The following is a 60,948-nucleotide window of genomic DNA, read 5'->3' as shown; positions in this document are numbered from 1 at the left end:
AATCCAAAAAATTAACTTAATACACTCTGACAGTGTAATTTTTTTTAGACATAATGTAATTTAACTACTTGTATGTATCATTATTCATAAAGACTATAACTAATTAAATTAAAATAACATAATTGTTATAAAGAAAAACATAAATAAAAATGAAACCCTATAAATGAAAAGCCACGTAGAGATCTGGTTTTTGCTAAGCGTGTGAAACGACGTCGTAGTAGAGTAGAGTAGAGTAGAGTAGTTTTGAACAGAAAGATCCAGAAAGGAGGAGAGAGAGGCGAGAGAGTAAACAGAGAGATTGAGAAAGCGATGAGCGGAATAGCATCGGCATCGTTCTTAACTCGAAGAGCGGCGCAGAGGGAGAGGGTTCGAATCCTCTACAGGCGTGCTCTCAGAGACACTCTAAATTGGGCGGTCCATCGTCATCTCTTCTATCCTGATGTAAAAACAAATTTCTCACCATTTCTAGGGTTTCTTCGTTTTTCTCCATTTCCTTCATACGATCTCTATATATTCTTGTTATTGTTTATATAAAACCGGTGATTCGTTTTATTTATTTAATTGTTTGTTTGTTTTCAGGCGGATGCCCTAAGGGAGAGATTTGAGGTCAACAGAAAAGTGGTTTGTTTTCATTTTCCTTCTTCTTATCCTTTTTATATGATTTTTATGCTTGACAGTACCCTAGTTATGGAGAAAAGTCATTTTTCTGGTATGTTTTTAGCTCGATGTTGGGACTGAAGTTTATGTGTTTAGTGTTATACAGAGTGACTTGTTCCACGTGTAATGTTTTGATGATGTCTGTATCAAAAAGAGAATTCACCTTTAATGAACTATCAAATAAAATGATGCACAAGTATTGAATACAAGTGATAGAAGTATTAGTGAAGCTCAATAAATTTATTATAGACTTGACAGAGTCCTCAACTCTTCATCGCATTTTTCTTTTCCTGGTTTTGGTTGTGATTTTTGTGTACTAGCACATTTTGGAATATACAAATTGTCATTTTCTGGCATGATCATATGTTTTTATTTTGATATTTGGTTGAAGTTTATATGACTACTGTTAATCTGAGTGAGTTTTGATCATATCCGTATAAACAAATGACCTTTGTCATGCACAATTCGTTTTTGATGTACAAGTGATACAGGAAATGATGTGAGAATGTTGTTGATTCCTTTTTGAAGTTTTATCTCGGTTAAAAACTTGTTACTCTCTGTAAAATAGGATTCTACACTAAGGTTCTTTGTGGATAATGAGAAATGACTTTGCCTCTCATAGTGATGGCTAATTTCATGGCCATTTGATGAGGAGCTGCATTCCTTTTTTCAACCAGTGGAATTGTATTTCTGTTATAGTGAAATATTTCCTGCATTATGTTCGATTTTTTGCAGTTTTATCTTCAAGTTCATTTTATTCTGTTTTGGTTTGTTAACATCCAGGAAGATGTCGAAACTATTGATAGACTTATAGCTGATGGTGAAGCATCCTATAATAAGTGGCGGCACCCTGATCCTTACATTGGTATGTCTTTTATAAGTTTCATAACAAATAGCTATGCCTCAACCCCAAGCAAGTTGAAGTCTGCTATATTAATCCTCACTATCTATGTATTCTTTATGAGTTTCATGCTTTAAGTAAACTGGAGTTCAACCCTATGAACCAAACATGTCAGGGATGTTATGTTGGAGACTGTATTGTATGAGAAACAGGTGTTGAATTGACTTAGACCCCCAGGGTTTCATACTTTCAGTCCAGTGGTAACGACGACGCTTGTAATGTGTAGTTAAGCGCACGTCGCAGGTTCTAGAACCGCACCACAGACAAAATCTTGGTATTTTGAGTGGAGAAGGGTAGAGGGAGGAGTCCATAATCCACCGGAACCGTGCAGCACTGGTCATCGGGATTTCGCAGTTATCAAAGAGATGTGTTGAATAGGAACTTCTCTTAAAAATTGTAGCCAGCACAAGTTCTGTTGTAACCTATCACATCCTTCCAACAGGTGGGGGTGCTAAGTTCTTGGATTCAGGGAGTTTTTTTTTCATGTGGAAAAACTGCCTCTATTCATAAAATGTCTAGTGGATCAAAAGGGAAAAAAGGAAAAAGAAATTTTTTCTAGAGGATACTTCCCATCTGAATTTTTATTTACTTTGAAGATGCTAATGGATAAATGATTTCCTTAATTCATGTCCTTTTTACCTCTGCATGTTCCTTGTTGGACTATGTGATTATCTATTTTGGTCATGCAATGTTTGTTAAATATTGAACAACACTAAACATCTGACACTATAAATCTTTTTATGTGAATGGATACAAAAGGGGGACATGCATAAAGCCAACTTATTACTAGATATTGAAAGAAAAAAGTCTCTTTAATTTGATATGTGATAAGTTCTGGAAACAAGAAAAGTTGGACGAACGTTTTTATGTTTTAGACTTCTCGTAATAGTTTCTCTCTTTCTATGATGAGCAGTTCCATGGGCACCTGGTGGTTCCAAGTTCAACAGAAATCCAGTGCCTCCAGAAGGGGTAACTTGCTTAAACATTTACTTACATCATGTTCGATGTGTTATTTTATGCTAGTTGTTTACACCGTTCACAGTCGGTGTGCCAGTTTACACTAATTGCTTAATTCATTCACTTTCCTGTTTCATCAGTTTCTCCAAATACCATCTGGAGTGATCTTCAACTGTTGAATTTTTCAATGGTGTTACAACTGTGCTAGTTCACATTGTGAATTGCTGTCCGAAATTTAATCGTTATTTTTCTAGATTGATATGACTACAACAGTGGTTTAGGCCAATCATATTCACAATCCATGCGGACTTTTTACTTCATTTTAAAATAATTTGTGCATGTTAAAATAGTTAAAAAATATTGAACTATCAAAAGAGGGAAGTATCAAAAAGATGTTACATGCTTCATTTTAAACAATTTGTTTATATTAAAATAGTTAAATATTGAACTGTCAAAGAGAACTTATCAAAAAGTTGTCGCATCAACCTCATATGTCTAGTTTTCTTTCTTTGCCAAGGCCCAAGGGTCTATTGGAAACACCCTCTCTACCTTCACAAGGTAGGGGTAAGATTGCGTACACACCACCCTCCCCAGACCTCACTTATGGGATTACACTGGGTATATTGTTGTTGTATCAACATCATAGAACTACTGTGTCATACTTAGTTGTATTAGTGTAAATCATTTAGATGGAAATCTAGGACCGTAGTAAGAAATGCAGGCCAGCTTGATTATTAAGGTATGAGTTGTAATTTTAGTTCTCTTAGTGAATAATTTCATTAGAGAAGTATTTAGTGGATGCTGCATTGGCCCACATTCTTTTCTGCTCATAGATATGTACATCAACCCACCTACAAAATCTCAAAGCACCGGGTTATCCTTCTATATTAACCAATCCCAATCTGTCTGATAATCGACATGGCCCTCCAGTCTTTGCAGTTCATGTTTTTGCCTATCCTATGCTCTTCCTCCTTCAATCCATTCCTATTAACATCCATTTCTTGCAATGGGATTCGACACCCTACGCTAAGTTGTATTCTAATTTCTACATCACTTTTTCAGATAGTCGTGTTCATCCGCAAGCATAAAACTTTCTGTTTTCATCTTTTCTTCTGCTATGGGCATGTCCAGTTGTACATCAGAATCCAATCCTCCCCATCGCTAGAACAGTCTTCCTGTCTGTGTGCAACGTTTTCCCTATATTTTGGTGTTCGACAAGCAGCAAGATGAAACTTCTCATTGCAATTGATATCACTCCTATGCTCTTTCAAATTAAAAAAATTGACATCACCCCTATGTGGTTCCCTATCTTGTCAGGTCTTCAGGATGGGTTGCTGCCATTTTTCTGGTTGTCTCTATTTTGCATCTCCTTCTCTAGGGACCTACTTGATCCAATCAACCACATATTCATGTATTTCCCTTCATCTTGCCGTTGTTTCAATTGGGACTAGTATTGGTCCAAAAGAGGATCGATGTTGGTCCAAATGTTGCTCCTACTTCTATGGGCCTCTCTCCCCCTACCCACATAACCTTACTCACTGTGTAAATAAGTGGTCTGAATTCAGATCTCATCCATTTTAGGACAATGTTTGAACCTTATAAGGAATCCTCTATGAAGGAGCAGGAACAACAGAATTTAATAATAACCAGCAAGTCAGGAAAAGAAAAGAAGAGGAGGAGAAGCTAGAAATTCGTTGATGACCGCAGGAGAGAATTGGGCTTGAGAGTGATAATCAATTGTACTCATTAGGCCATTTTTTTGGTTGGAGTAATAATGAGGCTATTTATAGGAATGATGGTGGCATCTAAGCTTGAAAAATGTAGGTGGTGCATGTAACCATTTAGCACTTGTTCAAAATCATTAGCCGTTTATCCATAAAAAGTGTGCGTGGATACTACCTATTCATGCTCAAGCCACTTAGAATCTTTTGAAAATATTATCATTTTGCACATACTCCGTCTCATATTTGAAAAGATTCTTAAGTGTAAAGGGTAAAACTTCTTGTATTTGTATGGTCCAAATGCAATCACTTTGGTGTCTTTTGGACTATGAAGTTAAAATACAATTGTTTTCTTTTTTTGTGTGTGCGCGCAATGGAGTGTAAATGATCAATGAATGGCTATTTACCTTTTCAGAAAAATAATAATTTGGTGTCACATGCTACCCAAATTCCTCTATCTTTTTAAATCAAGCAGACTTCATGGATCCTTTTTCTAATGTTTAATAACTCGTCGGCTGTTGATGCAGATTGAGATAGTGTATGACTATGGCAAGGAAGAGGCTGAACTAGTATGATATTCTCCCATGAATATGAATAAAAGGTGGAATCATGTTAACTCATACATCGTTACGCATTTGCTTTGGCCAATAGTTTGATTATGTTTTATCTCCTCTGTTGCCCCCACCCTCCTACCCCACACACAAAAAAGAAAAAGAAAACTGAGTTCTGCATGTTTTAAAGGCTTTTGTGGTGATCATTCAAAATTTCGAACTCCAAATTTTGAGCTAGTAAAGTCTTTTCAGTAAACTGGCACTCTTTATGAGGGAATAGGGGACGACACCTGTTGTAAATTGCAAGTAATCTGAACTCGCTGATATTTGTCTGGTGCTTAAGCATGCAATTTTATTTTTTTTGATAAAGTAAACATGTCAGCTATTTGAACTGAATAATGTCTTTGACATTGGTAAAGACTTGCTGTAGCTCAATATAACTGTTTTTTAATCTATATTTGTAAATTTTGCCATTTGGTTGAATATTTTCATATTTTGGGTGGCAGATTTGGAAAGTTCAGGCGTGCAAGGACAGTCAGATCCAGTCTTGTCTTCTTTTCTTAGTAATTAAAGGAACGTTACATATGTTTTCAGGTTTGATGCTTAACGAAATGAGATTTTGCATGGCACGATGCTCATGTAAATTTGACTGTTTAGTAGTTGTAAGCTGCAAAACAAGAATTGTGAAAATAAAAGCATCTGACTGTTTAGTAGTTGTAAGCTGCAAAACAAGAATTGTGAAAATAAATGTCAACTTTGTGTTGAAATTGACATGTGAGGATTTATTTGGATTGCAATTCTATCTGTTTTTGATAATCATGATTCATGTTTTATTATTATCACCATTTTTGTGACTAGCTATGGAATCACATTTGTTCACCGGCTTTGATGAGTGTGGCAGATGGTCGTGGATCTGCTGGTCTTCAGTTGAAATTTTTGTTTGGATTAGAAAGGAAATACAATAACTAATAAATGAAAGATACATAGCAGCGGAAACAAAAGTCCTGCAGTCAGAAAGAACTTAGTTTCTAACAACATTTGATTGATGAATTGTCTTATTCTTGCTTATCAATTTATCTATTCATAAAATCAACTAATGACGCCTTTAACATTAAAAAGAATAGAAAGCCACATAAACAAACTTTTGCTATTAACAACCTGAGAAAGTTGAGATCGAGTAATAATTAACAACTAGCTTTGCAATTCAAGCTTACTGTTTTGTCTTGTTTTTGGTTACATATATATTCAATAATTTCATTACAAAAATCAATTTAACCAGTAGGGCAGCTCATAACCTCCCCCTCCCCAACCACCAGAGCTTGATGATTATCGCTTAACAGCATACACTCTACAAGCTCTTTCTTCCAGCTAAACAGTGTTCACTGTATTGGCTCAACGACACACACTCTGTCGTTAAAAATGGAAAAGTTTTTTAAGGCTAATGAGTGTTTCGTTAGACAATGCCTTGACTTAATCTAAACTAAAGCATAACAAAAAAAGTTCTAACAAAGAAACCAAGTCTTTCAGCAAAGAAAGAGCCAATCTTTATAACCAATCCTTTTTAAAGTGGAGTATTGACACCTCCAAAATTGGCACATAATTAAACACAGAGAAAATTCATGAGATTTCATACATAAAAGTAATTAAGCTAAATAAGGTGGAGGTTTTGTTTTTAAGAATGGAATAAATAAAGCTCTACCAAAAAAAATATATACAAAAAGCAAAAATAAGGTAGAAGGTATATTTTTAAAACAAACAGCTTATTTTTAGGAAGTATGCAATGGATATTATTTTTAGTACAACAAATCAAACAATCAATAAGAAATAATACCAGGATAACTAATCCTAACATAATTTATCCCAGCATAACTTGTTTGTTATGCTATTCAAACCAAACGACCCTTTAAAGATCAACCAACTCGTCCCACCCGTCCCCAAACTGCAGTCTTCCCCTGAACATCGAGACATTCAAATTTGTCACGCTCAAATCAAGTTTAACACTACACAAGAGAAGGTTGATTCGACTAATATGCCATACCACGTTAGCACATGACTTATCTTCGGACAACAAATGAATGCAAGAAAAAGTTGAACGAACAATCATCCTTTCTTATGCACTTTCATGATAGCCTATGAGAGCAGCTTATTCTCTTCAGATAACGAAAGATGCACGATTCACCCTCTTCAGAAGATATGCTAGTATCTTGTGTTGCATGTTCCATAAGAACAATGCAAACTCATTTCTCTGCACAATATGTGTATCACAATGTCTACATAACAAGATTAGTTTCAATAGAAATGGCATAATCATTGAACATCACAATTGATTATTCCCCATTCAGTTCTCTATCATATATCAAATCAAATATCTATTAACAGAGAGTAGAGAGTAGTTCATCCTAGCCGTCATGCACAATCACACCCTTTTGCCTTTACTTCAAAAATTTATGAATGCACACCACTATGTATATGCTCCAGCATGAGTGCTAAGTCAATTAACTGTCACTTACGAAAGGTTTCTATTTTTTGGGTGGTCAAAAGTATCAAGAGCAGATCTCGCAAATCAGATTGACAAAGCAGAAGAGGGACAAACTCAGATACATATGTCAAGTAACAACTCATAAAACAATACTTTCTTCGGTCTCTCTCACACATTGATCTAATGATGTAAAACTGCCAGTAGGAGAGTTCTCTTGCTCAGATTCAATTTTAAAGAAGTTTGGAGGCAGGATTTAGCACACCAAAGATTTCATCCAGCCGATGCACTCCATCCTCCCCCAAAATGCCTATACATGAGAACAGCTCTGTGGTTCTATCACAAATATTCTTTCATTTATTACAAGGACTCAGTTCAACAACTATAGATGCACCCTTCGAGCCAGCAACTACTATTAGTAATATGAAGAAAAGCAAATCCACATCCTTGTTTTTTCCATTGGTCTATATTTCAATTGGACTCTTAACACTATCTAACATGGACACAAGAACAACACGAGACTAGATCAACTCATAAAGTCATATCAACCAAGGAAAGCAGGTATATAATTCACTACAGTATCTCCTGGAGGATGACGAGAGCAAAAAAGCATCCATTACATGCATATGTCCCAAATCATGGGCATCAGAGAGGCTGATGTATATTAAGTTTCGATCTTTATTGATGAGCAGGCAAAATTAGCTGTAGCTGAAGTAATCTCATTTTCGATCTTCAGCTTTCTACACAAAATTACATTATGTGCAAAGCATCACAACCCCAAAACCGGATGAACGAGGAGGGTTTGCGTTAGGTCAACAGATAGCACCTATTTAATCAGTGTCCATAATGGAACAGCAATGTAATTAATCATCTATTCTCAACTCCTACAACTCTTAATTTTGGATTTTGCCATATGAGATAATAAAATTTGTATGCAAATTGCAAAGGTAAACAAAACAATTGAAACACAATACTGAACGGTCTACGTGTCTTGAGAAGTGAATACATTCAGATTCATCATAAGAAAAACAAGACTAGAGGCTTAGAAATCAAATGAGTTTGAAAGGAAGAGGCCAAGGTGTAGACCTGGGGACCTCAACTTTATCCTTGATGCGTTCAATTTTCTTCTCCTTTTTGGGTCTTGAATTTCCATATGAATCTTTGAATCTCTTCCCTTTCTTCGTCCTCTTGTCCCCTCGACCGCAAAGGATCGGACTTCCCATCGCAGCTGAAGATAAATATGCCATTCGTTGCTCCATAGCGCCCATCATCATTCTCCTAACTGCTATGCTGCACCACTGTGTCATCGCCATCTCCGATTTCTTGCACCTTAAACCCTAGCCCTGGACTGGAAATTCCTTCAGCAAAATAATAAAATGTTAAAAAGGGAGAAATGGGTGATTAAGGTTTTTCGTTTTGATTTTCTTCTTTCAAAACGTACGAATTTGAGAGTTTTCGATTCTTGTTATGATTTTGTTACAAGTTAAAAATTATGGGATGATTTTTATTACTATTAGAGGTTTAATCATATAAATTCAGCAATATATTTAGAAAATTAAAATAAGAGCCTTTTGAATTGGCCTAAAAAAAAAAGACTTTTAAGAAAAAAAAAGACTTTTAAGTCAAAAAGAAAAAAAGCAGAGAAACCTACTTTTAATTTTTGACTTTTTTTTTGTTTGTAAATTTTAACTTATTTTAAATAATTTTTTAATTTTTCAAACTCTTTCAAAAGTTAAAAAATAACTTTAAAAATGATTTGATCAATTTTTAAATTAATTCAAACAAGCTCTAAGTCGATTTTCTGATGTTGGATTACCGAATAATATTTTTTAAAAATTGGTACTTAAATTATTGTCAATCTTTAGTACTTAAAATTCTCTTATAAGAGATTATTTAATTTGCTAACAATGCTATGCATATTATATACACTCACTAATCAACTATCAAAGTAGTTTAAAAAAATATTCGTTTTTGAAACATATAATTTTTTTTCGGGAGAAATAGTGTTGCTAGTTAAATCTAATTAATATTCTCTTTGTATCAATTTATTTATCTTATTTTTTTTTATAATATATTTAAACGAAATTTCACTTTCTATATTTAGTAAATCTTTATATCCAGCTACATACCTAACATATTTAAGACTACATAATTCAGAGGACATTTGATACGTACTACATCTTTATTTTCTTAAATTTTGTATCGACTCACAAACAAATTGGGCCTTAGGGAGTACTTACAAGAGAGTGTACTCTGTACGCGGTACGCCAGCCAACCATTTTTAAGATCACTCTCCTGAATTCATCAGGATTCAGGAGTACATCATTCCATCATTTGCATGAGTCGATGGAACCCAAATTGTATAAATTATACAATAATTTTAACATAATTCAGATATTTGACCGACAAAAGAAATGGTTAATATAAAATTAACCCCTCAAGGAGTACTTTTTCCCAGAGAAAGCCTGAAATTTGGGTTCTTCTTTCTTCTGAGGTTCCTCCTCTTTCATGGGTTCCTGCATATGGACAGGAGCATTAACAGGCTGAGATTAGCAAGCTACTTATAATTTATATGTAGAAATCTTTTTAAAGGATTCTTATAAGAAAGGAAGATAATGTATATGAACATTAGCATATATAGAGAGACAACAAACCTTCTGTTTTTCAGGAGCGCGGTTTGCATTTGAACCAAATACAAGCTTTCCTTGTGACTGACGACTAGAGTTTTGGGAGCTTGAAGCAGCAGCAGACTTCTTACCACCATTAGAAACATTGACTTGCTTATCTGAGGACCCAGAAGAGGAAGAAGGTGGAGGTTGCTGTTTTAAGGGTTTCCCATCCAAACGTCTTGCTCCACCAGTAAAAGGGTTGAATTTTGGCTCAACTTCTGTTGCAGCCTCTTGAACTGCATGAGTGAATAATTATTAAGCTACAGAGAGAAGTTCAGAAGTGATGCATTAACCAGTAATCTACAGGAAGAAACAATTATGGATGAAAAGTGAAGTCCTAGAACTGCACCATACCGGCGAAATAACAATTGGCCAAAACAATGTCACCAAACATCTCAACCTGGAAGTATCATAGTATTTTGCATTTCCAAGAGGTCCAAGAATAAAAAGAAGGATGACGCGCTCTTGATCAAAGGTTTTCCAGTTCAGGATATCCAAGTACAATATATACCGTGAACAACATAAATTTACAGCATGGAAGCTTAGTGCACTGGGGCCTGGGCTGCCCTTTTTAAACACATAAATGTACAGATTATAAATGAACTTAAAGGTGTCGAAAGTTGGGCAATAGCAATACCCATGCCAGCTCTAGAGTAATTAAGAATTTGTAGAACTGATCTCCACAACCATACAAGATACTGCCTTCATCTCAATTAGATGCTGCCATTTGAATGGTATAAGATAAAAGAGTCTGAATAGGTTTTAGGAGTTGATCATCAGTATTTCCCAAAGGAAAATAAAATATGTTCGAAATGTGGTGATAGGAAATCACAAGCATGATCAACTAATGTAAGCAATATGTGTCAGTGTTGTCAAAGGAACGCTTAAGCCATGAAACGAGGCTCAAAACATGTTGAGCACTTTGCCGCTTAACGTGCAATTCAATGCCGTCATTAAGGCTAAAAGACAAAATAAATCCTTGTGAATGAGTGTTTCCTGAAGAGGCGATACTAAACAATTGGTATTTCACTTTATAGTAAAAAAAAATTAATTTCTTAGACCATATATCTGTTATTCATGCTTATATTTATTAGTCTTGGACTAAACATATATATAGGTACTTTTTTCCTATTTGCACCTTTTTTCATAAAATCCACCCTTTATTTGCACTATGCGGTTAAAGCTCCAATAGACCTTAGAGCTTTTTCGCGCTTTTCACTTTTTGATAACACTGATATGTGCTACTACTAGAATTTGTGAAGACAGAGGAATTATTTTCAGAAAATTTGAAGAATATGCACCTTCTGCTGGACCGTTGCTTGGACGAGAAGGAGACGTTCTTTCAGGTTCTTTGTAATCAAGTGGAGGAGCAAAGTCTACTTCACAGTCTGTCTCAATAATACTTATTCCATTAGAAGGTTTGGTCTCCACAATGTCTATATAATACTTTTTGTTGTTGTAAGCCACCATAATACTATCTCCTGTGGTTAAGCAGGAAAAGTTTCTGAGTGTCGTCTCCAAGCTGCATCAGTAAAGGAAAGAAGTCAAACTTCAAAACCTCCATCAGTATGCGGGTATTTTGCAAATGAGACTAAATTAATAAGCAACCGAACAAACATATATTGGTTAGACCAGTTAGCAGATGTAATTCTCCAAATTCAAATAAAAATAAATTGTACTTGTCAATCATCTCACTGAGCAATGCTTAGTGTTCAAGCAGGAGTTCACATACAAAAAGAAATTATAGAATAGGTGTAACACTATGGATTAAATCATCAAGAAGTCAATCCTGTGCATATTCATAAATGGAACAAAGACGGAATTAATTATATATTCATGTTTATCCCTCAATACGATATCATTTCAATTTCACCTGTACTCATAGAAGCAGATATTTCGATCACTACATTGGACCATCATTTTTTCTCAATTTAAAAGAATAACGAGAAAAACTAATTCGGGAAGTATTTGAACCTAAGAGCACTCCTTGCATGGATCTCTATCTCCTCCCCTAGGCCCTTTTCCCATGCTTAAATACATGTCAGACAAAAGAACTTCAATCCTGGATAACATAATGTTTCTCTTTTTCAAAAGGCACTCCGATTGGTAATTCTAGTTCTACAAGGAAACTTTACCTCATAAACCATCTCACAAAAAGTAAATCCAGTAACAAAGAGGTGATATTGCTCTATGAAGTTCTTACACACCCCAATTATAAAAAAAAAAAAGTTCTTACACACCTATTTGCTGAAGCAATCTCACTTTAAAATTAAGTCAGATTTTAACTCATTAAGAACAATAACTAGTGAATTTTGGCATTAGACTTGTCAAACTCAATGTTTAGTAATTATCTATCTATACCAACAATAAAGTGTCAATCCTAGTGATTTTGTCCAGTGATCCCATCTAAATGTTAAAACACAAAATTGTCTTCATGTTCCTCTTTAACTCAAGAACATCGACTGACTTCATCTTCTTATTTTTTACCACACCCCACTCTCCTGTTTTGATGATCATTATCTCTTATACTTGTTTCCAATTTATTCTCCTACTTCATATGTTCTTTTCCAAACCTGTCAGGTAAACTTATTACCTACAAAATGATACTTCTTCAATATTCTGTTAATAGTAGAATATGCAATGGATCCTACTTTTATACTTTAAAGAAGTAACTAATTTCAAAAAGTTACTTCATCTTGTAGCCTTTGGACCCACTTTCATTTTTACACAAGTTTCAATTCTTAATAGTCCATGCCCCCCAAAAAGAGTGTGAATTGGGACAGAGAGAGCACTTCTTTTGTCTTGCTGAATTTTCCTTTTGAGTGTGCCATGAATTCAAGAATTTATGCAGAAGCAATTGGGCTCCACAAACACTAGCATAAAACGGAACCAAGCCACAAAAAAAATTCTTTAAAAAAAGGCTTCAGCAAACTCACATGGCCTTTGGGTTAGAAATATCCAGAAAATCCTTCGTGTGGGGTTGTAGCTTGACATATTTACCCTTAGGAAGAGTTACATTTTTCACTGTCACAATATCGCCTTCTTGTAGGAATAAATTTTCCATCATCTACAAGGTCCACATTAAAATGAGTTTATGCACAGCACTTGAACTGAACCCAAGAAAATAGATTTACACAGAAATGGCATGTACCCAATATGGCATATATATCATGCCCTCTTCTGCAATGAACTCCAAAACCCCACAGTGAGAAACCCGTTCCGTGGAAGTATTTTGAAGCTCAAACATCATTGGGTAATCAATGTGAAGTGATGCTGCAAAATTTTACATTCAATATTGAATATGGTTAAGAAAAGAACCAGCTGACCAGCTGCAACTGATAATGACGCAAAATCTAAATAACTAAAAATGCCAAGATACAGAGAACAAGGATACTGACCTAGACGATCAAGAGCAGAGGGAGGCATTATAACTGGAAAAAAAATACAGGAAAAACAACATAAGACTTAAAGCTCAAATAATCTACCGCAGATCTAAAAAAAGAACTATTGGCATTACTTACTTTTGTCGCCATTTTCTAGTTGTGGCTGCAAAGTATGAAAATACATAATCAGAATTAAATAAAACAGAAAATAACCACCAAGCAAAAATAAATTGCAGTGGGAGAAGTGAAATGTGGGACAAACATCTGAAATACAAATTTAATACACATAGAAGACCCATTCCACCACATAAATATATAGCATATAGGTAAAAAAGAAAAAGACTTCTATCAGCCTACAGCTATACCAAGAACTACTAAACAGTTAAATTCCTCCCTCTTCACCTTAATAAAAGAAAATCAATTCCCTCCCCAACCCAACCCCAACCCTTTTCTCTAAAACAACCACAAATGTGCATGACGCAACCTGCGGAAATAAGATGTAACAACAACAACAACAACAACCCAGTGAAATCCCACAACGTGGGGTCTGGGGAGGGTAAAGTGTATGCAGACCTGACTCCTACCAAGGTAGGACGGCTGTTTCCGAGAAAAGCTCATCTAGATAGTTATTTTAAAATAAATCATAGACCTATGTTAGAAGAATGAAAAAATGAAGATGGCCGAAGCAAAGTTTCGTGAGCATGACAATCTAATGGAAGCCAAAGGAATGAGAAGAACTTTGTGAAACAACCACAGGTAATTACCACAGTAGATTAGAGTAGTAAACGAAATTTGTCTTTTCAAAAGCATTCCAACCTTATCAATGAAAGATGCAGGATAACATCGGTACGTCTGCTCAAATGATCTTCCATGATATCCATATCCATCAAAAAACTGCAGATCACAAATCAAAAAGTACAATAATGATAAATGAAGGTAACACTAATGACAGAGATAAATGTCAATAGAGTCAGTGACAGTTTTTTAAAGATTACAAAACAGAACTAAAAATCATCAAACAAGGAACACTGCCTTCAACAAAGAAAATGTTCCTTTGAAGGTAGATGTGTTTAATGATTGGCTGTTTTTAGGGAAGCTAATGAAAAATCAAGTCAGTTTAGCCAGTTCCAATTAAAGGTTGTGCACTCTCAATAGTATGCTTCTGTAACAAAACTTTGCTTCTGTTGCAGGTCTGCAAGGTCCGTTTGGAGACAGGATATGGGCCTGTGGATCTTGAAACAAGGCCGTTTTCTTTGCAGCCATTTGGGTGGACTAGCAAGTGCATTTGAAAGTTAAACCTAAATGCCATCGGATTTCACCCCACCTTTTTAGCCATTTTAAAATGATGTTCCAAGAGGCGTCACTCTCTCTCCTGTGAACTTCCTGTAATTTCTTTCTATGGAATGTATCACATTAAGATGAATCTCAGTCAAATAATTGAAGAACAATAGAGCAAAGGAATGAAAAGACAAAAGAGTAGTAGCAAAAAATCTAATTCATTCCATTATGTTTTTTTTCTAACTTCATCCTGGTGTATCATTGGTGGTAACATCAATGGAAATCCATAATCTCGATATTTACTCAAGTGTATGACCCAAATATACAACTGCTGACTCTCAGAAATACGTCACCCATGCCATTTTGACAACTGAGAAATACTTATGTAATTTAATGTACCAATTCCATTAAATGTAACTACCACAGAGACCATGTTCGTCCTCTTTTCTCGGGTTTTTCTTTTTCCCCAAAAGGAGGAAGTGAGCCCCTACAGATAGACATTCTATTCACAAGTTCAGCGCCCCTAAGCTGGCCCTTAATCTTCAGCTCTTATTAAATTAAGAAACCCCTAAGTATGACTTCAGTCAGGATCCAATTCCATCTTTTATTCAAGGGAACAAATTATTAGATGATAAGTATTCATAAAACAACCTCTAGTTTTTATACTTAAAATAGTTATACTAAAAAAATAAAAAATCAATACAACCATGGGAGTATATATCGAGAATCAATAACAGTATTGCTGCATATTAACCGCGGAGAACAGAAAATCTACCATGGTTTCTATCTCTGAATACCTTGAACTCAACTGTCTCAGCTCACCTGTAAAAATACGGTAATCAAAAAAGATACATTATTGAAAATACAGTCTATTTTCAATAATTTAGTACTATTTCAGATTTTTCAGAAAATTTAGAAATCACAAGTTCAAGCCTTTATCACACAAAAAAGAAAATATATCAACTCGTAAAAATTGCAGGGTACTGTGATATCAGACTAGAACTCATCCAATTCACTAAAATTCGTGTTTCACCATTAAGGATCATCGCAAAAAGGACTAAAGGTTCATAGTCTAGTTAGAATCATACAAAAAAAGGGGAATTATGAGAGAAAAAGAAAGAGAAACATACAAATTCGATGAATGTGAGGAGTTGGTGCAGAATAAGAAAAGAAGAGGAGGAGAGCAAGAATTTGATGCTGAAGGGAGACGGCTTCCGGGTATGGGTCTATTTGTTTGGGTCGGCCCACTAATAGTAATTTGGACATGGGCCTTAAAATAAAGCAACGGAGATCATAGAAGAAGAATGCTTATTGGGTCTTCTTTTAGTATATTTCTTTTCAAAATCTCTCGTATGTGTTGTCAATAATTTGTATATATTTAACCCATTAGATAATATTGTAGAATATTTTAGTGGGTCTTTGAAACACATACAGACATACTTCCCATTTGGCATATCATTCATCTAATTATAACTCGTTGGTTCTTGATGCCGATTGAGATGGTTCAAAATTATCCAAGTATATATTAAAATAATTTCCTCCCATCATCTTTTCACTCAACATATACTTATTAATATAACACAAATAAAGCATCATTTCGCCTTTTTTTTATTTAATTACACGTCGTAAACCTATACAACAAGCATCAATTCAATGCAAAACCCACAAATTATGTTATAAAATGCATAACTTAATTCCTACAAAACTTATATCAATAGAGGCATAAATTCAGTTTCACAACCCAAAAGTTGTGTCTAACATGGCAAAAGTTCCCTAAACTTATGCCGAACGAAATTAGGTTAAAAATACTTTAGCCCAGAATTTTTTATTAAATGAAAAGCACTGGCAAAAATTAAAAACCACAAATTTGAGGAGCAAAAATTAAAGACCACGAAACTAGAGTAACAATACAAAACAATGCTTTATAAGAGTCTACGCCAGCCAGACAGCCATTTTTAAGATCACTCTCCTGAATAGTAACATCATTCCATCATTGGCAACAATCAATGAAACCTAATTTGTATAGATTTATACAATAAGTTTACATAATTCAGATATTTGACTGACAAAAGAAAAGGTTAAATATGCAATTAACCCCTCAAGGAGTACTTTTTCCCAGAGAAAGCCTGAAACTTGGGTTCTTTCTTTTGAGGTTCCTCTTTCACAGGTTCCTGCATATGAACATGAATATTAACACGCCGAGACTAGTAAGGTACTTGAAACTACCAAATGGATATGTATAGATTTTTTTAAGGATTCTTAAGAGTCTGCCAAATGTAGAGAGAGAAAACCTTTTGTTTCTCAGGAGCGTGGTTTGCATTTGAACCAAATACAAGCTTCCCTTGTGACTGACGACTAGAGTTTTGGGAGCTTGAAGCTGCAGCAGACTTCTTACCACCATTAGTAACATCGACTTGCTTGTCTGAGGACCCCGAAGAAGAAGAAGAAGGTGAAGGTTGCTGTTTTAAGGGTTTCCCATCCAAACGTCTTGCTTCACCAGTAAAAGGGTTGAATTTTGGCTCAACTTCTGCTGCAGCCTCTTCAACTGCGTGAGCAAAAAATAATTAAGCTACAGGAATAAGTTAAGATATAGCAAGTTTTGAGTTTTGCAGTAATCTACAGGTAGAAACTATTATGAATGAAAAGTGAAGTCCTAGAACTGCACCATACCAGTGAAATAAAAATTGGCCAAACAATATCACCAAACATCCCAACCTGGAAGTTTGAATTTCCAAAAGGTCAAAGAATAAAAAGAAAGGCACGCATTCTAGATCAACTGCTTTCCAGTTCAGGATATCCAAGTACAATATATACTCTGAACAACACAAATTTACAGCATGGAAGCTTAGTGCACTGGGCTGCCCTTTTTAACTGCATCAATGCGTAGATTATAAATGAACTTGAAGGTGTCGAAAGATTGGCCAATTGCAATACACATGCAAAATCTAGTGTTATTAAGAATTTGTAGAACTGGTCTCCACAACCATACAAGATACTGCCTTCATCTCAATTAGACGTTGTGATTCGAATAGTATAAGATAAAGAGAGTTTGAATAGGTTTTAAGAGTTGATCATCAGTATTTCCGAAAGGACAATTAAATATGTCCGAAATGTGGAGTTGTTTGTTGATAGGGTATCACAGCATGATCAACTATAAGCAATATGTGGCAGTACTAGAATTTGTGAAGAAAGAGAATTAATTTCAGCAAATATGAAGAATATGCACCTTCTGCTGGAGCCTTGCTTGGACGAGAAGGAGCCGCTCTTTCAGGTTCTTTGTAATCAAGTGGGGGAGCAAAGTCTACTTCACAGTCTGTTTCAATAATACTTATTGCATTAGAAGGTTTGGTCTCCACAATGTCTATATAATATTTTTTATTGTTGTAAGCCACCATGATACTATCTCCTGTGGTTAAGCAGGAAAAGTTTCTGAGTGTCGTCTCCAAGCTGCATCAGTAAATGAAAGAAGTCAAACTTCAACCACCATCGGTAAGTAGTTTTTTTTTTTTGCAAATGAGAGTAAATTAATAAGCAACTGAACCAACAAATATTGGTTAGACCAGTTAACAGATGTAATTCTCCTAATTCAAATAAAAAATGAAAATAAACTGTACTTGTCAATCATCTCACTTATCGTTCAAGCAGGAAACAACAAATAATATAGCAATTATAGAATAGGTGTAACACTATGGATTAGGTCATCAGGAAGCCAATCCAGTGCATATATTCATGTTTATCACTCAATATGATATCATTTCCATTCCACCTGTACTCATAAAAGCAGATATTTCGACCACTATGTTGCACCACATCATTTTCTGTCAATTTAAAAGAATAACAAGAAAAACTAATCCAGGAAGTATTTGAACCATAAGCACTTCTTGCATGGATCTCTATATCCTCCCCTAGGCCCTTTTCCCCTACTACTTATAGTTACATGTCGGACAAAAGAACTTCAATCCTGGATAACATAATGTTTCTCTTTTTCCAAAGGCACTCTGATAGGTAATTCTAGTTCTACAAGGGACCTGTTACTTTATAAATTATCTCACAAAAAAGTTAATCCAGTAACAAAGAGGTGATATTGCTCTATGAAGTTCCTTATACACCCATTCGCTCAAGCATTCTCACTCTAAAATTAAGTCAACTTTTAACTTATTAAGAACAATACCTGGTGCACTTTGGCACCAGACTTGTCAAACTCCAACATTAGTATATCTATACCAACAATAAAATGTCGATCCCGGTGAATTTGTCTTGTGATCTCTCCTAAATGTTTAAACACAAATTTGTCCTCAAGTTCCATTTCAACTCAAGAACATGGACTGACTTGATCTTCTTGGGTCTGCAACAACTATAGGGGTATCAAGTTATTAAGTCAAACTATGGAAGTGTGGGAGAGGATGGTCGAGATGAGGATGGCGAGCGGTTTGCCCATCTCTGAGAACCAATTTGAATTCATGCCGACTGCCGAGGCGGTAAACTACAAAAGTCATTCTCGTAACTATCAATTTGTCTGGAGATTGTTGGAGTTGTATAGGGATAGGAAGATAAACCTACAAGTGGTGTTCACTAACCTAGAAAATGCATATGATAGAGTTTCTAGGACGGTTCTATGGAGGAGTTTGGAGCTCAGAGGCACACAGTACTTGTAGCTTACATTAAGGAAATTAGGGACATGTACGATGGAGCCATGACTAACGTAAGAGCAGTGGGAGGTGATTCGGAAAAAATACTAGTAATGATGGGGTTGCACCCAGGATCAGCCCTTGGTCCGTTTCTATTTTCCTTAGCAATGAACGAGTTGATGCAACATATTCAAAGGGGTGTGTCATGGTGTGTGTTATTCACAGATGATATAGTATTAATCGACGAGACACGCAGCGGAGTTAACTATAGGCTAGAAGTTTGATGACAAACCATATAATATAAAGGTTTCAGGTTAAGCCAGACTAAAATTGAATACTAGGAGTGTAAGTTCAATGATGTTACATATGACACGAAAGTGTAAGTGAAAATCGATACACACGTCATACAAGTTTCAAGTATCTTGGATCTATAATTCAAGGAAACGGAGAGATTGACGATGATGTTGGTCATCGTATTAAAGCGGGCCAGGTGAAATGAAGGCTCCCATCTAGGGTACTGTGTGATAAAAATGTGTCACCAAGGCTTACGGATATATTTTTATAGAGTGGTGGTTAAAACTACACTACTGTATGGGACAGAGTGTTGACCGATCAAGAACACGCACATTAAAAAGATGAAGGTAGCGGAGATGGGGATGCTCAGGTGGATGTGTGGGCATACTATGAGAAACATTATTAAGAATGAAAATATACAGGAAAAGGAGAGAGCGACCTCAGTGGCGGACAAGATGAGTGAAGCGAGACTAAGGTGATTTGAACATGTGAAGAGGAGGTGTGTAGAGGCACCAATTAGGAGGTGTGAGAGTTTGACTATAGCGAGTTTTTGGAGAGGTAGAGGTAGGCCTAAGAAGAATTGGGGAGGAGGTAATTAGACAGGACATGACACATATTTATCTTATAGAGGACATGACTTCCCCATGTAGTTCTTGTTTGTATAGAAGATCGAGTCTTTTGGAGAAAACCATATTTTATAGGCCTCTCCTTGTTGGTATATCTCTTGTATACGACTAAGTTGGCCTTATTATATTATCAATGGAAACCTTACTTGATCAAAGAAAAAAAAATAGAGGACATGACCCTATATAGGAAGATTTGGAGGTCAAGGATTAGGATAGAAGGGTAGTAGGTAGTCGTGTGTTGGAGTACTTTTACGAGGAAGAGGCAGAGACCTAGTCACATCTTCTTTTCTATCTTTTTTTAAGTAGTCTTACCTAGTATTTGTATAGTACCCCTATTCTTCTATTTTACTGTCACTTTGTTTGCTTTGTTTATCATGCTTTTTTGTTGTCGTAATTTTCTAGTCTATCTTGTTTCTATTACACTTCATTTGAGCCGACGGTTTAGCGAAACAACTTCTCTACTCCACAAAAATAGGAGTAAGGTCTGCGTACATTCTACCCTCCCCAGACCCCACTAGTGAGATTACACTGGGTATGTTGTTGTTGTTGTACCCCTCTGTATTTTGATGATCATTATATCTTATACTTGTTTCCAATTTATTCTCCTACTTCTTGTGTTCTTTTCCAAACCTGACATGTAAATCTAGTACCTACAAGATTTGATACTTATTAAATGTTCTGTTAATATTAGAATATGCTATGGCACCTACCTACTTTTATACTTTAAAGAAGTAACTAATTTCAAAAAGTTACTTCATCTACAGCCTTTGGACCCACTTTCATTTTTACACAAGTTTCAATTCTTAATAATCCATGCCCCCAAAAAAGAGTGTGAATTGGGACAGAGAGAGCACCTCTTTTGTCTTGCTGAATTTTCCTTTTGAGTGTGACATGAATTCAAGAATTTATGCAGAAGCAATTGGGCTCCACAAACACTAGCATAAAACGGAACCAAGCCACAAAAAAAATTCTTTAAAAAAAGGCTTCCGCAAACTCACATGGCCTTTGGGTTAGAAATATCCAGAAAATCCTTCGTGTGGGGTTGTAGCTTGACATATTTACCCTTAGGAAGAGTTACATTTTTCACTGTCACAATATCGCCTTCTTGTAGGAATAAATTTTCCATCATCTACAAGGTCCACATTAAAATGAGTTTATGCACAGCACTTGAACTGAACCCAAGAAAATAGAATTACACAGAAATGGCATGTACCCAATATGGCATATATATCATGCCCTCTTCTGCAATGAACTCCAAAACCCCACAGTGAGAAACCCGTTCCGTGGAAGTATTTTGAAGCTCAAACAGCATTGGGTAATCAATGTGAAGTGATGCTGCAAAATTTTACATTCAATATTGAATATGGTTAAGAAAAGAACCAGCTGACCAGCTGCAACTGATAATGGCGCAAAATCTAAATAACTGAAAATGCAAAGATACAGAGAACAAGGATACTGACCTAGACGATCAAGAGCAGAGGGAGGCATTATAACTGGAAAAAAATAAAGGAAAAACAACATAAGACTTCAAGCTCGAATAACCTACCACAGATCTAAAAAAAGAACTATTGGCATTACTTACTTTTGTCTCCATTTTCTAATTGTGGCTGCAAAGTATGAAACATACATAATCAGAATTAAAGAAAGAATAACGAGAAAATAAATATCAAGCAAAAATAATTGCAGTGGTATAAGCGATATGTGGGACAAACATCTAAAATACAAGTTTAATACACATATTAAGACCCATCTCCCACCACATATAATATGCATATAGGTCAAAAAGAAGACTTCTTTCAAAGTACAACTATACCAAGAACTACTAAACAGTTAAACTCCTCCCCCTTCCCCTTAATAAAAGAAAATCCACTCTCTCCCCCAACCAACCCCCTTCTCTTCAACAACAAATGCACATGATGCAACCTGCAGAAATAAGATGTAATGAGACTTAAAAATTAATTTTGAGGAAAGCTCTTCTAGATAGTTATCTTAAACTAAAGCATACACCTTTTGTCGGAAAAAAAAAAAAAAAAGCATACACCTATATTAGAAGAATGAAAAAAATGAAGATGACTAAAGTAAAATTTTGTGAGAATAACAATCTAATGGAAGCCAAAGGAATGAGAAGAATTTTGGGAATTCAGGTAATTAATATCAGTAGATTAGAGTAGTAAACAAAATTTGTCTTTTCAAAAGCATTCCAACCTTATCAATGAATGATGCAGGATAACACCGGTACGTCTGCTCAAATGATCTTCCATGATATCCATATCCATCAAAAAACTGCAGATCACAAATCAAAAGGTACAATAATGACAAATGAAGATAACACTAATGAGATAGATATATGTCAATAGAGTCGATGCTCGTTTTTTAAAGGCTGCGAAAGAGAAATAAATAAAATCAAACAAGGAACACTACCTACAACAACAAAAAATGCTCCTTTGAAGGTAGATGTATTTAATGATTGGTTGTGTTTAGGGAATGTAATGGAAAAGCAAGTCAGTTTAGACAGCTCCAATTAAAGGTTATGCTCTCTCAATAGTATGTTTCTGTAAGCAAAACTTTGCTTCTATTGCAGGTCTACAAAGGTTTGTTTGAAGACTGGATATGGGTAATGGGCCTGTGGATCTTGAAACAAGGCCGTTTTCTTGCAGCCATTTGGGTGGACTAGCAAAGTAGTGAATTTGAAAGGTAAACTTAAATGCCATAGGATTTTGCCCCACCTTCTTAGCCATTTTCAAATGATGTTCCAAGAGACATCATTTGAATCGTTGACCAAGCCTTTCAATAATCAGGTCAACTCTATTGCTCTCTCACTCTCTCTCCTGTGAACTGTCTGTAATTTCTTTCCATGGAATGTATCGCTTTAAGGTGAATCTCAGTCAATTAATTGAAGAACAATACAGCAAAGGAATGAAAAGAGTAGTAGCAAAACATCTAATTCATACCATTATGTTTTTTTGTTACTTCATCCTGGTGTATCATTGGTAGTAACATCGATGGAAATCCATAATCTTGATATTTACTAAAGTAAATGAACCAAATATACAACTGCTGACTCTCAGAAATCCGTTGTCCATGCCATTTTGACAACTGAGAACAAACTTTTGTAATTTAATGTACTCAACCTATTAGCTACCATAGAGACTATGTTCCTCCTCTTTTCTCAGGTTTTTCCCCAAAAGGAGAAAAGTGAGCCTCTACAGATGGACATTCTATTCACAAATTCAGAGCTCCCTAAGCTGGCATTAGATCTTCAGCTCTAATTAAATTAAGAAACCCTTGCGTATAACTTCAGTCAGGATCCAATCCATCTTTTATTCAAGAGAACAAATTATTGGATGATATTCTTAAAACAGCATCTAGCAGAAACACAACTTCCGCTAAATCCAATATGGCCTGGCCCTTGGCCCTAGCTTATTCCACCGGGCTGCCCTTTTTATTCTTAAAATAGTGTTAAAAAATATCAGTTCAACCATGGGAGTATATATCGAGAATCAATAACATTATTGCTGCATATTAACCGCGGAGAACAGAAACTTTACCATGATTTCTATCTCTGAGTAGGCCGAACTCAACTGTCTCAGCTAACCTATAAAAGAACGGTAAACAAAAAAGAGTATACTATTAAAAATACAGTCTTTTCATGTAGCATACACCAACAACAAACCAAAAAAAAATCCCATACAGTGCTGATCATTGGACGACTCATGGTAGCCTTTTCATAATTAGTACTACTTCAGATTTTTCATAAAATTCAGGCACACAATCACAAGTTGAAGCAATTATCACGCAAATAAGAAATATATTTACCCTTAAAAGTTGCAGTTAACAGTGACTTTAAACTAGAAGTTTTCTATATACAACAACTCATCCAATTCACAAAAAATCGTCTTTCACCAATAAATTTGATTCATAAATTCACCGCTATGTTCCTACTCGGAAAAGGAAATTCCATTATACTATCTATTCTAGGCGTTAGTCAGTTTATTCTATGATTTATTGTTTACTTTTGGGGCAAGTTATTTTTTCCCTTAAAATTAATTTATACTTAACATCTTTTATGAAGCAACACGACTATTAAATTAGGGATAACACAAAATCAAGATAGAATAAATCGATATGATGATAGTTGTATTAACTATGTCTCCTAAAAGTAGATTTATTCCATAGCAATTACAAGAACACTTCATTGAAAAATTCTTTAGGTATTTAAGACTAAGAATTAGATTCAAGATTCAAAAACAACAGAGTACAGAAAAAGAAAACATGAATAGAAGATCATCAAGAAGATAGAAGAGGTAGTAGAAGAAAAATTAACCTAGAAGATTAGTGACGAGAGAGCACGAGTCGAGAGGAGATGTGTTTGAGAAAGTACTGGATTGAGAAAAAGAAAAGCATAGGATCAATAAATAGGTGTGAAACTTATAAGAAGACTATAATACCCTTTTAGACGCCATCTAGGCATGTTCATCGCTGGACGCGATTTACCATCCAACCTAATTTGATAAAAAAGAATTATAAATTCTTCGTCAAAATAAAATAAAATAAAGGAAATGTGAAGTGAGGCGACTTAACCAAATTTAAATATGTCTTTTAAATATTTAAGTTGTGATTTATAGTTTTATTTATGTAATTTTTAAATAATATATATTCTTTTTAAAATTTTAATTTATACTGCATTATTTAAATTAGAAAATTATTTAATTTTTTTTATGTCTTTTAAATATTTAAGTTGTTAATTATTGCTTTTTATAATACTTTTTATGTTATCTCAAATAATATATGTTATTTCATCTATTTCAATTTATGTGGCATTGATGAAATTTTGAGAATCAATCAAAAAAATTATTTCTTTTAAATATTTTAAGTTATTAATTATTTTAATTTATAGTACTTTACACATAACTCCAAATTAAAAAAAACGAACAAATTAAAATGAGAAAAATACACAGAGTGACCCAAGTGACCCTTATTAATAAGAGGCATATTGACGGAAAGCACGTCAACTGCTGCTTATTAATGAGGAGAATATCGTAAAAGCCCACAAACAATATATTAAATATCAAAGTGTGATGATGATTTTATAATGAAATTATATGAAACACGTATGATTAATTTCTCTCTTTTTTATTTATTCAATAAAAAAAATTAAAGAAAATGTGACTTGTTATAAGTATTGTGAATGTTCGTCAATTTTTGAAAGTGAATAAGCAAGTGTGATAAAATTTATGAATAAAATCGTGCTCATGTATAATTTAATAAATATTATAATTTATCTCTACGGAAGGTTTAGGTACATTGCATGAAATTATCATTAGTCATGTACTTATGGTACGTTGCAAATATTTTGTCAGATCTTGTAAAAAGCTACTAAAGTAAAAAAAAAAAAAAAAAAAAAAAGCAAGACACAATTCTTGAATGTAGTAATTTTGACCATGACAATAATAATATTTTTTTCTTCTTGAAGGAAATGTTCATCATATAAATAATGTTAAATATGTGATAGTATATAAAATTAATTTAGAGACCCAAAATAATAATTGTGTGTTTACTGAAATAAATATTTGTTGGCATGGTCAATTGGATATCTCAATTCAAATTCAACTGTGATGCAAAAATAATTGAAACTTCATGTAATTATGTATTGAAGAGTTATAAATCTCTTTACGAATTCTTCTGTATTATTTGTTCATGATAATTTGATTATTATACCAATTAAGATTCAAATTGTATCCCCAATTTTTTTTGAAATGTATAGAAAGATGAATGGTCCTTCACCTATCATGTAGACCTGTTTATAATTATTGTTTTCGATAAATAATGTATCTATGGTATGATCACATGTGCACTTGTTATCAATTTACAATTTGATTTTTGTATGATTGTTTGTTCAAAATTCAAACTATTAAATTAATAGTACAATTTTAAATTACAAAATTGCGTTGATAATGCTAATTTAGCAAGAATTGCATGCCTCCTGCTATAGTTAAACCATTAGTTATGAAAACAGAATTTTCCAATAATTTTTAATATGAAGTGTGTTTATTTAACACGTAACAACACTTATACACATAAATTCAACAAAGTCCACGTGTTACAATTGATTCGATTAGAATCAAGAATCAAATAATATTTATTTAAGATTTTGAATGTTTGTTATAAGATTCGACTGTTCCACCATGCACAAAGATGAGTATCTAAATAAGGTTATCTGTTGGATTTTTTAATATTGGGGGGAGGGGGTGACCCCAGTCAACAAATACTTTTTCAATCTGTCTTTATCTTTTCTAAAATCATCCATAGCTAACCTCTCGCAACTCCACACTTTGATATTTAAACTTTTTTTTCACATGTTCGAACTAGTTTAGTTTTATTTTTCACATCTTGTCCTCCACCTAAATTATTTCCATCTTGTCATAAATATTCATATTTTCATCTAATCTCACCTAATATATCCATACATCCATCGCAATATTTTTATATCTACAACGTTCAACTAATTCTTAGCGTAAGAGTTCTTGATAGCCCAACTCCCCCATACAACATAGTTGATTTTATTATCACTATATAAAATTTGCCTTTAAAGTTTTGATGGCACTGTCTTATAACAGAGACTTCAGATTCAGATGCAACTTTCATTTCATCCACCATGTACCAATACCGTAAATGACATCCTAATCATTTTTTTATTTATTTTAATAATACACTCAAAATACTTAAGACTTCATTACTTTTAAATGGCTTATGTATCAAGTCTTTCATATATATCTCGTAACACCACGTCACTAAATTTACACTACAAATATTTTTGCTAAATATTGCACCCCAAGCATATTAGATAATATTGATTTAACACAATTTTAATTATCATTTCATTTCTCAATACAAAATACACGAACAAAAAATCTCAAATCCCAACTGCATCACAACCCCAAAAGCCACGTGTATGAAGTTGACTTTATTTATCAACGAGATTTCAATGATTGTTCCTTTTTAGGAACAGATCAAAATAGCCTCTCCTTTGTATCAAAAATTTTCAATTTCTCAGATCCAAAATCCGATCAACAATGTCGACTTTCAGCGGAGATGAAACTGCTCCGTTCTTCGGCTTCCTCGGCGCCGCCGCGGCGCTGGTATTCTCCTGTAAGTTCTCAATCTCCGTCAATAGATCTGCATCAAATATGTCATGGATCTAATTTTCATTTTCTCGAACAATTTGTAGGCATGGGAGCAGCGTACGGAACAGCAAAGAGTGGCGTCGGAGTGGCATCTATGGGAGTGATGAGACCGGAGCTGGTGATGAAATCCATTGTTCCGGTGGTTATGGCTGGTGTGTTGGGTATTTATGGCTTGATTATTGCTGTTATCATCAGTACTGGTATTAATCCCAAAACGAAGTCCTATTACCTGTTTGATGGATATGCTCATCTCTCTTCTGGTCTCGCTTGTGGTCTTGCTGGTCTTTCTGCTGGAATGGCTATTGGTATTGTTGGTGATGCCGGTGTTAGGTATCATTCGTTCTAGTTTGTTTCTTGTTATACTAATACCCGTTGACTTGGATCTGAGACATTCTATACTTTTTAGAATTAGGCTAAAGTTGATTACTGCTCTTGTATTACCTGGTAGAATAAGATTAGGATCCGTCTTTCTAATTATCTCTTTTGCCAATGGGTGCAATGATGTATCTTGGAGATACTTCCTGTGTGTGCTCACTAGGTTGTGGCTTTCTATAGGAAGATTTAGGTAGTATAAAAACAAAAAAAAATGAATTTTTGTTTTGAGCTAGTTAACCATGTGAATTTTCTTTAGGCGTTTCAGAAGATTCTCATTAAGATCAAACTTTGTAGTCATAGTTCGGTTTAGATTGTTTACTATATTTGTGGAAATTGTATCATCTACATTTGGCTTGTCGAACTTAAAACTAATTTTCCTTTATACCTTTTCAAAGTTATATTGGTCATGCAACACAACTAAGTTTAAATGGATTGTGAAGATAAATGCAGTAGAACTAAAAACAGAGAAATGGAGGAAAATCATTAATTTGAGAAGACTCTCATTGATGATTGAAAAGCTTAACTTGTACAAGAAAATGAGGTGCTGTATATAGTTCTCTTCTTAAACTAGTAACTAACTATCTTCAACTAACTAATTGAAGGTTGTTACAAGTTTGTTACAACTAACTATCACACATGACCATTCTACCCTCAATGACTTAACTAACTCCTAACTACATCTTCACATCACAACACTCCCCTTCAAGCTAGGAGGTGTAAGAATGTTCAACACTCCTAGCTTGGATAGAAGATGTTCATGTTGTAGTCTTGACAACCCTTTTGTCAATATATCAGCTGGTTGCTCTCAAGTAGGAAGATAGTTAACTTTGATTAGGCTTTGTTGTAGTCTTTCTCTTATAAAATGGCAATCAATTTCTATGTTTTTGGTCCTCTCGTGGTACACTGGATTTGCTGCAATCTGAATGGCAGCCTTGCTGTCACTATATACTTCAACTGGTAACATAATCTCAGAATCTACTTTTTTTAGCATTCCTAGCAGCCACACCAACTCAGACACAATCGAGGCAAGACTCCTATACTCAGCCTCAGTTGAACTTCTTGATATAGTCGTCTGTTTCTTTGCTTTCCAGGACACCATGGAACTACCAGTTTTGATCATGTAACCTATTACAGATTTTCTGGTTAGTAAACAAGAAGCCCAGTCAGCATCACAGAAGGCAGTCACCAATCCATCTGAACAACTAGATAGCAACAACCCTTGTCCAGGTTGTCTCTTCATATATCTAACCACTTTCAATGCAGCATTCATATGAGACTTCTTAGGTTGGTGTAAAAACTGACTCAAAGTTTGAGTGCTTAAAGATATATCTGGTTTAGTCATGTTGAGATACAACAACTTACCTATTAATCTCTGATATGTTGTCTGATCTATCAAGGGATCATCTGACATTTCTTTAGTCTTATTCACATGCTCATCATATTGTTTAGAAGTTAACTTGACATTGGTGTCAATGGGGGTTCCTGCAGGCTTAGCAGCTGACAAGCCAACCTCAACTATTAATTCAAGAGTATATTTCCTTTGATGCATCAAGATACCATCTGTTGACCTAGTAAACTTAATACGTAGGAAGTACTTTAGCTCACCTAAGTCTTTCATCTTAAAAGCTTGTTGCAGTGCCTTCTTTGTTTCTTCTATTAACTTCAAACTACTCCCAGTTATCTGCATATCATCTACATACACAAGTACAATAATGATTCCTTCTTCTTACTTGTTGATAAATAGGGAATAGTCATATTGACTCTGCCTGAATTTGAGTTTAATGAGAGCTTCAGTGAGCTTGTGATTCCATTGCCTTGGTGCCTGCTTAAGTCCATATAATGACTTTGTCAGTCTACACACCTTCTCCCCTTGATTGACAAATCCCTGAGGTTGCTGCATATAGATTTCATCCTCAAAATCACCCTGTAAAATTGCCTTAAATACATCTATCTGGTGTATATGCCAATGCTTGTAAGCTGCCAGAGCTACTATAGATCTTACTGTCACCATTTTAACAACTGGTGAAAAAGTCTCTTTATAGTCAATACCGTCTTGTTGACTATAGCCCTTAGCAACCAACCTTGCTTTAAATCTTTCAATCTCCCCTGTGGACTTATATTTAACCTTGTATATCCACCTACACCCAATAGGTTTTTTTCCTTGGGCCAAGTCAGTGACTTCCCAAGTCTTGTTGCTTTCAAGAGCCTGAATCTCAGCTTGCATAGCCTCCACCCACCTTTTATCCTTGACAGCTTCTGCATAAGTAGCAGGTTCTTTGACTGTGGAAGTAGCAGCAATGTAGCATTGATAGGTAGGAGACAAGTGAGCATAGCTCATGTAATTGGACATAGGATACTAAACTTCTTTATTGATGTTTAAAGATACAAAATCCTTTAGCCAGGTGGGAGTTTGTTTCTGGTAGACCTTATAGTAACTGTTGGGAGTGAGTCAGCCTGTAACTCCTGTACTAGTACTGCAGGAGACATGTCTATATTTACGGCACTAGGCTCAAAATGGGTGGACAATGGATCATCTATTACAACACTCTCAGATGCAATATTACTGTCCCCCAGATCTGTATCAACTGATCTAGTGGTATTCTCAACACCTGATAGTATATCATCACTGCTATATATAGGAGTAAACTGATTGGAGTCTTGGAACACTACACCTGAATCTTGTAATGTGTCTGTAAATGGAGGTTGATTCTCAGAGGTGTCTGCATTTGAAAAGGGGAGCAGGTCCTCTCTGAAGATAACATCTCTACTGACAAAGAAAAATCTTTGTGTTAGATCAAATAGGACATATCCCTTCTGTATCTCTGAATAACCCATGTGAACAACTGATCTTGATCTTGGTATATAATCTTTCATAAGGAGTTAGATAGTTAATAACATTACTAGGTAATCTATTAATGAGATATGCTGCAACAAGGACTCAATGACCCCAAAATCTCAAGGGAATTTTTGACTGGAATCTCAGTGCTCTTGTTACTTCTAGTAAGTGTCTATGTTTTCTCTCAGCCACTCCATTTTGCTAATGAGTATAGGGACAAGATCTTTGATGAATGATTCCCAATTCCTTGAACAAAGTGTTGCACACTGAATTAACAAATTCTATACCATTATCAGACCTTAACACCTTAATAGACTTCCCAACTGAGTTTGAACATACTGAATAAACACTTTGAGCGACACACATACATCAGATTTATGTTTAAGTAGAAATAACCAGGTCATTCTAGAAAAATCATCCACTACTATAAGGAAGTATTTGTTGCCATCAAAAGTAGGTGTATTATAAGGACCTCATGGATCAACATGTATCAATTCAAAGCATTCACTAACTTTTGATACTACTAGAAGGAAAAACAAGCCTTGTCTGTTTAGCGTAGGGACAGACTAAACATTTAGACACCTGACACATACTTTGTTTATTCATGGCAAATATCCTAGTAAGTACTACTGAAGATACATGACCTAATCTTTGATGCCACAACTTCATATCTGGTTCCTGAACATCTGAGTGAACTTTGTTAATAGCAAGAGCAGATTCTTGACCATCACTACCAACCTTATGAATCAGCCTTTTCCATAGCAAATACAGTCCACCTTCTTCTTTACCAACTGCCTTATCCTTCCCACTGTAAAGCTCCTGAAAAACACAAAAATCAGGGAAGAAGGAGATTGACATCCTAGTTCCTTTGTGATTTTACTTACAGACATTAAGTTATACTTGAAGTTTGGTAAATGGAAAACATTTGTAATAACACTTTCAACTGACAAGTTACAAGAACCAACATGAGTGACTTGAGTAGTACCACCATTTGGTAAGAACACCTCCTTAGAAACATCCAGTTTTGTGACAGAATTTTTAGTCAGCATATCCAGTCTAGACACCATATGATTTGTTGCACTAGTATCTACAATCCATACTTCACTAGTTTTAGACACAAATAAAGCTTTACCTGCTGTGTGTGCAGAGGATTCTGACTTTTGATCAAGCATTTTAATAATGTGGTCATATTGCTCATTTGAAAATGTGCACCCCTGAAGTAGTTGTTTCACATCCCTTTCAGTCTGACTCACTTGCTTGTTCCTAAATGCCTCAACTGAAGCTCCAGCACTGTTAGAATGATGAACAAATTTCCCTTTGTCTTCAGGTACATGGACATTAGTGTTCATGCGCTATAAGGAAAATTAGCTTGACCAGATTGATTTTGACTAGGATAGACAGTGTCATTTGCATTAGGAATATTCCTTTTAGACTTAAAATCTGGTGGATATCCTACTATTTTGTAACAGAATTCCTTGCTGTGACCTATTCACTTACAGAAGTCGCACACCAATACAGAGTTCTTTTTGAACCTTTGAGATACCCCTGAGCTGTTACCAACTCCTGAGCTATTACCTATCTTTGAGTACATAGCAAGAGGATCATTTCTTGAGTTCAATCCAATACTACTACCAACAGAACTCATTCCTAGACTGCTAGTGCTAGTGACAACAGCCTTCTGACTTTCATCTCCTACTATCAATGCATATGCATGATTGATAGTTGGTAAGGGATCCATCATTAGAATTTGACTCCTAGGTTGTTGATATGACTCATTCAACCAAATTAAAAACTGATATAACTTCTGTCTGTTCATATGAGCTACAAAACCTTTGCATTTATAACAATTACAACAAGGAGATGGCACTAAAACTTCAAACTCATTCCACAAGGTTTTGAGTCTAGTATAATATGCAGAAACTGAAGTTGTACCCTGCTGCAGATAGGCAATAGCTTTGTGTAAACTATAGGTTCGAGATCCATCTACTCTATCAAATCTCTCTTTCAAGTCATTCCAAACATTCAGGGCACTCGATGCAAAAGCAATACCACTCAATAGACTCTTAGACACTGAATTCATCAACCAAGACAAGACAATAGCATTCACTCTTTCCCAATGTCCCCATAGTTCTTCACCATACACTTCTTTTGTACATGAACCATCAACTAATCCAAACTTATTCCTTCCCAGTAAGGCTAGTTTGATTGATCGATTCCACAACGTATAGTTCTCAATTCCACGCAATTGAAATGAGATAATGCTAACTCCACTCACATCAGTAGGACTAAAAAAAGAGGATGATTATAATCAATACCTTGACCTGGCATAGAATTGTCATTTAGAGATGATGAACCAGTACCTTGTCCATTGCTAGGAATCTCCCCTGCTCCATTTTCAATCGCCATTACTGAATCTTCAGAGAGACTTTTGATCGCGGAAGCACACAAACAAACAAAAAGCTCTCCTCTGATACTTGAATATAGATCCAACTTCCTTGAGCTTCGATCTGCTAGTCAGCGTTTGGAGCAACGCATCGATGAATCAATCTCTTCGATTCTTTGATCCTTTAATCATATTGCCTTTCACAGTAATCGCTGTGATGGCTCTGATACCATGAAGATAAATGCAGTAGAACTAAAAACAGAGAAATGGAGCAAAATCACTAATTTGAGAAGACTCTCATTGATGATTGAAAAGCTTAACTTGTACAAGAAGAAGAGGTGTATAGTTCTCTTCTTAAGCTAGTAACTAACTATCTTCAACTAACTAATTGAAGGTTGTTACAAGTTTGTTACAACTATCACACATGACCATTCTACCCTCAATGACTTAACTAACTCCTAACTACATCTTCACATCACAACAGATTGAGTTGTCCTTGAATGAAGGATCATAATGAAAACCACTAATAATATGGGGGTTAGGTTACAAAGTTGGCAAGCTCTCGTGACTGATCAACCACTCTTACCAAAGTACCCATGGAGAAGTTCTATTCTGATTCTTTACGTGTCTAAAATTCTTTCAGCTTTTTCTCTATCATAACTAGATTGTAGGTTGTAGCAATTGCTTTTGGGAAAAGACTGGACTGCCAGCAACCATACACTCAGCATTTGTTAGATCCCCGTACGTTAGATGTTATCATTGAAGACAATGCACTTTTAATTGCCAAATATCATATTGAGACATATGTAACCACGATAACATCCTATATTAGAGTTTTAAGTACAATTAAAAGGATTTCGTCTTATTTAAATTTGTAAAGTCACCCAGCGATCAGACCTTGTCAAGTCTCCTTCTATTTGTAAATAATTCTCAGTGTTTCCAAAGGATTTTGCAACTATGCTTTTGAAAAGTCTCACTAGAAATTATTTTGACCAAAACATATTTTTTCGTAGTTAAAGTAGGGAGAAGTCTCATACAGTTTTTATAACCAGATTTTATTTTCACACATGACAAGTTAATCCGAGTTTAATTCAGTTCAAAAGATTAGTCAATTTGATACATAATAGGTAAAGAAGCCTATCAATTTTGGACATCGAACGTTTTTATTTTTATCAATTTTGGACATAAAAAGTTTTCTTTTTATCAATTTGGGATATAGAAAGTTCATTTTGGGCGATGTTATGGTAAGTTGAAGGAGAGATTTTTGTTGGTTTTGTGGAAAGATAGAGTACTTCAGAATCTTAGCTTTGAAATCGTAATGATTCAATCATATGTTTTGCTTACTTTTAATGCTCCATTCAAATTTGGATTTTTAATCTGTTTTAAGTCAACTTAAATACTACTCTGCACCAATGGAAAAAAGAAAGAATACTACTCTCTGTCTCAGCTAACCTGACTTCTCCTTTGACATCATTTCTTTTTTATTCAACTTTCAAGAATGCAAATTCATGGAAGTTTTCAAAATAAATTATGATATGTCAATAAAGCTAGGCTTTTCACTCACAATTTTTAAATATTTTTTGCTCTACCATTCATATCATGTTTAAGTCCAATCAGTTTATGAAACTTCGTGTTCAGGTCGAAACCATCACATAAAGTTGGACCGAGGGAGAGTACTTATGATCTAGGAAACTTGATGATTGTCTTTTGGAGTCGTCTGACAATAATCTGCATTTCATTAAATGGAAATTCCTATCCTCATTTTTATTGTTTCGAATGTATTGCTATTTCAAAAAATTCCATGGTTCACTTTTCATTCCATTCATTCAAGCAATTCTGATTCTAGTGTGTTGTATTTTTATGTAGAGGATTTATCATCGTTAGATTGATTTTTCACTGGCTATCAACCTACAAAAAATCTTTCCTCTGTTTGGACTTGGGATTTGCTACATTTCTATCCTTACAGAACCCCGACCTTGTCAAAATTGTAACCTTTATCTCTACATTTAGGCCCTCTTCTTCTCCGACTGCATATAATTTTAGCTTCACTCTTGAACTCTCTTTTCCGCCCCCTTTAGCTTTTCAATTCTGTCTTTAGCAAATAACCAATATGTGTTCGATGAATAGTTGACGTGGCGTGATAGTACTAGTTTAATAGATTCTGATGATGTTTGATCCTGCTTGCCTTTGTGTGCTTGCTCCTTTTGGCCTGTATATTATGTTATAGAATTCTGTGTTTGATAGTTTTGCTTTGATTTGCTTGTAATCTTCTCAGACTAACAGTTTGGGTAAACATTTAAGTGTACTTTCATTTGTGTTTTTACATTTGATGCAACACAAATGATTGCATTGAAACCTCAAAATGAGACGGTTGAACCTATCAAAAAAAAAGTAGAAATGTGCAAAGGTAAATGATTATGTTTTCTCGCTTTTAGCGATGTAAACTTTTGAACGAAAGCTTAGGGCTATAATATCAACAAATCCTTTATGTAACTAAGGGCTGAAGATCTTTTTTTAGATTTTCTCAGCAAAGATTTTGAAGAATTTGAAGAAGTGGGAACAGGATTAGAACATATGAGACTAGTTTTCCGATTCCTAAGAGATTAATGGAAAGCAATTTTTTTTTATAGGACCCTAATTTTCGCCATGTGATTGGTTATAGACTTATAGTGATGTTCACTTTCTTATATTTGGTGTCAATGAAGAATACGGTTTTTTAATAAGCCAAGACAATATAGTAATCTTCTGTAATTTTCTGTTTTGCATTGTGTAATGCTGTTGTTATGCTTGGATGTGATGAAGTGGCTCCTATGATTTTCTGTTATAATTTCCCCTTCTTACAAAAGTTGTTGCCTTTGGTTAGACATATGGACAACCCTGATTCCTTTTTTTTTTTAAATGCCTTTTCCAACTCCAACCTGCTCTAAAGAAAAAAGTGTAACATAAATGACAACAGTTGAGTGTCATGATGACGATGGAAGACTTTCTCTTAGTAGGTGAATGGAAGCAAAAGAAACAAAAAAATAGATAAATATTTTTGCATTGGAAAGCTAGCTGATAGTTAGGACTTGTTGTTTTCTTCAAAATCTTGCAATTTTAGCAATGGGCTTTTCTAACGTGGGGTTTGGACGGCAAACTGACCCCCCAAAATTGTATTTGTCCTCTTGATAAAGCTGCACGTCTGCAACACGGTAATACATTATAGCATGCCTGGGGTCTTCCGTCCATGTTGCATTTGTTGTCCTCTCTGATTTTGTTGTCAGTATCCTTTGTCAAACCTCTTTCCTTGATTACCCTTTACAATATTTTACTGGCTTCTATAAATGGTGAACCCAAACTGTTCATGGTCCATGATGCCTTTTCTTTGTTTACCAACACTGTTGGGTGAAAATAAACCACCAGTGAGTCATTTGTTAGGCTACCGCAGCTTGATTATTAAAGGGTAATTCTCTTTTGTTTATGTTATAGTGTGCTATTATTTGCATCGTGTCAGGTTCAATGTATCTCATGGCTCAAGAATATGTACTGAACAGTTTTTTGTTTTATAGGGCTAATGCTCAACAGCCTAAGCTTTTCGTTGGGATGATCCTCATTCTCATTTTTGCTGAAGCTTTGGCTCTTTATGGGCTTATTGTTGGCATTATATTGTCTTCCCGAGCTGGGCAGTCCAGAGCAGAGTGAAGTTAGCTTATCAACGCTATTCTTACCATGATGTACGTGCAACTTTCAGAAAACTCTGCCAAAACTTGATCCTTGCTAAAGTCGTAAAGCTATATATGTCTATGTTAAGATGGCTGCTATGTGCCTGTTTGTAGAAGTAGGAGTGAGTAATTTATGTACTTAATAATAGCTTAAGAAGCTGTTTTATTTGATCCCATTTGTTGTATTTTGCAATTTACTATCACTGAACAGCGTTGTGCATGTATGATTTTTTGCCATAATTTGTCATTGACCATATGCAACATATATGACATCCTTCCTTTAATATTTCTGAGAAAATTATATTGGGTCCCCCTCTCTCTTTAAGTTATAGATTATATTGGTCACCATTAATCTGCACTGGCGAATTTGTTGCTTTGCGAGAGACTGGTTACGAAATTCGTTCTTTTCCAGAATTACAGTTATATGCTCAATCATAATTATGGTTCTCTAGGATCGAGATACAATCATAATGCTAAACTTTAATGCAGGATATACCAGGCTTGATGTTGAGTGGAATATATATCAGAAAATTATTATGGTGGTCATTTATTTTAAGTCGAGGGTGTATCGAAAACAAGATAAAGTTCGCATTTATCTGACCCTTTTCAAGCCTCACGTGTGGATTAAACTATATTGTTGTTGTTTTTTGTTATTACGGTCCTTGTGTGTAAGAGCCTAAGATGTATCTTTGATATATCTAGAATACAACAATGGAGTAATCACACTTGTAAGAGGATTTTTTCTTCTTCTTCAAAACACACTCGGTAGGTTCCTATATAGAACTACAGGTGCCTTTATTTATATAATTATATTTACTTCTGGGATTACACTTAATATAAATACCAAAAATAAATTAATTATTTTTAAAAATTCTTAATCAATTTCAAGAAATATTAATTTGTGGCCAAAAAATGATATTGTGAATACTTAATATTATTACATATAATATAGTAAAAAATATTTTTTTGGTAAAAATAATAAATAATACTACTTTCTTTGTCTCAATTTATATCACATTTTTCGTTTTTCGAGAGTCAAACAGTTTAAGTTTGATCGGAAATTTGCGAATATAGAATCTTCAAATTTTTTGAAATAAAATTTATATTTTTGTAAATTACGTAAAAAGTATTATAGGTCACAATAATTGACAATTCAAATTTAAAAGATATATGAAAAAATTACAGTTAAAGATAAACAATTAATTTTTCTTTTTGCCCCTCTAATTTTTCTCTTTCTCCTTCTTTTTTTTTATCCTCAATTCTCTCCCTCTAATTCCTCTGTCAAGAGTAAAAGGGAATTACTTTTATTTTGACAAATTAAATTTTCTTAAAAAGAGAAAGAAATGTGTAATTTCTTTTATTTATTTTTCATTTCTTTTTTTTCCTTTCTCATCCTAACTTGTCATTGCTCACTCTTTTTTCTTTTAATTTGGTTTTATAATAAAATGTGAGTACATCTATAAAATATAATAACTCATATATGATAAAATACACAAATTTATATAGTTTATATCCTATCTCAAACAATTAAACACACAAATTTATGCAATTTACATCCGAAACATCTCATTTTATTTTCTTTTATAGTTTCGTTCACTTTTTTCAAAATAATATAGAGAAGAGAATTTTTCAAAACAAAAAAGAGTAGACGACACAAATTAAACTATTTTGACAGATTATGTAAGAAAAGAGAAAGAAATTTCATCATTTAATTTGACTTTTATAATAAATATTAGACACTTTTTTAAAATATACTTTCTCATGTAATTAAATATACAGATTTATACAATTTATATTTGGAACATCTTCATCTCACATTCTTCTATAGTCTCGTCTACTTTTTTTGTCGAATCCAAATTTTAAATCATAAATCTCTGTCTATAGCGGCCAAATTTCAAATCATAAATCTCTAACAGAACCTGAAAAACAACAAAATATATATTAGCATATGTTTGTGAAATTTATACAAATAATTATATAAAAGTGTAAACAAATGAAGAATGTAGAATAATTATAAAAAGGTCATGTGAAGGTAATTACAGAAGGAAAATTATATGTTTGATGAGTAGGGAAAGTGAAACTTAAAAGAAGTGAATAGAGGAAAATAATGCAAAAATCAAGTAAAATGAAACTTTCAGCAAAGGAGATAGTTTTTATGGATTTAGAATAGTAATAAATATGTAATTAAAAGGTAAGAGATTTAATTAGAATTTGATTCTTCATATGGTCACGTTTCAGCAGACGTTTTAAAACGGTACTAACATTTATTTTTCATATTTAATAATTATTTAATTTTTTTAGTTAAAAATGCTAAGTAAATCCAAAATTTTGAGAAAATAGATAAATCAATTTCTTGATCAATGAAGCATGCCACATCAGCGGACTTATGTTCCTCCTTTATATATATTGATTTTCTCTGTTCACTTTTACTTGTCATTTATTCTTAAAATAGAATTTCATTTTTACTTGTTACTTTTTGACTTATCAAGAAAAGACAAAAAAAAATCATGTTTTACCGTTTATATTAAATACTATCCTCCAAATCGTTTTTCAAGACCTAATACTAAATATCAATTAATAGAAATAGTTTGATAAAATACTTATATTAATAATTATTTTCTTAATAGTGTCTCAAGACAAACAATAACAAATAAAAATGAAAGAAGGGAGTATATCTCTTTATAATTATACAATACATATATATAATTACACTATTAATACAATATGGATAAATTACTATGAACACACTTCATTTGTAATATAGTTGAATTAATTCGATAGAACGGTGGTTTCAAAAGAATGATTCTCCAAATTTGCTTATTATCAATTATAATGAGTATGACTTACCACCCGAGGCTATTATAAATTAGGGAATTTTTTGTATATAGTCATTCAAAAATATCTTAATTATGCTTTATAGCTATAATTTGCTAATTACAATTCGTAATTATAGTTACAGCAGTGTTTGTCTAATTCACGCAGCATTTGTATATGTTTATATATTTCGCTATACAATTTCCAGTTTTGTATAGCGTTTGTATATTTCACTATACAATTCATGTCCAATGTTTGTATAATTTGCTATACAATTTATAATGTTTGTATATTTCGCTATACAATTTGATTCGCATACAACGTTTGTATAAATTGCGCGAATTATACAAAATTCAACTGTATAATCGCGCAAATTATACAAAACTCAAACTGTAATTACAGCTAGATGTTTGTCGCGAACCATAATTAATTCAAACTATAACTATGTTAATTAATTAATTAGTATATATTTACTTATCCGCCTAATTTTTTCTATAAACTAATACTTCCTCAATCACATATTAGTTGATTATTATACAACAACAACAACAACAACCCAGTGAAATCCCACATCGTGGGGTCTGGGGAGGGTAGAGTGTACGCAAACCTGACTCCTACCAATGTAGGACGGCTGTTTCCGAAAGACCCTCGGCTCAATAAAAGCATAGAAAAAGGTCAGACAAGAATATTAGAGTAAATAAGTAGATGACGAAAATGGTCCAAACAATAGTATAATCAAAGCACAAAAACAGTAGATATTATTATTGGATAATAACATAAATACCATAAATAACATACATCAGAGTACAAGAAATCATAGTGCGTTAATACGCCTACGAATAGGGGAGAATAAAACCACTATGTACTAGCCTTCTACCCTAATGTGTGTCCTCCACACCCTCCTATCTAGGGTCATGTCCTCGGTAATATTAGTTGATTATTATATTAAAAATAAATTGTTTCATATTAGTTGTTTACATTACTAAATTAAGAAAACATTAATTAATTTTTTTCTATATTACCCTTGCAATTAATTCTTTTTGAAAATATTCATATTTGTTTGTAAAATTTCCAAAAAAAAAATTAGCAGTGAATTAATAAAATTGTCTTCTTATTTATGATTTTTTAAATATTGTACAAAATAAAAAATGATCAATTAATAAAAGATTGAAAGAGTAATATTTACCTAATAGATATAGGGTTCAGTTTTCTTAACCTTTTTTTTAAAAAAGATTTTCCTACTGTACCACGTGTAATAAACATAAACATATTAAAAAGAAAGTGTACTACCTTACATTTTTTTTTAGTTTAGTTAGTTTTTTTTTCCCTATATGGATTACTGATTGCTTACGCCATTTTGGGCCATTGTCTCATTTATTTCTTGATTTTTCGTCAATTATAAAATGTATAGTACCTCACAATTTTTTTTCTTTGTATATTTGATTTGTTTTTTGTCTGCATTAGCAGTCTATCACTTCAATCAATCGTTCCAATAATTGCTGCAATTATGTGGTTCGTATTCTTTTGTTTTATTTCCTTCTTTTAAGTGGAGCAACAAAACTTAACTACTTGAGATATTCATTTAATAATATTTATTAAAGTTGTATAATAAATATTTGAAGTTCAAGTTGAAAATACAAGTATGAAAGTAATTAGATTTGAACATAATTTTAATTTGAAAGAAAAACTTATAGCTTTCTAAGTGAATATCATCATCTTACTTGAAATAACTTTTTTTTTTAAAAAAAAGACGACAATTACCCTACGCGGTTTCTATTTTAAAATGATATTATTTCCATTCCGTTATAACTATCATTTATCTCTTGACACTCATTAAAAAAATATAAAATATTATTTATTAAATTATTTCTATTTATTAAATATTATTTGAGAATATGAAAATATATAAAAGAACTACTTTAATGTTAAGGATACAATTGGAAACATCTCAACTTTAGATTTGAATTTTAAAAATAACAGTTATTTTGAGCTAAATTTTTTTTGAGCTAGCTAAATACAAATAAAATTACAATGTATCCAACTTTTCCATAACTTCTGCCAAATGTTTTTTTTTTGAGCAATCATAGATAAAGGCACATTTTTCTATATTGGATGTCCTTGTATGAATTAAAAAAAAAACTTATCCTTTTCTTCATTTTCTTACTTACTCCTATTTATTTGGTTTTGTCATCTTATAATTAACATCATGCATTTGATTTGAATGACACAAAAAAGAAAATTGTTTTCCCTCCTTAGATTTAAAAACCTTATCATGTCTTGCACTTCTGATTGTGCATTTTTTTAATTGGATAGATAAGATAGAAAAAATAAATTAAGGCATGGCCTAAACAATTTTTTATTCTTAATTGGAGAAAAGTTCAAAAATTGCCCATAAATTATTCAAATTGCTCAATTTTATCATTTGTTACATTTTTTGTCGATTTATGCTTTTGGCATTAGTAAATAATCTTGTATTCGTCTTTTAAGTATTAATAGAGTTCCAACGTGATGATGGGGTTGTGATGGGGTTGCATCAAGAATCAATTTTTAGTCCTTTTTATTTGCCTTAGCGATGGATGGATTGACGCGGCAAATTCAAGGTGAGGTGCCATGGTGTATGCTTTTCGCAGATGACATAGTCCTGATCGATGAGACTCGTAGTGGTGTTAACGCTAAGCTGGAGGATTGGAGACATACCTTGGAGTCTAAAAGGTTTAAGTTGAGTAGGACCAAGACAGAGTACTTAGAGTGCAAGTTCAGTGGGACACCCCAGGAGGTTGGCGTGGAAGTTAGGCTTGGTGCCCAGGCCATTCAAAAGAGAAGTAATTTCAAGTATGTTGGGTCTATCATACAATGCAGCAGAGAGATTGACGACGATGTCACACATCGTATTAGGGCAGGGTGGACGAAATGGAGTCTCGCTTCCGGAGTGCTATGTGACAAGAGGGTGCCACCACAACTTAAGAATAAGTTCTACAGAGTGGTGGTTAGACCAGCTATGTTGTATGGGGCGGAGTGCTGGCTAGTTAAGACCTCTCACGTTCAAAAGATGAAAGTTGCCGAGATGAGAATGTTGAGATGGATGTATGGGCACATCAGGAGCGACAAGATTAGAAATAAGGCTATTCGGGACAAGGTGGGAGTGGCCTCGGTGGAAGACAAGATGCGGGAAATGCGACTGAGATGGTTTGGGCATGTGAAGAGGAGAGACACAGGTGCCCCAGTGAGGAGGTGTGAGAGGTTGGCCATGGATGGTTACAAAAGAGGTAGGGGTAGGCCGAAGAAGTATTGGGGAGAGGTGATTAGACAGGACATTGCGCAGTTACAGCTTACAGAGAACATGACCTTAGATAGGAGGGGGTGGAGGACCCACATCAGGATAGAAGGCTAGTACATAGTCTCGTTATTCTTTCCTATTCGTAGGCGTAGTAGTGCATTACGATTTCTTGTGCTCAGATTTTTGTTATTTCTATTATTTCTGTTATTATATAATACTTTCTATACTTTGATTACTTTATTTTATCTGTGACGTTTCGTTATTTATTATTCCATAGAGCTTTGAATTTCTTAACCGTATCTGACCAATTTTTATGCTTTTATTGAGCCGAGGGTCTTCCGGAAACAGTCGTCCTACCTTGGTATGAGTAAGGTCTGCGTACACTCTACCCTCCCCAGACCCCACATTGTGAGATTTCACTGAGTTGTTGTTGTTGTAGAGTTCCAACGTGATAAGGATGAACTCCACTTGTTCAATTTTTTCGTGAAAAAAGTTCAAATTTACCCCTAAACTTTTTATTATGATTTAAGGTTAGCTGAAACTGGAATTCAAATAGGAGATGATGGCAAAAATGAGATTTTTTTCCTAATGGTGAAGCTAGTAGTTTAATTGGGGGGGAAATTGGTCAATTTCACATAGTATTGAGGTAATGGACACGTTTTCCTTTTCAATATAACTTCACTTCACAATTTTTTACACAATCGATGTGTCCGATCCCAATTCGTTCATCTCATATTAGTTATTCTATCCACCTTACTAAAGATAATTGTCCCAAATTATTTATCAATTCAAAAATCCAAGATTGAATTAATTATAAACTTTCCATTTTGTCCTTAATTAAGATCAATTCTTTTTGAAGATGTAAACAAGCTTGTAAAATTTTTTAAGGGGTAAATTAGTAAAATTATCTTTCTTATTTATGATTTCTTAAAGACGTGTAATATAAAGAACATAATATTTTTACTGTAATAAAAGAAACATAATATTACACTATCAATCGATATATAAAACTTAAACTCATATGGTATAAACTAATGTAAGACATGCATCAGCAATTTCGTGTTTATAAATTATACTATAGAAACACATGACTTTTTGTAAAGAGAATATGATCTTTTAGGAGGATTAGGTCAGCCATGTGCCCATAAAGAGTGACCTAAACAAATTAGGTCTTGAATCTTGATTGAATCCAAATTTGTCACATTTAAGAATGAATTTCAATTGTTTAATACCATTGTGATCCTTTTCCTTGTGCGTTCTACGCAATCCATTCAGGTTTTGATGTACCAATTACTTATATAATGATATTCAGTTAATATTGACAAAGTTTTTTTTAAAAAAAAAATATTTTGCGCTATATTGTTTTAACAACAATATATTCCGTGTAAGCAGATCTTATTTCTACCTCGTAATAGGTAGAACGATTATTTTCAAAAAAACTTTGACTTGAGTAATTCATATCAAAGAAGTTAAATAAATACATATAGATATAAAACAGACATAATAAATAATTATAGAGAAACTATTACATAGAAGATATATGCACTTATTGTGTACCATACAGGATCGAAAAAAATAAAATACTGCTACAGTAGATGATAAATAAAAAAAAGACAATTATGACATTATTAAAATGGATATGTTATGAAAAGTAAAAGTAATGAATGTTTCATTTTCTTCGTGGAATCCATTTTAAAAGAAAAATTGTACCATCTTTCTTATTCTCTTAATTTTTCAGGCTATAAATAGTTAGGGCTGTAGAGGGCAAATCGATAAACTGCACCAAACCGACAAATCGAACCAAATCGGATAAAAAACCCGACTAATGGTTTGGTTTGACTTGGTTTGATGTTTGGAAAAAAAATCCGACCATTATAGGGTTGATTTGGTTTTAACTAAAAAAAGCCAAACCGAACCCAAACCGACCCGATTATAGATATACTACTTTTAAATTATTTTATACATAAAAATATTTATTAAAATATAATTTATAAATATTTTTTAAAATTCATAATTTTTGTTTTCTTTCTTACATTTAAATTTGGACTTGAGAAGCCATCTAAATAATATACAAAAAAAGCTCACCTTATAAAGTTATATTATAAAGTTAAAACTTCAAACAATGTTCTGCCTCCATTTTGTATGTTGATATTTTGTACTAGAACTCTTTTTAAGAAGCACTGCTCTGTACTTTTTATTAGATACTATACTTTTTATTAGATACTATGAAAAATCCGAGAAACCCGAAAAACCTCAAAAAACCAAAAAAACTCAAAAAACCCGAGAAAAATTAATATCGAAAAACCCGACTTTTATTGATTTGGTTTGGTTTGATTTATAGATTTAATAACCCGACACAAATGGTTTGGTTTGATTTGTAAAAAATCCGAACCAACCCGGTCCATGTACACCCCTATAAATAGCTATATTCAGTGTGTAATTTAAACATTTTTTAATTCTCTCAAATCTCTCTCTTTTACTATCTCTTTTTTATTTTTATTAGTTTGCTAAGTTAGTTTATTTTACAACACGTTATCAGCATGAGCCTCTATCGCTTTGAGCTATATTTTTAAGAAGATAACAAAATGGGTAAGAATTTTATTTTCTTAACATGTCTAATATTTCTAAACTTGAATTTGTTGCTCTTGACATATCTGGAAAAAGCTACTCATCATGGGCACTAGATGCCAAAATACATCTAGAATCGATGGGTCTGACAGACACCATCAGAGATGACAATACGATATCTAGTCAAAACCGTGATAAAGCCATGATATTTCTCCGCCACCATCTTGACGAGGGATTAAAATTACAGTACCTTACATTAAAGGATCTCCTTAAATTGTGGAAGAATCTAAAAGAAAAATATGACCACCTGAAGTTGGTCATACTTCCACAGGAATGTCATGATTGACTCAATTTGAGATTAATGGATTTTAAAAATATAACTGAATATAAGTATGCCTTGTTTAGAATTATAGCTCAGTTAAATTTACGTGGAGAAGAAATCACTGAGCAAGACAAACTTGAAAAAACATACTCCATATTTTCACCCGCGAATATGCTCCTGTAACAGCAATATCGCGAAAAGAGTTTAAGAAATATTCTAAATTATTTTCTCACTTTCTTATTGTTGAACGCCACAATGAACTATTAATGAAAAATCATGATAGTCGGCATGTTGGTTCTTTGCCACTACCTAAAGTGAATCAAGTAAACTATAAATAACGAGAAAGAGGTGATGGCCCCAGTCGTGGTCGAAAAAAAAAATTATAATAATGATGCTTGGCTGACACCGAAAAATGATCAGCACTACAAAAAAGAGAATGAAAAGCAAGAACCTATACAAAAGAAAAATTCAAAAAGTATATGTTATAGATGTAGAGGTATGGGGCTCTGGTCACGGACTTGTCGGTCATCAAAACGTCTGATTCAGCTATATAAGACATTCTTGAAGAGGGCAGAAAATAATCCAGAGACAAACTTTATCTTTGAAGATAATATTGAGCCTATACATCTGGATGTAGTTAGTTTCTTCAATTTCCCAGAAAGAAATATGAATATTGATAGCCTTAATAATATTTAAATAATTTTCTTTTCATTTTGTTTGTACTAAATAATATGTTTGTATTTTTTCTAATTCATGTAAATAAATAAAATTTGTATAATGAGTCATTTTTAATTATAATGTTTACTTTATTTATTTTTGAAGAAAAATATGGATATGCTTCAAATTTTATTTGGATCAATGATCAATTACGGAGATATTTGTGTAATTGATAGTGGAACGACTCATGCCATTTTTAAAGACGAGAAATATTTTTTCCACTTGCTTAGAAGAAAAGCAAATATTATTACAATTTCTGGTAAATCAAAATTTATTGAAGGCTCCGGAAGAGCTACTATATTTCTGCCTAAGGGGACAAAGATTGTTATAGAAGATGCACTATTCTCTTCTAAATTCTCAAGAAACTTGTTAAATTTTAAGGATATCCGCAGAAATGGATATCATGTTAAGACACTAAATGAAATAAATATTGAATACCTTGATATAACTAAGAGTGTCTCATGCCAGAAATATATTTTGAAAAAATTACCAACTTTGTCGTATTGCCTATATTATGCAGAAATTAGTGCAATTGAAACACATTTGATCGTAAACCAAAAGTTTACTGATCTAAATATATTTGTGCTATGGCTTTATCGAATAGGTCTTCCTCGATCAATAATGATGAGATGATTTTTTAAAAATTTAACTAGACATCCGTTAAAGAACCTGAAGATTCTTACAAATGATGAATTTTCATGTGCTACTTGTTATCAAAGTAAATTACTTACCAGACCACCAACCCTGAAGGTTGGCATCGAATCTTCAGGCTTTTTAGAGCTTATACACGGAGATATATGTGGACCCATTCATCCACCTAGTTGATTGTTTAGATATTTTATGGTCCTGATAGATGCATCATCAAAATGGTCTCATGTGTGCCTCTCATCATCTTGCAACTTAGCACTTACGAAGTTGTTGGCATAAATAATAAGAATAAGGGCGCAATTCTCAGATTATCCAATTAAGTCTATTCACCTTGATAATGCTAGAGAATTTACATCTTAAGCTTTTGATGATTATTGCTTATCAATTGGGATAAAAACTGACAATCTTGTTACTAATGTTCATACTCAAAATGTCCTTACAGAGTCATTTATTAAGCGCCTACAATTGATAATAAGACACCTCCTTATGAAAATAAAATTATCGATTACTATTTGGGGTCATGCTATCTTACATGCAGCAGCACTTGTATGTCTCAGACTAACACATTATAATAAATACTCTCTGTCACAATTAGAATTTGGTCATGAGCCAAATATAGCCCATCTACAAATTTTTAATTATGCGGTATACGTGCATGTAGCACCACCATAACGTACAAAGATGGGCCTTCAATGAAGATTGGGAATATATGTTGGGTTTAACTCACCCTCCATAATTCGCTTTCTTGAACCGTTGAAATGAAACTTATTTACTAATCGATTTGCAGATTGTCGGTTTGATGAAACAACTTTTTCATAGTTAGGGGGGAGAAAAAGGAACCCGAAAGAGAAATTGTGTGAAAAATTTCATCACTATCTCATTTTCATCCATGTACCCGCACATGTAAACAAGAGGTATAGAAGATCATCCACTTACAGAAAATAGCAAATCAAAATCTAGATACATTTACTGATTTGAAACGGATAACTAAGTCACTTTCAATAATGAAGAACTTTCAATAAGTTCTACCGGTGATGAGATAAATTTAGATCGATCCAAAATCACGATGGATAATATTTTTGCATATAATGTTGCACTTAACCTCATGCAAGATAGTGAAAGTCTTGAGCCTAAATTTATCGAAGAATGTCGACATAGATATGATTGGCCAGAATGACAAATGGTAATTCAATCAGAATTAGACTCACTTGCTAAATATGAGATTTTTGAACATGTAGTCCAAACCCCTGAAGGTGTAAAATCAGTTGGCTATAAATGATTTTTTGTGCGAAAACGAAATGAGAGAAATGAAATTGTAAGATACAAGGCACGCCTTGTTGCTCTAGAATTCTCTCAAAGCCCCGGGGTAAACTATGAAGAAACATATTCACCTGTTATGAATGAAATAACTTTTTGATATCTCATCAGTTTAGCTGTACATAAAAATCTTGAAATACATCTAATGGATGTAGTTACAACTTACCTTTATGGTTCACTTGATAATGAAATTTACATGAAAATCGCAGAAGGATTAAAATTGCCTAAAGCATGTACTAAATTTTGGGAGATGTACTCAATCAAATTGCAAAGATCATTATATGGTCTGAAATAATTAGGGCGTATGTGGTATAATCGCCTTAGTGAGTACTTGATAAATGAATATTATATAAATAATGTTATTTGGGAATGATATCAAATATATTTTGCGATACCTAAAGGGTATCATTGATATGAGTTTGCTTTATACTAACAAAGGTTGTACAGGCCTTATTGGTTATGCAGATGCAGGTTATTTATCAGATCCACATAAAGCTCGATCTCAAACAGGCTATCTATTTACATACGAAGGAACTTCTATATCATGACGATATACAAAGTAGTCTATTGTTGCTATTTCTTCAAATCACACTGAAATAATAGCAATTTATGAAGCAAGTAGAGAATGTGTTTGGTTGAGATTAATGATACAGTTTATCAAATAAAGATGCGGCCTAGAAAATGATGTCAAAATACCACAGTTATATTCGAAGACAATGTCGCATACATAGCTCAGTTGAATGGTGGTTTCATAAAAGGAGACAGAACGAAACATATTTCACCAAAATTATTCTTCACACATGATCTCCAGAAGAATGGTGATATTAATGTACAACAAGTTCGTTCGATTGATAATTTTGCAGATTTATTCACAAAGGCATTACCAACATCAACTTTTGAGAAGCTAAGATATGAGATTGGAATGCGTCGTCTCCAAAATATCAAATGATGTTTTCATTAGGGGGAGTAAAATATGCGTTGTACTCTTTTTTCTTTAACCAAAGTTTTGTCCCACTGGATTTTCCTGGTAAGGTTTTTAATGAGGCAGCACTCAAGGCGTATTATCAGATGTGTGTACTCTTTTTCTTTTACTAGGCTTTTTTCACTTGATTTTTTCTAGTAAAGTTTTAACGAGACACAACATCTATGGATCTTCAGGATAACTATGTATATTTGTTCTTTCATTAGATTTTTTTTTTTTACACGTGGACATATAAGGGAGAATGTTATAAAAAGTAAAAGTAGTGGATGCTTCACTTTCTTTTACTATCTCTCTTTTATTCTTATTAATTTGATAAGTTAGTTTAACAAATACTATTTTGTAACATCATCAATTCATTAGCTCATGTTTAGAAAGGTAAATTTTCTTATCTTGTCTTTTGGCTATGTTGAAGGACTTCCACACATTTTATTTACATCACTGCCTAACATGTTTTCTCGAATAAAATTTCTACAGGGCATAATTTATTTAATTTGTTATCTTTTAACAATTTATATAGATTTATCTCATCTGCAATTAAAAGGAAAAAATAGTAATGAAAGATCGAATTGGATCACCCTTTATATTAGTGGGTAGCTGAGTATTATCAAGGATTAGAATTTTGAAGATTTGTACGTAGATAGTTGATTACTCTTGTCAAATTTTATCAGAGAGGCAGCTGCTACCCGCCGCCCCGCCCCCTCAAATCCTAGTGGCACAATTAATGTAATTTGACCAATTCAAGGTGCAAATTTAGAACTAAATTATTTCGAAATATTTCATCCAAGATGAAGTAAAGTTTAGTTTATTTTGCGTCACTGTATACATATTAATGAACAGACTTTAGCCTACCAAATTGGAATGAAAAAGATAAGAATAACGTATATAACCACGAAAATGTTAGAAAAAAAGACAGTTAATGACCACATTAAATTAATGGGTAATAATGAAGATAGGAGGCCCTAGAATAGTTTTACTAATTTACTCTTTAAGAATTTTATTTTAAATTTTACAAAATTATTTATATTTTTTTAAAAAAATTTATTATAAGATAAAATAAAAAAAATATATGAATTATATTAACAAGTAATTTAAAATAGCTATTTTTAGTAACGTGTAAAATGGGAGGAGTAATGATATCCGATGACAACATAAATTGCTAAAGCAACTACCGACTTTTTTTTTTATATATAATTTTTTTTTCATTGTAACGTGCATTGGGTCAAGTTTTCTACGACACGCTATTATATTTAATGTTTCTATATGTTATAAAATTATTATTGTGTTGGAGTTTGAAGTATTTTAATGTTAAAATATTAAAGAATATGATATATTATTAATGAATATAAAATAGTAAATTGATAAAGTTTTTTGTATGTATGTGATTAGAAGATCACGAGTTAAAATTATAAAAATAGGCTTTTATAGAAATATAAAGTAATGGGTATAAGGACTACGTGTAATAAATATACCTTTGTAATCCAATTGTTTTCTGAATCTCGTACATAGGGATAATTTAGTATACAGGATTATCCTTTTAAAAAAAAGTAGAGAAAAATGTAGTGATTTATTTTTTTATATCATATAACCACTATGACATGTTCTTTAATTTCCATTCTACACCACAAATCATTATCTACTATATGCTTTCTTCCTTGTTTAGTTGTGTTGAGTGGATGAGAAGCAGATGAAAAAAAATATTGTTGTGGTGTAGTGAGAGAGTTCATGAGATAAGGTCAACTTGTTATCTAAAAAGTAAAAATGAGAGTATTGTTTTATTGAAGGAAGGTATTTTTTGTGGTGGAGTTTGGACTCAATAATTAATTCAGAATTGTTCGAATTATAAGATATTATTGAATTGTTGTACTTTAGAAGGGACCATCAAAAATTATATCGTTGGATCAGTAAAAATTATACCGAGTAAATTTAAATTTCTTTTTAAAAAAAGGAGATATCTTGCATCTCTACCGGAATAAAACAAAAGTCTCAACAATTTTTAAAAAACGAAATTTTCAATCCCAAGCATAGTTGTTAAGGAATTCTTGCTTTTTATATACCTTGGGATTATTAAAAAATAGAAAACTTCTACCCTTGGTAAAACTTGTGTTGTTATAAGGTACTACTCCATTATTTATTATCAGTTCAGTATATAATTTATTAACTGTTTGAGCTTATCGAAGCACTAGCAATCACATTCAGATTTTCATTGCATAGTTAATGAATTACTAGTTAAGCAAACTTAGTAAAATAAATACTTAATTGATTAATGATTTCATAATTAGAAGAATGCAAAATCAATACGAAAATAATAATGGAGAATATTGGAGATTAACATTAGGAATATATAGTAAGTTTAAACATGAAAGGTTTTTAGGTAAAAATTATGTTATCTAGTTCGTACTCAATGTTTAAATCAAATTTAATATTTTGGAGTTGTTAGATCTTGAGTTATTTTTTTAATATACTAATCCATGTGGTGTAAAGGCAATGAGCAACATGCAAACTAGTAGTAGCCTAAGCATATGGGATTCAAACACGTATGTGTGAAAAATAGATCTTATGGGATTTTGTTACTTCTTTATTGGTATAATATAATTATCTGATATTCGAAGTTCATAGATTTCGCTGATTTAAATACTTGTACTATTTATAAAGGAAAAAAACACCTTCTATCAAGAATTCCTTCAAAATGGAAATTCAAATTCAAAACTTTTATTTTAAAATCGATCCTTTGAAACGTTTTAACCTCATTTTTGAAGTTTCCGTCCTTTTTTTGCATGAGATTCCTAATTACTTACATGTGTGTATATTGTATACTACTCAATTAATAACTATATATGAACATGCGAAGTTATTAAATAATACTCAGTAGAAAATAAGTACGTATAAGATAAAGTTGAATATGTCATTTAATTTCTTATTCATCGTATATAAGCAATTTGGACCTTATCATCATTGCAAGTTTTCATAATTAATTGAATTGCCAGTACATACACATTCACTAATAATGCAGTTAATTGCTAATATTGTACGAAATAATCATATTAACAAGTTGCATTGTACATGCATATGACTTCTCTAGTCTTTTGATATATATTTTAATTACTAATTTAATTCATATAAGATTAGGTTAGCACGTGAAAACCTTAATTATCTGATCATGTTGTGAAAATAGTTCATCCCGCCAGTTTAATAGCATGTCATATGCATGTGCTAATATACGATAGTCGATACAACAACAACAACCAAGTGAAATTCCATAATGTGAAATCTGAAAAGGGTAAAGTATACGTAGACCTTACTCCTACCAAGATAAGACGGTTGTTTAATATACGATAGTCGATATGACCCTTAATTTAAAACTGTATGATGTATAGAAGAAAGAGCGGATCACAAGTCTTATCCTTAATTTGAATTATACTATTGTTTAAGAACTTCGTATTGAAGTTAATTTATACATATTCTTCTCGAGGATGCTTAGAAACTAGTGATTGAGGGAGAATATTGGTCAATTAATCAGATTCAACTATATATGGTTTTTTTCTCCTCTCATTAATTTTCATTTGTAATTGGACATTTCCTAATTAGGGTTAGATATGTTTAATATGTTTTTTTGAGATCTGTATTTTATTAATATATATTTTAGATCAGCTCCTAGGTGAATACATTGTTATTTACTCCTATTATTATTCAATTGCATGGGCTATGGCAGCTCCATTTCTCTTTTTTTTCCCTTTTTTTTTCGGGGGGGGGGGGGGGGGGGGGAATGAAAAGTGCTGTGTTATTCTGTGTTCCAATTTTTGGGAATCAATATTCCGTAAATATAGTAAAATAAAGTTAAAGAGGGTATATATTGAAAGGAAAATTAAAAAAATATTGATGAAAGAGAGAAAATGTTATCACTTTTGTTCTCGTTTTGTACATAAAATCTATCCCGTGCCATTTAATTTTTTTAAAAAAATTGTTTCCATTTTCGTTAATTTTAGTGTAAGAAATCTCTTCATCTCAAATTAATTATATCTTATGAATAATAATAGTATTTCTTCTTTAAGATGGTTCAAGAAGATATAATTCAAGAATTTCAAGAAAAATATGTGGCATTTAGTGACTTGTGTTTAGGCACGTGAAAATTTTGATGTTTATAAGTTGACATTAACGTGTATGGTTGGTGAGGTATCGCAACTAGGGGGTGTAGATTGATTTGGATTTTTTACAAATCAAATCAAATTATTTGTGTCAGGTTATTAAATCTATAAATCAAATAAAATCAAATCAATAAAAATCAGATTTTTCGATATCAATTTTTCTCGGATTTTTTGGGGGTTTTTCGGGTTTTTTGGATTTTTTCGGGTTTCTCGAGTTTTTTCGGATTTCTCGGGTTTTTCATAGTATCTAATAAAAAGCACAGAGCAGTGCTTCTTAAAAAGAGTTCTAGAACAAAATATCAATATATAAAATGGAGGCAGAACATTGTTTGAAGTTTAACTTTATAATATAACTTTATAAGATGAGCTTTTTTTGTATATTATTTAGATGAGCTTCTCAAGTCCAAATCTAAATGTAAGAAAGAAAACAAAAATTATGAAAAAATTTTAAAAAATATTTATAAATTATATTTTAATAAATATTTTTATGTATAACATAATTTAAAAGTAGTATATCTATAATCGAGTCGGTTTGGGTTCGATTTGAGTTTTTTTAGTTAAAACCAAACCAACTCTATAATGGTCGGGGGTTTTTCCAAACACCAAACCAAGTCAAACCAAATCAATAGTCGGGTTTTTTTTTCGATTTGATTCAGTTTGTCAGTTTGGTGCGGTTTATCGATTTGCCCTGTACAGCCCTAATCGTAGCTATGCATTATTATGAATCACTAATATTTTTTTTATGTCTGATTTAGAGCCCGTTTGGATGGGCTTAAAAAAAGTAACTTTTATGTATGAAGTGCTTTTAGAACTTTGAAGTGGTGAAAGTTATTTTTATAAATAAGCAGTTGAGTGTTTGGATAAAAATGCTTAAATGAGGTCTGATTTAGAGCCCGTTTGGATGGGCTTAAAAAATGTAACTTTTATGTATGAAGTGTTTTTAGAACTTTGAAGTGCTGAAAATTATTTTTATAAATAAGCAGTTGAGTGTTTGGATAAAAATGCTTAAATAAGGAAAATGATGTGAATTTTATGGTTAAAAGAATAAAAATGGTAGTTTGGGAATTTAGTTAAAATATAAGGGATATAAAAGTAATTTCCATGGTCAAAGAAAATGACTTTAAGCACTTAGAAAAAAAAGGTTAGAAATCCTAACTTTTCATTTTTGACCGACTTTAAGAACTTTATGGCTTAAAGTTAGCATTAGGCAAACACATCCAAAAGCTAAAAAGGGGTTTTAAGTTGGTTTTGACCAACTTAAAGCCCATCCAAACGGCCTCTTTCTATCGTTTAAGATTTACAAAATATATAGTTATATATGATTCTATTAACAAGATAAAAAGGACTAAGCGCCCGTTTGGATGAGCTTAAAAAAATAACTTTTATGTATAAAGTATTTTTAGAACTTTGAAGTGCTGAAAGTTATTTTTATAAATAAGCAGTTGAGTGTTTGGATAAAAGTGCATATGTTGAAAATAAGTGTTTGAATTTTAGGGTTAAAAGAATAAAAAGGGTAGTTTGGAATTTAGTTAAAATATAAGAGATATAAAAGTAATTTTCATGGTCAAACAAAATGACTTTAAGCACTTAGAAAAAAAAAGTTAGAAATCCTAACTTTTTATTTTTGACTGACTTTAAGAACTTTATGGCTTAAAGTTAGCATTAGGCAAACACGTCCAAAAGCTAAAAATGGGCTTTAAGTTGATTTTGACCAACTTAAAGCCCATTCAAATGGGCTCTAAGCCTGCTTTTGGACACGTAATTTTATATCATAATTTGGCTTTGGATATGCAACTTAAAATCATGATTTGACATCTCAATTTTCTAAAAGTTATTTGAGATTTCAAAGTTTTGAAAATGTAAAACTTGATTCGTAAGTTTATATTTTATAAAAAGAAAGACTCATTGTTTTAAATTTTGCAAAGAAGATTCATGCTCAGCACGAAGAGAATGCTTATATCTCGTGAATGAATTTTATTAACGAATAACTAATTACTAATACTGTTGACTAGTGAATCTTTATAAATTATATATATTTAAAAGTTTGTAATCGCAAATATTAATTTATAAAAGAAAGATAAAGATATGTGATTTATCAATACGGTGCATTATAATATTCTGATATCTTATGTATCAACTATGGTTTCCTCATTTGATAAAATTGTATAAGAATAATCGAGAAAATTTTGATAATTTTCACAACTTATGAAGCTTTTATGTTTATGAAAAAAATACAATTTTAAAAAAATTAAATTGCATAATCAAATAAGTTTTTAACTTCAAATTAATTTAATTTTAAATTATAATTTCATATTACATGTCCAAACGGATAGAAGAATTTTAAAATTACGTGTAAAAGAAGGAATTGTTGTTTTCGTGGTGCCCAAAAAATGAGGCAATGGCACATGTTTATACTTTGATGTTAACCTTGTATTCATGTTGGTTATGAGTTCGGTTGAATCCGATTTAAATTTTAATAAAATTACTAAATAAGTTATTTTGATAGAACATAATTAATTTATTTCAAGAGTTTTAATATAGAAAATAATTGATTTATGGAATTGTATTTTATTTGACATTAATGGAATTGTATTTAACTTTAATGTCAATGCATTAGACTTTTTACATCATCAGATAATTTTAAAAGTTATATATTTGATTTTTTGTTTAATTATACATTTTGACCAAAACATATTAAAGGAAAATTTAATTTTAATTTTAAGTAACAAAATTCTTTTTCTTTTCCGACATTGTTTACGTTTTTCATAGTTTTAATTTCTATTTTTTTTACGCTTTTCATAGTTTTCATCTTAGTAAAGTAATTCTTCAACACCAAATCTTTTTCCTCAATTGAATTCTAAAGTATTTTTATTATTTCCGCTCAGCATCATGGTAAATCAACTACTGAAGTAATTCTTCTACCTCAAACATTATAAATTTTTAAAAGAAATAATTCTTTATTGTCTCAAATATCTAATTTTGGGGGAAAAAGTTAATGTTCATTATGAATCAAATTGTTTACGGCAATAATATAACCAATCAACACTCTCATCCGGAGACTGCTATGAAGAAATTTTTGTATTGATAAACATTACTTTTAATAATCAAAAAAATTAAAATACAAAACATTCTTTCAGAAGAATTTTCTAATAAATACATATGCAATGAACAATCTATAGATCGAGAAGAGACTGTGGACATATAGGTTTTGAAAAGTCAAAAAGAGAATAGATTATCATATTTGAGGAGTTATGAATACGGAAGGTTTAAAGGGAGAGAAGCTAGGGGAGAAAATAAAAAGAATCGAGTGTTGTACTTTTGTAAGAAGAAAGTAATTAGAAAAAAGTTGATTACCTGTTAATTGTTATAGTAAATTAATATTACCTGATGATATTAAAAAAAATTATACATTTATGGTGTACAAAATTTAAACTCTAATGGAAAATAGATTAAAAATTATTTCAAATTAATACTTACATTTAGACTTTAGACTTAAAATAGTCTCATCGTAAATTTATGCTTTATCAACGAATTGTCTTGGTGTTGGATAGTTTATTTCTTCAAAATTATAGCTTTATTCGGTGAAGTATCAAAGTTGGTAACTAAAACTGATATTTTTTTCCCTCTAATTGGGAGAAAGCATGTGTTCTGTTTGAAAAAGGGTCATCTTATATTAGGTTGGTCAAAAAGTTGAATATGTTAATTGTTAATAGTCTCTACCCATTTCTCAAAATTATAACGACTATAAGTGCTTCAAACGTATATTTTAGGGACTATTTTGAGTTTAAACCCAAATTTCAAGGACTATTTTGGTCTTTTTCTAAAAATTAAAAAATATGTTCATATTTTTTAATTGCTGGTTTACTCTTTATCTTTTTAATTTAAAATTAAACAAAGTGGGTTGTTATACCTTAGAGATTGTGGCAATAGACAAAATTATTCTATGATTAAAATATTCAATGAGTTTATATATATGGAATAACTTATTTCTCCGCTATAATACAAATAGTGAAGTAAATAATTCGAGATTAACTTATACCCTTAACTAAACGTCGGATAGATAATCTCAGAATTATTATTCTTTATATATCCCTCCCGTAAAGAAATAGGATAGAGTATATTAAATATTTCGTTGGAACTATCTATAAAAGCTTTTAGAATGTGTTTGGTATAGAGGAAAATAATTTTTTTTCATGTTTAGTTGGTCAAAACTTTTAAAAAATATTTTTTTTCAATAACACAAGTTTCATAAAATTAAGAAAATGACCTTTCTAAAGAAACTAAGAAAAATAAATTTCACTAGTGACATCCCAAATTGATTGTATCCTCCCAACCTTTCATCAAACCTTATATTCACCGCACATCCCTACCCTTATAATCCCCGTCCCCACCTCTTATATTATTTATTTAGATTATATAGAAATATTTTTAAATTTCTTTTATTTATGTATTAGAACATAAAAAAATTATTTATTTTTTTGAAAAACTATTTTGTAAGAAAGTAATTTGCTTTGTACCGAACACATCCTTAGTTCATTTTCCACAACAATTTTGTTTTCTTGTAAGGTTGTCCAAACGGTAATTGTTAAGAGTTTTTTAAGAGTTTTAAAATAATCGTAAACGTAAATCACGCTCGATGAAGAATTAAGAAACACAAACCAAATCACATCTTTATTTAAAAAGAAAAAAAATTCAAAGGTGGAAATGATGATGCGTGGGGCACAAAAAATCTTTAAATGAAATAATCAAATATGTTAGCATGATTATACATAGCATATTCCTTTGCTCAAACTTTATGGTAAGATTATCTTATCTGAAAAATTAAAATAAAATAAAAATTATCATGTAATTTAATATGATATTAGAGTATACAAAAGAACTAGATTCAAACTCTCGTATTATCAAGGAAAAAATCTATGTGCTTGACTCATAAAATGAATTGCTTAGATATGCACACAGAGAGCCATATAATTAATTCTTTTTTTTAAATTTAAATTTATGTGATACATTTTTTTTTAATTTATCGCCTCAAAAAATGTTTTTTTCATATTAATTTAAACTTAAAAAAATTATTTAATCTTAATTTTTTTATTATATTTATTGAGATAATTTATCATTATTAAAAATATATAAAGCTTTGGTTAGATTGGAGATTTCAAAGATCTTTCTTTTTCTTCTTTTCTTTTCCTCTTAGATTCTAGGACAGAAAAGTAAATGCGGAGAAAAAACTTAATCTTTTAAGAAGAGATTATCACAAAATTTAGGGGAGCTACGGTTGAGGAAATAAGTTTAGGAAAATTCAATAATTATGATTCAAAATTGAAATTTATTTCAAAAGATTTATTTAAGGCATAAATTTTCCCTGAAATTATACCGAAAATTCAGTTACACACTTAAACTATCATGGCGATCTATTACACACCTAAACTATCTAAAAGTGAAACTATTACACAGTTGAACGCATAACACCACTCTCATAGTATGTGGTGTATTACACTTGCTCCCACGTGGTACCACGTCATTGCCACGTCATCACTACATCAGGAATTATAGTTTTTTATATATATTTTTTTTATTAACTATATATTTTATACTAATTAACTCCTAATTAATTATTAACCACCCATCTAATTATTTATATCTTAATTAACTTTTCTTTTATTAACTATATTTTATACTAATTAAATCTTAATTAACTATTAACTACCCATCAATTACTAACCATCCATCCAATTTTTTATATTTCTTTTTTTCTTTTCTTTATTAATTAACTTTTCTTTTATTAACTATTTTTTATACTAATTAACTCTTAATTAATTATTAACTACCCATCCGATTTTTTATGTATCTTTTCTTTTCTTTATTAATTAACTTTTCTTTTATTAACTATATTTATACTAATTAACTCCTAATTAATTATTAACTACCCGTCTAATTTTTTATATATATATTTTTTTCTTTTCTTTATTAATTAACTTTTTTTTATTAACTATATTTTATATTAATTAATTATTAACCACCCATCCGCCCCCCTATATCAATGATATTTTCTTTCTTGTGTTTAAATTGAGTACGCATATGAAAAGTGGATGATAAATATTATATTCTGTTTATATTTTGAATTTAATAAAGTTAATGAGAAATAAGTCCCTAACGTATTTAGTAATTTTAATTCGATGGTATCTAAAACGATAGAGTGAGTCAGTGAACTTTCAATTCGATGAAAGTAAACAGTGTGTCATGCGCGTCAATAATAGGCCACCGCCGTGGGCTCCTCTCTTTCATCATTGAGATACGGAGATTCTCTTTTATCTTTTTGGATTTTTAATTCGATATTTGATATTAATAAAATTTCAAACCAACGCTTTTATAAGATTTTTTTTTTACTTAAAATATAAATTCAAAAATTTTAATTAATGATAAATCAATCGATCCACTCAGCACAACGTGAGATTCTCTAGGTTATCAGTTGGAGTACTTTTTTTTTTCCCTTTATCCAAATCTTTACAAAAATCTTTTTTTCATGACACGAGATAAAACTTTTGACAGCTAAAATATAAAAATGTAGTGAGAGAAAAATAAATCATGATGAAACAAAAAGAGAAAAAGGTACGTTGCGAAACTTGACATACGCAATTTAGAATTTAAATCTTACAAATTTGAGTTCCAAATTACACAAACTGTTTAATTTGTAACTTTAGAGATTTCTTAAAAAGGCAATGCACAAATATTAAGAAAAATATTCAAGGACATCATTTGAATATTTTTTACTATTGTCCTTTGTAAAGTAATAAACATAACTTTGCAAGTAGTGTGATTTATCTCCTAGAAAATATAAAACTTTAATAAATAAAAGAATAAATATGGAAAAAGTTTCAAACATCTATCACGAACTTTAAAGAATTCAATTATTTTGAATAATGAAAAATCACTCAAAAATTCACTTAATATAAAATGTACAGAATACTAAACAAGGAGCTTTTATGTTGTGTTACCAAAGTCCTCATTTCAAAAAAGAGTTCGCCAGTCGAGAGCTTTATAATGACTAGTAATAAAAAAACCTAAACTCGAATACAATTTTAGAAACAAATTGTGTTTTCGAAATTCATTATTGTGTTCGTCTAACACAACTATTATTATTTACAGAATAACTATTATTTATACTAAATTAGTAAACAAAAAAAAAAGTAATTCAATATAAAATTTGAATCAAAATTACACATTTTTACTCGCATGATTCACGTTTGAGTTTATGACTTAGGGTTATGTATATTTGGTCCCACTTACGTTAAAAAGACCTATAACAAAAAAGAAAGCGCTACATGTATTTGTGTTTGTAGATAAGATATCCTACCCAGGCTCACTTAATTGTCTCCTTGCACTTATTTTCTAAACAACATGCAGTATCTTATTTCATTATATTCAAATAAAAAAATTATTTACACTCAATTTTTGAATTTTTATTAAAATTATCTTATTTATCGTTCTTTCAATTTTTAAATAAATTAGTTAAAACCTGTCTGGCCTCAATTCCCTAAAAA

At 32.3% G+C, this 60,948-nt stretch overlaps 5 protein-coding genes and 1 long non-coding RNA gene across 6 annotated transcripts; 2 read left to right on the top strand and 4 right to left on the bottom strand.

Annotated features, from left to right (window-relative positions):
- Nucleotides 1-240: 240 nt before the first annotated feature.
- Nucleotides 241-5,606, top strand: LOC129885396 (NADH dehydrogenase [ubiquinone] 1 beta subcomplex subunit 9). Its single transcript, XM_055959656.1, has 6 exons — nucleotides 241-441; nucleotides 580-621; nucleotides 1,441-1,522; nucleotides 2,472-2,527; nucleotides 4,764-4,837; nucleotides 5,294-5,606. Exons 1-5 carry the CDS (start codon nucleotides 310-312, stop codon nucleotides 4,809-4,811), a joined length of 360 nt encoding a protein of 119 aa, XP_055815631.1. The 5' UTR covers nucleotides 241-309; the 3' UTR covers nucleotides 4,812-4,837; nucleotides 5,294-5,606.
- A 2,596-nt stretch (nucleotides 5,607-8,202) lies between these two features.
- Nucleotides 8,203-8,764, bottom strand: LOC129884465 (30S ribosomal protein S31, mitochondrial). Its single transcript, XM_055958762.1, has one exon. It carries the CDS (start codon nucleotides 8,574-8,576, stop codon nucleotides 8,313-8,315), a length of 264 nt encoding a protein of 87 aa, XP_055814737.1. The 5' UTR covers nucleotides 8,577-8,764; the 3' UTR covers nucleotides 8,203-8,312.
- An 842-nt stretch (nucleotides 8,765-9,606) lies between these two features.
- On the bottom strand, nucleotides 9,607-15,875 carry LOC129885395 (uncharacterized). Its single transcript, XM_055959655.1, has 10 exons — nucleotides 15,724-15,875; nucleotides 15,369-15,415; nucleotides 14,132-14,209; nucleotides 13,454-13,478; nucleotides 13,331-13,363; nucleotides 13,084-13,205; nucleotides 12,869-12,999; nucleotides 11,234-11,454; nucleotides 9,918-10,168; nucleotides 9,607-9,779 (listed from the first exon to the last, which is right to left on the bottom strand). The coding sequence occupies exons 1-10, from the start codon at nucleotides 15,857-15,859 to the stop codon at nucleotides 9,693-9,695; spliced, it is 1,131 nt and encodes a 376-aa protein (XP_055815630.1). The 5' UTR covers nucleotides 15,860-15,875; the 3' UTR covers nucleotides 9,607-9,692.
- Nucleotides 15,876-16,490: 615 nt separating this feature from the next.
- Nucleotides 16,491-24,550, bottom strand: LOC129885394 (uncharacterized). Its single transcript, XM_055959654.1, has 10 exons — nucleotides 24,466-24,550; nucleotides 23,690-23,736; nucleotides 22,347-22,424; nucleotides 21,724-21,748; nucleotides 21,602-21,634; nucleotides 21,355-21,476; nucleotides 21,140-21,270; nucleotides 17,820-18,040; nucleotides 16,885-17,138; nucleotides 16,491-16,764 (listed from the first exon to the last, which is right to left on the bottom strand). Exons 2-10 carry the CDS (start codon nucleotides 23,690-23,692, stop codon nucleotides 16,684-16,686), a joined length of 948 nt encoding a protein of 315 aa, XP_055815629.1. The 5' UTR covers nucleotides 23,693-23,736; nucleotides 24,466-24,550; the 3' UTR covers nucleotides 16,491-16,683.
- Nucleotides 24,551-27,015: 2,465 nt separating this feature from the next.
- On the top strand, nucleotides 27,016-36,918 carry LOC129885392 (V-type proton ATPase subunit c1). The gene is made up of 3 exons (XM_055959653.1): nucleotides 27,016-27,290; nucleotides 27,370-27,655; nucleotides 36,468-36,918. Exons 1-3 carry the CDS (start codon nucleotides 27,215-27,217, stop codon nucleotides 36,598-36,600), a joined length of 495 nt encoding a protein of 164 aa, XP_055815628.1. The 5' UTR covers nucleotides 27,016-27,214; the 3' UTR covers nucleotides 36,601-36,918.
- LOC129885393 (uncharacterized) lies at nucleotides 28,171-29,084 on the bottom strand. The gene is made up of 2 exons (XR_008766080.1): nucleotides 28,874-29,084; nucleotides 28,171-28,323 (listed from the first exon to the last, which is right to left on the bottom strand). It is a non-coding gene; the product is annotated as an uncharacterized LOC129885393 (long non-coding RNA).
- Nucleotides 36,919-60,948: the final 24,030 nt, after the last annotated feature.

This window comes from Solanum dulcamara, chromosome 4, assembly GCF_947179165.1.
Source record: "Solanum dulcamara chromosome 4, daSolDulc1.2, whole genome shotgun sequence".
Taxonomy (NCBI): Eukaryota; Viridiplantae; Streptophyta; class Magnoliopsida; order Solanales; family Solanaceae; genus Solanum; species Solanum dulcamara.
The sequence above is the reverse complement of the archived record's forward strand: the minus strand, read 5'-3'. Positions and strand labels throughout refer to the sequence as shown.

Excerpts from the sequence above, each read along its gene's own strand:
- LOC129885396 (XM_055959656.1), top strand. The coding sequence starts at position 310 with ATGAGCGGAATAGCATCGGCATCGTTCTTAACTCGAAGAGCGGCGCAG. Across the intron at positions 442-579 it reads GTCATCTCTTCTATCCTGAT|GCGGATGCCCTAAGGGAGAG; the intron begins GTAAAAACAAAT and ends GTTTGTTTTCAG. Across the intron at positions 1,523-2,471 it reads GCACCCTGATCCTTACATTG|TTCCATGGGCACCTGGTGGT; the intron begins GTATGTCTTTTA and ends TATGATGAGCAG.
- LOC129884465 (XM_055958762.1), bottom strand. The coding sequence starts at position 8,576 with ATGGCGATGACACAGTGGTGCAGCATAGCAGTTAGGAGAATGATGATG.
- LOC129885395 (XM_055959655.1), bottom strand. The coding sequence starts at position 15,859 with ATGTCCAAATTACTATTAGTGGGCCGACCCAAACAAATAGACCCATAC. Across the intron at positions 14,210-15,368 it reads ATTCAGAGATAGAAACCATG|TTTTTTGATGGATATGGATA; the intron begins GTAGATTTTCTG and ends TGTGATCTGCAG. Across the intron at positions 13,000-13,083 it reads TGATATATATGCCATATTGG|ATGATGGAAAATTTATTCCT; the intron begins GTACATGCCATT and ends TGGACCTTGTAG.
- LOC129885394 (XM_055959654.1), bottom strand. Across the intron at positions 21,271-21,354 it reads TGATATATATGCCATATTGG|ATGATGGAAAATTTATTCCT; the intron begins GTACATGCCATT and ends TGGACCTTGTAG. Across the intron at positions 16,765-16,884 it reads ACGCTCCTGAGAAACAAAAG|GAACCTGTGAAAGAGGAACC; the intron begins GTTTTCTCTCTC and ends GTTCATATGCAG.
- LOC129885392 (XM_055959653.1), top strand. The coding sequence starts at position 27,215 with ATGTCGACTTTCAGCGGAGATGAAACTGCTCCGTTCTTCGGCTTCCTC. Across the intron at positions 27,291-27,369 it reads CGCGGCGCTGGTATTCTCCT|GCATGGGAGCAGCGTACGGA; the intron begins GTAAGTTCTCAA and ends AACAATTTGTAG. Across the intron at positions 27,656-36,467 it reads GTTGGTGATGCCGGTGTTAG|GGCTAATGCTCAACAGCCTA; the intron begins GTATCATTCGTT and ends TTTGTTTTATAG.